Raw genomic sequence first — 72,089 nt, forward strand, 5'->3', positions numbered from 1 at the left:
CTGCACGCTAAGGACCCGCTAATGTCAATATGCTTACTGTAGTGTGTATGCGGCATCTTTCATAGCTTTCAATGGTTTTCTTCACGCTAAGAGGCTGATACTGGCCTGATGCTGATACCGTATTGGGGAGTGTGTCCAGCCTGTGCCTTAAAATGCGCATGGGATATATCATCATGTTTGTGATGTGGATCTCACATCCTGGAATTCATATGCCAATGATGGACATTCAGGCCAACACTGTGGTCACTGCACAATAATACAATGTGAAGATCGGTTTGCACAATGACGGCCAACTCCATTTGAGTGTTACCTATTTTTATAGTAAGGCAAGCTAATGTTGGCAACCCAGCTTGCTGGCTACATCCGGATGTCAGACGTGCACGCATTGTGTGCATTTACACAGTTTTCAAGCTGCCACCCGGAGGCCGGACGCATACCGGAAGAGCCAAAAAGCCACTAGGAGCGTCTTCCATTTTCCAATGAATAACCATGTAGAACTGAGAAGTGGAACAATCATGAAAAAGTGCAAAAAGACACCCCTCCCCCAATTAGCCTCCCACAACCCCATCTTCCACAATAGTTTCAGCCTACCTAGATGAGAGTAAGCATACACAATATGTGTGTAAGGGGGCCCACTCGTCACTCCACTGTGTGACCGGCAGAGGATGATTGCCCCATCGTTGGTATGCATCAGACCTGCAAGTACTTTGGGCATGTGACTTCCCTCATATCTCTCGACAATGAAGTCACAAAGGGGAAACACGGAGTGGACAAACTCTCTCACCCTTGCCTCTGCAGCCCGAGACAGGAGCTCAAGAGCTAATAGGTTCCTTAGACATTGTAACCAGAACATGAGCCCTGGAAATGCCATTTTCCCCCACTGTCCGCCAGCAAAGCTGTGACTATTTGCCTAGCCCTGAAGGATGTTATTGAGAAGGCCTTTGGCTGTAAGAGGCCAAGGAGAGTGTACTCCGATGCGCCGGGCATTGCTATGTCACACGCTGTATCTATGTTATCTAAGGACTCACCACAATATATCTACAATTTTTGACAATGCCAGAGTAAGTGCATGAGTGTACCAGTCATCCTGCAGCCCTGACAGCAGCAATCTGGCTGGCTGTTATACCAGACATGTAGTTGCACAGGTGTGTGACAACAATGAGAGCAAACCTTGTAGGGGGTTCCAGCCCCCGCTACACTGTGCACAGTGTGGTGTGCGCAATACAGGATACGTTCCTATTCCTTGGATTATGTTGGCCTCCGCAGCTACATTTCCATCAAAACCTGCACTTTTGTGCACTGACCACTCAGAGTGGTGATGAGCATTTTGTACAGCTCCGATATGGGGAATGTTTGTCCTCCTTACGCGCTGACCACTTTGCATGTGACGTAACCAACGTCGAGTGAGTCCCGGGACCCAGTGTGTTATTTGGCATTATGAATACACAAAAGCATCGGGAAAATCATAATCCTGTATGGGCCACAGACATGGCACAAGCCCTTCTAGATCAAAGATAGACCCTATGCTCTTGCAGCCCTGTTTTTGCCAGCAATGGAATATCGCTGATTCCTGACCCGGGGGCAAGTCAAGTTTATCCACGCTGTAGTTTGTTGGTGAGGGAAATGAGGCCCACCCCTTCCATACTGCCACCCTGTCCAAGACCTTGTGGGTCGGCGCCCTAACCGGCAAAGAGTCCAAGCCCCAGGGTCAGTGCTTATGGGCTAGCCACAGTTAGATCCAGATGTTTTTTCCCGCCACAGACTGGTCCATGAAGTTCTGTTGCATCTCCCATAGCAGCCTATTCCATTCAACTATGTATCAGAGGCATGTGGCGTGTTAGTAGCCACCAATGACGTGAAATCCCAGGCAGCCTTTACATTTTGGCCATGTAAACTGCACATGTGGGAGGCAAGTCCGCTTGCCCTCCCTGACAGACTTAGTTATGATGGCTTGCAATTGTGTGAGTGAACGGTGGTGGGACACCATGTGTCCAGATTGACATACTTTGGAAATGCGTGGAAGACTCAACATTTACCCTCCCGCTATGCCTCAAAAACATGTGAGGCTCAGTTTTGAGCAGGAGTCCAGCGCCTTATCCGTCTCATCCAATAGTGTTGGATATTTGAGCTTCGCTGTACAGGCAAGAGTCGGAGCAATTTGTAGGCCCAGGTACTGTATACCCCACTGCACACAACAGAATGGGAATTGTTGTTCCATAGCCAACACTTCCTCAGGGGTATACACAGACTACCTTTTATGTTCCAAGACAGTCAACACTGAAAATGGCATGTGACATTACTCATCCCCACATCTTTGTGTGATTTCACATACAGTCATTACAAAAAGGGATTTGAATTGTAAGGGTAGTACTCCCCTGGGGTGGTCTGTAGGTGATGAGTATATGTGCATATTAATCCGACAATAAGGGTGGGCATGATGTGCCCTACTCACACGTGTGGCTCAAAAAGCGCTGTGGGGGAGTAGGAGTGCAGCTCCAACTCATCCAAATAGACATGTCTAGTTGGTCCGCATTGTTAGCATGCTGGGTGTGAGATTGTGTGAATTTGATTTCATATCATCCATGGCTTTGCTTGCGGCGTAAGGGGCAGCTCTCCCTCTGCCTTGTGATTTGCCGATCCCGGTCAAGTCTGCAAGGGCAAGGTTGTCAGAGCAGCTGTTCCTCTTGGGGATGTTGAAGTTGACTCTGTCATGGATGTCTTTGTGGCTGATGATGTGTAGTGAATTGAATGTGTGTGTGAGTAGTTAGTGGCTTACTTTCTCCTTGTTGTTGCTACATTTGATGTTCTGTGTGTGTTGCCTCTTGTGTTTGGGATGTGGGTTTCTGAAGACAGGTGTGTCTGCCGCTTTCATGATGTGTTATAACTTGTGTAGTGGTGTTTTGTATCTCCCTGCGTAGATTTTGTTGCAGTAGTCCAGTCTGCTGTGGATGAGTGTGTTTTGGCCAATTGTTATTGTTAGAGTCGGGGATCTCTGATTGGCGCAAGGATGTCCTTGTGTCAAGCAGGGACCCTCTCCTCCACGTCAGGGCAAAGGATAACCCCTTTTGGAATGACCCTTGCTCACCCTCTAGGTGCGTGGCGTGAGCAGCCAAGGCGATTCTTCAGGCGTTGTTGGTTAAGCAATTATAATCACACACACAGTAAACACATCAATCCCCCCAGAAACGGACACCAGGCTTAGGTATGTGAAAATACGGTTCTTTATATAAAAATAGTTATCTTAATATGCAGATTTATCACAAGACCAGTAACGTTGTTTCTATGCCACCAGATTATCAAGCAGGTAAACGGTTCTTTAAGCGGATGCTTCTTTAGTCTCTTTTCAATGTCACTTGGGAGATTCCAGTCTTTGACTTACGTTCAGGCCTACCGCGGCTCACACATCGGTCGTGGGCGCGCTCGCGCCGTGCACAGCTCCTCCTGGTGGCTCCCGGGCAGCGGCGGTGAGACGGGCGTGCGGTGAGGATGAACGGGGAAGTAAGGCAGTGCGGGCCCCGAGCCCGATACTGGAATTCCTGTAGCACTGTTGCGAGGAGAGAGTTGCCCAGATCGGAGCGACTCTCGGCTTCGGGGTAGTGTCTTTGGATCCTCAATCAGCGAGTGTGTGCAGCAGGCAGGCGCGGCCAGCGACCCTTAGCACGGCGGTGCAGGGGGGGTCTCCACAGCGGGGGCGGCGCGGCCTGAGATGTCCGGGGATAGCGAAGCGGGGTCACAGGGCTCGGTCAGTGCAGCTGGGTGACCCGGCGTAGATCACAGTCGTCGGACGGATTCCGGCGGGAGGGGTGACAGCGCGTTCAGCGCACTCCAGTGGCAGGCGATGACAGGGGTGCAGGCAACCTAGCCCGGGGACAGAGAGCGGCTCCGGACGGAGCGGGGCTCTCACGGGGTAGAGGCAGGCAAGCTCCTGAGTGTCACGGCCCTAGGAGGGGGCGATGAGGGGCGCAGTCTCTTTCCAGCGGGATGCACACACGGCTCGAATTGGAGGACGAGCAAAAGCACAGAGAACCCACTAGTCCTGGGGTTCAGTTCAGGGGGCAAGCTCAGATCAAGCCCTTGGAGAATGTTCAAGCACAAAGTAGCAAAGTCTTTTCAGCAAGTCTTTTTCCTCTCCTTTCTCAGCAAGGCAAGCAGCAGGCCAGTCCTTCCAGCGTCTTCTTCTCCTTCTAGTCGGGCAGAGGTCCTTCGTGGTGAACAGGATTCTGATTTCTTAGGACCCAGGCTCCTACTTTTATAGTGATTCTTTTGTTCTTTAGCATCAGGGGGCCTGGGCCTGGTCCAGTCCAGTTCTGGAGCACTTTGTTATGGTGACTCTGCTCTTTCCTTTCAGCAGCAGGGCAGAGACATCAGCCGCTCCGCAGGGGGCGGCGCCGGCTTTGTGGTGGCGGAGCACAGGTCTATTCAAGAGTCAAGGTGTACTCCTCCCACCCATCCTGGTGTCATCTCTCTACCCACCACCTGGCAGCCAACCTGTCTCTGGGGATTCCCCAACCCTGCTCCTTACTGTTGCTAGGCAGAACACACACACACAGCAGAGGCGGACTGAAATGGCCAGGTCAGTAAATACTAACTTTCTAAAAGTAGTATTTACAAACCCAGGATATTAAAATAAACTTGACTACAAGAAGTATTTTATTATTCTGAGTTCAGGCATACTAAACTTGACATTCTACCATGCTCTCGGAGTCCACTGGGGTCACAGCGTGTAGTGACTCCAGCAGCCCATTCTGGCCTATGGAGAGCAGGTAGCCTTCAATAGTGAAAAACGAAAATGGCTGTAATTCACTACTAAGACATGCCACACACATCAGGGCATGTCCTACCGTATGCCTACAATGCACCCTGCCCATGGGCCTACCAGAGGGGTGGCTAATATGTAGGTAAGGGAAGGTTTAGGGACTGGCAAGTGGGGGCACTTGCGCAGTCAGCGCGACAGTCCCAGACTGCACGCAGGTTCTGCAGTGGCAGACCCTAGACACATTTTACTAGGCCGCTTCTGTGGGTGGCACAACCAGTGCTGCAGGCCCACCAGCAGCATTCGCATTTACAAGCCCTGGCACTCCTGGTGCACTTTACTAGGGGCTGATAGTAAACCGAATAAGCCAAACATGGACACCAATCAATGTATACATTTTAACATAGGGAGAGCATATGCACCTTAGCACTGGTCAGCAGTGGTAAGGTGCCCAGAGTCATAAAACAGCCAACAACAGGTCAGAAAAAATACAGGAGGAAGGCAAAAAGTTTAGGGATGACCCTGCAAAAAGGGCCAAGTCCAACACAACCCCCTTCCAGCCAAAACGCAGGGTAGACCAATCACCACCGCGATGGTCTTCCCTGCTTGGGGCGATAGAACAAGGACCTGGCCCGCAACTGCAAGGGCAGACTCCATTTCTACGCCAATCTGAACCTATCGGACTCCCTCTGTCCATACTCTCAGGGCCCACCAAGCCAATCCATGGGGAACCCTTCTCCCCACCTGTGTACACCACCTGAGCAGCACCTAACCTTAACTGGCCCACAGGTGTGTCCCAACAGACAGACAGCAAAATGCTACAGTGGCCACTGACAGTAGTCAGGGATGAGACCCAGGCCGTATACCTCTCAGGGCTCTCAATCCTCTGTGGCACCAGGGAGCGGGGGGCAGTAGCCCCATGTGCTTGGCACCCTTTGTCCATTCTCCCCCTTGTCAGGTCAGGTATGACATCCTGGCACTGACCCACCAGCCCCGAGACTGTACCCGGTGGCTGGACCAAAGACTGGGGTGGCCTCTCCCACACCTGGTCCTCCTCCTTGGGGCTCTGTACCCTCCCACCTGGAGTGGTACCCCCTTCCAGAATTGCCAGGGCACCTGGGGCAGGTGTCCCGCACAATTCGCCCACCAGTTCAGGGGTTCTATCCTGCAACTGGGCGTCCAGGTCAGGGGGGACACCCTGAACCTGGCCCTCCAACCTGGGGTCTAAACCCTTCAGTTGAGCCGGGGTCAGAGGCGAGGACTCCCTCCCTCTGCACCCCCTTCCAGAGTACTGCCCACTCCCAACTGACGTGGTACCCCCAGAAGCAACATGGGTCAGGACACTGATTACAGTAGTCCCACCCTCCAGGTCAGACAACACCTGAACCTGGCTTCCCCACCCTGGGACCAACCCAGGCGGTTGAACGCTCGCCTGGCGCACCAGGACTTCCCGGGGAGCACGCATGCCCCCCCTGAGGGTGACACATAACTCATGTGTCGTGTGACAGTCTGCCTGGAGCTGATCTCCCGACCCCTGTCCATCTGACAGTGCCTGAAGATCCCCCAGGACAGAAGTGGTGTCACCATGGTCACTCACGGGGGACGCAGCCCTTCTGGCTGGCCCCTGACCCACTGGTTCTTCCACTGGGGACTCTTTCCCCCTCTCACCCCTCAATCTGGACCTCTGCACCCTCCCAACTGGAGCGGTACTGCCAGACACCAGAACTGATGGAGGCCTGCTTACAGACACTCCCAGCTCACCAGACACTAGGGGATCCCCCTCAACTGGTGGCCCATCAGGACAGCCTAGGCTCCCCACCTGGTGTTCCCTTAAAGAACCATCCAGGCTCTGAGACTGGGTTTCGGGCACCTGGGGGCACGCAGCCCCTCACTCACTCCTTCTCCACAGAGACAGGACGTGATCCCCTACACCCCTCCCACTACCATGAGACCTAGCTGGGCTACTCTGCACCACTTCCACCACTCTGGGTTGGAAGATACCTGAGCCACTCCCCACAGGGTCACTCCCCAATGCCTCTCCAGACCCTCTGGAATCCACCAAAAGGTCTGCCTCCAATGTGGGCTCTCTGCGGTCAGAGAACTCACCCTCACACAGGTGTTGGCATAGCTCTGGAAAACAGGGACTTACAATATGCTCTCCCACAATTGGATCACACAGCCCCCTAGCAGGGTTAACCAAACTATCCTTCACCTTACCATCCAGTGCCTCACACACGTACTCCACACCACTCTCCTGAGACTGGCAAGACAGTATCTGACTGTCTCTGTCCCACAACCCACACTCTTCTGGGCGGTCTTCACACTCACCCACCAGGACTTCAATTTTGGGGGAACCCCTCTCCCTGTACCTCTCAGCTAGAGTCAGTAGAGTGTCCCTCCCTCCACTAGGACTATGAACCCCTGCGCCAGTTACCCTATTCCCTTCAGGGATACTGCGCACTACTGGAGCTACCTCATGCCCTTGAACCTCCTGGTGTATGGTAACCCCCTCCTTCAAGTCAGGCGCCACATCTCTGGGTGTGCGTACTACTCTCTCAGCACTGTAAAACTCAATATTGCTGCCACCAGAGGGAGAGCGGTCTAAACTCTGGATCTTGAGATCCAACTCCCTCATTTTTAGGTCATGATCCATCTGGCGTTGTTGTGCCTCCAAGGCCAACTTCTGCTTCTCCATTTCCATTTGTCCTGCCAACTTTGCCATCTCCATTGCATGCGCCCTGTCTGCTGCCCTGTCCGCCAGCTCCTCTGGGGACAGGACTCTGCTGGGCTTCACAAGGGTGTCGGGTGGGACAATGTCCCCCGCATTCTGTGGGTCTCTTGACTCCTTCCAGGCTCTCAACGCCTTGGTGTACTGGACCTTCCTCTTGAATCCAGCATGCGGAACTCGGAGTTTTACACTGTAGCCTTTCAATTGCTCTACTGAGTATCCCTCCAGTCCTTCCCAATCCACCTCATCTATTCCAGAAATCACAGAGAGTGCTCTTCCAGCAGGGAGTGAGCCAGGCATGGCTGACGCAATGGTCAATGTCTCAACAATTCAAAAATGAAAACCTGTGGCTGCGCTACTTGGTCTGCTCTCACTATCTGGTGATTAATAATTCACTGTATGCAAATTACAAATGCAAATCCGAAATCCCAGCCGCTGCAAACAATGTTAGAGTCGGGGATCTCTGATTGGCGCAAGGATGTCCTTGTGTCAAGCAGGGACCCTCTCCTCCACGTCAGGGCAAAGGATAACCCCTTTTGGAATGACCCTTGCTCACCCTCTAGGTGCGTGGCGTGAGCAGCCAAGGCGATTCTTCAGGCGTTGTTGGTTAAGCAATTATAATCACACACACAGTAAACACATCAATCCCCCCAGAAACGGACACCAGGCTTAGGTATGTGAAAATACGGTTCTTTATATAAAAATAGTTATCTTAATATGCAGATTTATCACAAGACCAGTAACGTTGTTTCTATGCCACCAGATTATCAAGCAGGTAAACGGTTCTTTAAGCGGATGCTTCTTTAGTCTCTTTTCAATGTCACTTGGGAGATTCCAGTCTTTAACTTACGTTCAGGCCTACCGCGGCTCACACATCGGTCGTGGGCGCGCTCGCGCCGTGCACAGCTCCTCCTGGTGGCTCCCGGGCAGCGGCGGTGAGACGGGCGTGCGGTGAGGATGAACGGGGAAGTAAGGCGGTGCGGGCCCCGAGCCCGATACTGGAATTCCTGTAGCACTGTTGCGAGGAGAGAGTTGCCCAGATCGCAGCGACTTTCGGCTTCGGGGTAGTGTCTTTGGATCCTCAATCAGCGGGTGTGTGCAGCAGGCAGGCGCGGCCAGCGACCCTTAGCACGGCGGTGCAGGGGGGGTCTCCACAGCGGGGGCGGCGCGGCCTGAGATGTCCGGGGATAGCGAAGCGGGGTCACAGGGCACGGTCAGTGCAGCTGGGTGACCCGGCGTAGATCACAGTCGTCGGACGGATTCCGGCGGGAGGGGTGACAGCGCGTTCAGCGCACTCCAGTGGCAGGCGATGACAGGGGTGCAGGCAACCTAGCCCGGGGACAGAGAGCGGCTCCGGACGGAGCGGGGCTCTCACGGGGTAGAGGCAGGCAAGCTCCTGAGTGTCACGGCCCTAGGAGGGGGCGATGAGGGGCGCAGTCTCTTTCCAGCGGGATGCACACACGGCTCGAATTGGAGGACGAGCAAAAGCACAGAGAACCCACTAGTCCTGGGGTTCAGTTCAGGGGGCAAGCTCAGATCAAGCCCTTGGAGAATGTTCAAGCACAAAGTAGCAAAGTCTTTTCAGCAAGTCTTTTTCCTCTCCTTTCTCAGCAAGGCAAGCAGCAGGCCAGTCCTTCCAGCGTCTTCTTCTCCTTCTAGTCGGGCAGAGGTCCTTCGTGGTAAACAGGATTCTGATTTCTTAGGAGCCAGGCTCCTACTTTTATAGTGATTCTTTTGTTCTTTAGTGCCAGGGGACCTGGGCCTGGCCCAGTCCAGTTCTGGAGCACTTTGTTATGGTGACTCTGCTCTTTCCTTTCAGCAGCAGGGCAGAGACATCAGCCGCTCCGCAGGGGGCGGCGCCGGCTTTGTGGTGGCAGAGCACAGGTCTATTCAAGAGTCAAGGTGTTCTCCTCCCACCCATCCTGGTGTCATCTCTCTACCCACCACCTGGCAGCCAACCTGTCTCTGGGGATTCCCCAACCCTGCTCCTTACTGTTGCTAGGCAGAACACACACACACAGCAGAGGCGGACTGAAATGGCCGGGTCAGTAAATACTAACTTTCTAAAAGTAGTATTTACAAACCCAGGATATTAAAATAAACTTGACTACAAGAAGTATTTTATTATTCTGAGTTCAGGCATACTAAACTTGACATTCTTCCATGCTCTCGGAGTCCACTGGGGTCACAGCGTGTAGTGACTCCAGCAGCCCATTCTGGCCTATGGAGAGCAGGTAGCCTTCAATAGTGAAAAACGAAAATGGCTGTAATTCACTACTAAGACATGCCACACACATCAGGGCATGCCCTACTGTATGCCTACAATGCACCCTGCCCTTGGGCCTACCAGAGGGGTGGCTAATATGTAGGTAAGGGAAGGTTTAGGGACTGGCAAGAGGGGGCACTTGCGCAGTCAGCGCGACAGTCCCAGACTGCACGCAGGTTCTGCAGTGGCAGACCCTAGACACATTTTACTAGGCCGCTTCTGTGGGTGGCACAACCAGTGCTGCAGGCCCACCAGCAGCATTCGCATTTACAAGCCCTGGCACTCCTGGTGCACTTTACTAGGGGCTGATAGTAAACCGAATAAGCCAAACATGGACACCAATCAATGTATACATTTTACCATAGGGAGAGCATATGCACCTTAGCAGTGGTCAGCAGTGGTAAGGTGCCCAGAGTCATAAAACAGCCAACAACAGGTCAGAAAAAATACAGGAGGAAGGCAAAAAGTTTAGGGATGACCCTGCAAAAAGGGCCAAGTCCAACAGTTATACTTCCTGGGGTTATACGTTGTGATGGATTATGTTCGGTCTGTAGGCAGCTGTAGCATGCAATGGAGTAGATCTTGCTGGGCAGGATGATGTTGTACTTGGGATGATGGCAAACTTGCGTGCATGGTCTGTCAGTGAGGGCGGGCTCACACGGGCTGTCAACCACCAGAGGTTGTCCCATGCGGATGTGGATGCAGCAGAGATGAGGAGGTCAGTCTTCTCACAGTTGATCTTTATTCCGAGGTGTGTCATCCAATCTGCTAGTTCCGACATTCATTCCTGGGAGCTGGCTTTTGTGTCTTCTGCGTTGTTCTTGAGGGGGAGGATGTGCTGTGTGTTGTCTGTGTGGGATGATATGCTTACCCTGTGCTGTCTAGCAATGGCAGTGAGTGGGGACATGTGCATATAGCAAAACATGTGTGTTCGTGACGCTCCATGTTGTACTCCAGGAGAGGGCTTTTCCTTGTATCCCCTTGTGGTGGTGTCTGGCATGTGGTGTGTGTTGTGTGAGAGGGTGTTTGTGGCTGCATAGAGGTGTAGTAGGATGTGTTGTCCACAATGTGACACAGGTCAAGTGGCATGCATATTCAAGCATTGCCAGCATGGTGTAAGTTCTTGGTGCTGTGCTTGATACCCAAACAAGACTGGGAGTGGTCCATGATGGAGTTCTCTTCAATGTAGCCAGTCATCTGGGTGTTTATGTGTCTCTCAGTGACTTTGTCCACCACGGGGTGCAGGGAGATGGTCAGATAGTTCATCTTGTCTGTTGGGTCATAATTAGGGGTGAGCAGAATTTGCGAAATCCACTTTCGCAAATTATCGCGAAAATGTTTAAAATTATCGCAAACAAGCGGAAATATCGCGAAGATGCTGAATTTTTTTTCCCGCATGTTCGCGAGATTTTCTGCATGGTTGCTGGTCGCTAACTTACCCATGTGGTTGCTCGCGGGCGTGGTCATCTTGTTTTGAGTTGTCTCACGGTGCATGATCGCGAGAAGAAAGACGTGATCGCGCGACGCATGACGTCACTGCGGGCGCGAACTGTCGCGAGACAGCACAAATGGCTAAAAACAATCCAACATCTCACGGAGAACGCGACCGGATCAAGAAAACTTGTCGGCAAACGCAGGGATTCAGGTAAGGTGATCGCGCGCGCGAGAATGTATTATTTTACAGCGCGAGCAAGAAACAAATTATCACCAAGCTGCAGAAAGCGGAAATTTTGACATTTTCGCGCTCTCCACGGAACGCGAAAATGTCAAATTATCGCAATTTCCGCGAACGGAACGAAATATTTGCCCTGGCCTAGTCATAATGCCAATGAGTTAATTTGTTTAAAGTAGAGACCGGTCTTGACGGTCTTCCTGAAGGTGTCCAGAGATGGTGTGCATGTGAGCTCTGCTGGTGGCTCATTCAATGTCTTGGATGCATGCAGAGATATATTTTCATGCTTGGCACCATTTAACACCCCAATTTAACATTTGCACCCATTTTAGGACCCATTCTTCCAAATTGAGCCCCATTCAACACCCACTTCTCAGATTTGATCAACATTCCATGCCCAATTTTCAGATTTGTCTGGACACTTTAACACCGAATTACCCATGCAATTCATTATTTGGCACTTACAAACACATGAAGTTTCCATTTTTAAGGATAAGTACACCCTGTGAATCATGGTTTGCATGCTATTTGACACAAGCATTGATGAATTCTGTGCCAGATTTTACTCTTTGTAAAGTCAAGTTGTGCACGATTGACACCCTGTTAACTCTCTGTGATGCTGAAACATACACCCCAGGATTGTCATTTTGGACTCTTACTTGCAATTATTGTACATTGGTAACATTTCATTGTGATATACTGATGCAGGAAAGTGACTTGCAGACAGGGTATGTGTGTTGAGTTTGTTTATTATCACAAACACTTCTTGAGGCAAATTTCTATATACATGTATTTGTTTTTGTCAGTCACAATGTGATGTGCTCAAGTGAAATAACTGTTTATTATCCTGTTCCTTCGGGCAATTCCATTATCATTGGCAGTGGTGTGTGGGCCACCTTGTTGATCTTCTTCATCATCTTGGTCATCGGCCGGTGCTGCAGGCACTTCGATCCAGGGAGCATTTGTGCGGACACAAATGTTGTGCAATACACAGACATGCTATTATTATTTTGTTGACCATTTCTGGGCTGTACAGCAGTTTGCAACCTGTAATATCCAGGCACCGGAAACGTGACTTGAGCACGCCAAATGTACGCACCACGATCCCACATGTGCGTCGATGTGCAGCATTGTACTGCCTCTGTGCCTGGGTGGTGGGGTTTCTAATTGGTGTCATCATCCACGGGCAGAGAGCATATCCTTGATCACCTATGAGATGTAATAGGGAGATGTGTACATGATTCATTAGGCATACTATGTTGGCAGTGTTGACATATTTTGCGATTGTTCTTTTTGCTATTTTTTGACTTAGGTTAGACATGTGTTGCTTCTGGCTATTTAGCGGCATCAATGCTGAGTACATTGTCTCAGTGTTGATTCTCAAACCATCCTTTTTGCTGGTGTTTGCTGCACGGTTGCATAAGTGTCACTACAAGTGTCCAAAATGGGAATGATGCGTGCACAATAACCACAGACACCGACAGGCAGTCTGGCTCTCCTAACATCTAGCCATAGCACTGATCCACACTCGTTGCAGTCACCGCCATGTGAATGTTCAAATGACTTCAGCCACACATGGTACAGCTGACATTCAGACATGCATCTCATGCTGATGGCAGACCTGTGACACCACACAAGCCATGCAATTGCATGTCCTGAGCTAATACGGAGGAACAGACCACAGCCACCTCACCTGCAGGGCCCAATGGGGACAGTGAAGGTTGGCACACACCATCAACACTGACTTGTGACACCACGTGAACTTACTGGCCTGCATCATCTGTCACTAGCAGAGCATTAGACTCACATGACACTACTTCTCACAATCATTTTCATTATGTGGTTTCTTCAACAAGATCAGACTGTCCACACACTTCCCCATGCTGATACACATGGCATGGATCACCTTTGCACACTTCTTAGCATTTGTAATGGATTAGCATTTGAAAGGTCAATTACTACACACAAGTAGTCACCGAATACACATCCACTTACTCATCGGGCAACCACATGACACACCATATGACAGGGTTGAGGCAGAGAAATATTTGTGGCAGAGTGAGAGATGAGATGCTACTAAACACCATCAACAGCAGCATCCAACAACACTGCAGTCAACACCAATGGCGCAGTATGGTGGTTTAATGACACAATTTCCGGCCTATGCATGCACATTTGCCCCACTCTGCACTTCCTACAATCAAAGTGCTTTGTTACAACCTTGGTCACGACAGACCGCAGACTTGACACACTGATTGTACATTTGTGAGTACTTGTGAAACATTGGGTCACCCTAATAGGTCACCGGCTAAAAGTACTGCAACATGATCATCTTCATCAACCATGCGACCACACACCGGACTGGTATACCAGTCCGGATGACTTTAATAAGGTAAATGGGTAGCCAGGTACTGGGGGTTACTCTACTCCATAGGTACTCACATACTTTCTCTCTGGTCCCAAATTTGCTGTGTGGTTTGTGTCCCTGTGGCACACAGGTGGGTGCAGGGTCAGTGGGGAAGGGGGCAGGACTAGTGAGTAATGGAACTGACCATGTGGTTGGACACAGGCCCCTGGTGCGCCCCCCCTCGGTCACTGAGCCACCAGAACTGGCATACACACATCTCTCTCTCTCACTCTCTCTCTCACTCTCTCTCTCTCTCTCTCTCTCTCTGCCTCCCTCTCTCTGTCTCCCTCCCCCACTCTGTCTCTCCCTCCCTTGCTCTGTCTCTCCCTCCCTCTGTCTCCCTCCCTCGGTCGCCCTAGTTCTCCCTCCCCCTGTCACCCTCATCCCTCTGTCTCCCTCTCTGTGTCTCTTTGCCTCTCTCTCCCTGTGTCACCTTCTGTCACCTCCCCCCCTGGCAGCCTGGGCTGGGAAAGCTTCCTGGGCACACACACAGCCACACCCCAGTATATCACAGGTCTTTCATGGAGAATTTACTTGTTAACTATTTTTTATTGTGTTTCACCTCTTGGTGCACATGCATCTCCACTCTGTCTATCGCTGGACTCGCACAGCCCCCATGGTGCGGAGTCTCTCAGAGTCCACGCTGTTGCGGCAGTGTTTGGAGGCACTCTTCTGAAATCAGCAGACATGGCACACAGGTACAATGTCGGCAAGGTCCACGGCCCAACAAGAAAGTGTTGCCAGGCCACTGGCAGTACGTGGGCCATACTGTGAGTAGCCGTGCTCTACACAGTTGAGCATGTATACCTCATCCCCGTACACAAAACGTCAACATGTGCCCATGCATTTTGTGCCCCCCCTTCAGTACCTAGGCAATGTATTTACATCCTCCTTCTAGATGGGTCAGCATGATAGTTTTTTGTGTGCATATGGTGCTCTCAGTTGGTACTTACCGACAAGCAATGCTTTTCCATATGTGACATCCTGGAAGTGCTGGTTTATGATGCATTGTCTGAAGATGAATGCATCATGCACACTCCCTGGAAATTTGGCAACGACATTTGTGAACAGTCCGCGGTGGTCCACTATTGCCTGCACATTCATTGAATGAGTGGGCTTCCTGTTGTGGTAGATGTGTTCGCTGTCCGCAGGGGTCACAAATGGTACATGTATGTAGTCAATTGCACGGATCACCTGTGGTATGCCAGCAATGGCATGGAATCCTTGCTTGATGGCAATCTGCTCCTTGTTGATAAGGCGATAAAAATATCACCGCTTTCTCGACGCTAAAGCGGTGAAAAAAAATTATCACCGCCTTGTTGATATGCCCCTATGTATGTCCTATCTGTAGAAACTTGAGGTCAGTTCAGTTGTGAAACCTTTTGGAAAGACATATATGCTCGTTCTACCCATGATGATGCCCTCAGTAAAGGCGCAGGGGCCTTTTCACCCTCACTTTTTGGGTGCGATTTTCAAACATCCAGACCCTGAGTAGGTGGAAGAACTAGACCCCGCCCACTGCCATGTGAAGTAACGCCTTTTGGAGTGCAGATGCTGTAAATATTTTGGGGATCATTTACAAGCCCCTTGCACCACCGGTGCGTACTTTTTTCCATATTAAAAATGACGTACAGGCGGCAAAAGTGGCTTGTAAATATACCCCTTTGTCTCCAATGGATGAAACCAGCGAAGCAACATGGCAGTGCCTAAACAGGAAGAACACTCTTGATCCTCTGTGTTGGTCCCCTGGTCCCTATCGGGATCTGAAACAGATGACAGCCCTGATAGGAACATCCACAGGCAGACACGCAAAGGTTGGGAAAGTCGAGTGGTGTGTAGTGGTGATGCTTGAAAAGAGGGAGAAGGAGCAAGCAAGGAAAAAAATTGATGTAAATGCATACATGCCAACCCTCTCGATTCAGGTGGAAGACTACTGATTTTGACGCTAGTCTGCTGATTCCTGCATGCAAAAACTAAGGATGGGAGATAAACACTCCGCCGATGGAGTTCACAGAGTTTTGACAGCTCTGGCCCCACCTGGAGTGTGGAGTTTCAGCAGGGCCAGCTCTAGGGCGGTGCAATAGGTGCCACTGCACCGGGCGCTCACTTGGGGTGGGGGCGCCATGTTTGTTCTAAAAGCACCAGATGCCACGTTCCTTGTTTCAGCAATTTTTTAAGCATCAATAAAAACGTCTTCATAACTCCGGTGATTAAAATTATTTTCGTCTAGAGAGACCAGAGCTTTGTCGGGTAGAGGAAGTTTTGACTCATCATAGCGCAGAAGGTTAATATGCCTGCTGCAAAGAACGTGTCCCATTCAGATCACAAAGTGAATAGGCTATAAATAGGTCAATGGGTCATCCTTTAGTAAGAGATATTTTTGTTACTTGCAGTTTAAAAGTTAAAATCCTAATATAGAGTAGTGAGCTATTAACTGTGGTCAAAGAGCTGCATGCAAACTGCAAGGAATATATCACAGCTACATGTTTTTGCTCACACTTTCCTTTTCCTAATACTGCAAAAGGGGTTCATTTGGGTAGAAAACAATTCTTCTTATTAAACAAAACCCTTAACAATGGTGTTACATTTGAAATTCAGAATTTGTGCTTTTCCAGACAAAGGACTCTTACACTATACTGCCTACCAGTGTGGGAGACATGTGACTCTTACACCTTGCTGTCCTGATTTACTGATTTACACATGTATAATTGTCTCTGTGCAATGCATGTGTGATGTAAAGTGTTCTGACGCCTTAAACAGGTATGAGTGGCGCTATAAAACTAAATAAATCTAAGAGACAGTGGTTATGGAGACTTTGGAGGCATTGTCAAATGATGGTAGTGAGGGAATCCGTGGCAAGGTGGTCATGGGGGGTGTCAACAAACCTTGTTGCACAGGGCACCACCTACACTAAAGTCGACCCTGAGTTTCAGAAATACTCAGTGAATCACCACATAGCAGAGTTTTTCTCGGGTGAGGCTCACCAACTTTAAGTTGGTGAGCGGGAAAAATTGAGTACTAGGGCAAGTTCCGGCACGATTTCTCAATGCGGGCGGTTGAGGCAGGTCGTGACTGGTGTTCACGTTGAGAATGCTGCCAGTCAAGTAGAAAATCTACTCGAGCTACAGAAAGAAGCAGCACCACAGCATGATGCTGTTTGCACTGCTTTTAAAGCTTGGAACAAGGTCCTGGCACTAAATATCAGAGCAACATGTGGGAATTGCACCACGCATGGGATGCCACGGAATCTCACTGCATTTTTCCTAAATCCCGCAGAATAAAACTCTGTAAGGTCCTTCCTCCACGAGTACAATCCTAATTCCTATGTGGGCTTCTGCTGCCAGGGACTGGATTTGTGTAACTTGAAGTATGCCCTGCCAGTAACCTACTCCTGCAGGCCAGTACACAGCATTTTTGTCATGCTCTATCTGCCTGCCATATCACTTTCTTCTGTGCTCCTGACAGATAAAGAAAAAAATTAATATATACATGTCTGATATCCAATCCTGCAGAAGCACACCAGCAAGTCTCGCACATGGCAATAGAACCGATTCAGGCCTTAATAGAAGTCAATGGGAGAAATACATTCTCCTGATCATTTTTTAAACATCTCGTACATTCCTCATCTAAAATGTTGACATGTATGTAAATGTAGCTTACTTGGCTTTTGAATAGGTGGTGGGAAGCTGAGATTACTAAAACCAGGGGCCATCGTTGAAGCCAATCATAAGCATAGAAAGAGTACTGTGGCCATCATTGAATCAAGCATCCCTATTGGGGACAACACTTGCTGACAAATGTAATTCACCAGCTTCTGTGCTAATAAAGAAGGCAACATTCATTTTAAAATCCCTTGGAATTCTTCTGACTTGCAGTACCTTTGATGCAGATACTGACAAGCACCCATTACTAAGAATACAGTGAATTCTGAATTAGTCAGTATAGGCTATCACCTATGTTCCCTCTAGGCTGCACGCATGTGCGCGCGCGCAGCCTTGCTTCTTACAGTGCCCAGACACTCTGTGGGAGCGCGCTCTCCCCTCGAGGAGCAGAATACATAATAAAAGGGCAGCGTGAAAACGTCCCTTTTAAGGCAGGCGGCGCACCAGGAGGCCAAGTAAATCAATTAAATGACAAAGGGGCTGCTTCAAGTGTTTCAAGAGGCCCCTAGCAGGCAGTGTGAAACGAAACATATGTAAATGTGTTTCACACTGCAATGAGAGGGTGTGGATGCGTCATTACAGCCAGTGTTGCTGACACTGGAACTGGGGGAACATTGCAGGGCCGGCTCTAGGGCAAGTATATTAAAGTTTAAAGAGCACCTGCTGCCTCATTCCTGGCAACAATAAAAATGTTAAGATATCTCCAGTGATTGATGTTCTTCCTGAAGTGAGAGGTAGTTTTGTCTTGTGGTAGTTTTAACTCATTGTATGGCAGCGCAGAGGGTTAATATGCCTGATGCAAAGGAGGAGGACCATACAAATCACAGAACTGTATTTATGAAGATAGCTTAGTGGGTTACTGCTTTTGTTAGAGAGACCTTTAATTACTTCCAGTTTATAAGTTAAAATCCTAAAATAGAACAGCGTGCTATTAACTGTAAGCAAAGAGCTGCATGCAAAATTCAAGGTATATATTAGAGTGTTATGATTTTTCCCCCCAGTCTTTCATTTTCGTAATGTTGCAAAAAAGATTTTTGGGGTAGAAAACAATTGGAATTATTAAAGCAAACCCCCAACCTTGGTGTTACGTTTCAAATCCCGAGTTTGCACTTCTACACACCAAGCACTCTTTAATGATTCTGCCTTCCAGTTTGGAAGACTTGTAACTGGTACACCTTATAATCCTCTCTCTTATGTAACATTTCCTATACACTGATTTACACACACATGATTGCTTGTCTCTGTGTAATGTGTGTGTGATGTAAAGTGCTCTGACACCCTTTACTGATATGAGTGTCACTATAAAACTATTAAATGCATGAGAGAGTGGGTGGTTATGGAGGCTTGAGGAACACTGGTACAGGGTGGTAGTGAGGGAATCTGTGGCTGAGGTGGTCATTGGGGGGCACCACAAACAGTGTCACGCTGGGCACCATCAGCGCTAAAGCTGGCCCTGGAAACAGGTTCCAGTCTTGATGCTCAAGCAAAGAGCTCCAATACTTTCCAGTCATGGTTGCTCAAACAACTGTATAAAAAAACATTAAACTTTAATCTTGAAGAATAGCAAATACTTTTAAACCAATCCTCTTTTTTATTCATCATCACAATGAATGCACCTTCAAATACATGAATTCAGTCTTTCGCACTGAAGCACGAGAAAAAAATGTTTTGCATCTGGCTTTGAGCATGGCAAATTTCTATAGACCGGTTTAAGATTGGCAGAGAACAGGGATTAGAAAGTAAGAAAAGCAGGAAGGACAGAAATAATAGTGAGATGGAGTGGAAAGACGATTTGAGAGTGTGAGGAAGAGGGGAGATTCGAGTGTAGAGAGAAAAGGAAACACGTATGGAGAGGATGAGATATGGAAGTGAGATAGAAAGCAAGAAAGGGAGCGGAAAAGAAAGGAAGGGGAGTAAAATATACAAAGGAAAGGAAAATGGTAGGGTAAGGATAAAACAAACTAAAGGGGATAGGTAGACCAAGAGGTGGCATACAAGGAGGTTGGAGCCAAGGAGAGGAACAAGATGAGAGAGAGAGGCTTAGTCAAGATATAGATTTGACAGAGTAAGGGTGGATTTAGCGATAACAGGAAGATTAGAGAGACTTTGTGGGAGAGAGAAGAGTAGGACATAGATTGAAGAGAGGAGAAAGAAGAAGGGAAAAGAGGACCAGAGCAGAATTAGAAAAAGAAAAGTAGGATTGTAAGGAAGAGCAAGGAGAGAAAAAAAGCTTAAAAAAGGGAGGAAGGCGATAAGGACAAGCTAGAAGATCATGTGGAAGCAGACAGAGAAAAGAAAAGGTGCGAGGAGGAGATATTAGTGGCACAGAGATAGCAATTAGAGAGGATTTATAGGTAGAATGTTTAGGACACAAGATGCAGTGGCACCTATGCCCAGGGGTGCAAGGAGCCCTTTGCACCCCAGTAATGGGTGTCTTTTAATACCAACCCAGAGGAGTGTGTGAGTGTTTTCTTTTTTTACTGGTTTGCATTAGGGCCCATGACACCCTTACTATGTCACCAATTTTGGTATCTTGCACACCGCACATGCTTCTATATTAAGTTTTTGCTTATCTTCAGAAAACACAGCCTTAGCTGCAGTGCACGAAGCACCCTTATTGCTGCACAAAGAGGAAGACAATTAGAGGGAACATTGGCTATCTCGCCAAGAAACTCTAAGGATTATTCCTGAACAGAAAGATTATGAAAGGTTTGCTAGAATACATGGAAGGTCCTCAGAACCCAGTGGACACAACAAAGGTGGAATGCTGTCCCTTTACCCCTAACATGGATAACTATGCCAACTGACCATTGCTCGCAGTGTCCCTATACCTGCCCTGCAACTTGATTGCCCAGTTGTCATTTCCCACGTAAATCAGTCTGACATCTGCTCTATTCAAAAGAAACATCATGTAAGTCACTCCCCAGCCCAAAATGATGGCAGAAACACAAGGAGATACGCAATTGACGCTTGATACATTGTTCAGAATTGGCAGATATTAAATTGTCCCTAGGTTCAATAGATCAATCAGTTGCAAAAACAGCTGCAGAAGTACATTCCTTACATGCAGACATCAAAGCCTTTAGTAACTGGCTAGACATCTCAGAACAAAGCATACTGACGTGGATTCTTGAATGAACTGTCTTCAAGAATGGGCCCCAGACATATGGAAACTGCATCATAAAGTCATCGTTCTGGGAAACCGAAGCAGATGAGTCAATTGTGACAATTTCAAGGATACCCGAACGATAACATGTTATCTTTGCTGGGAGATCTTTTACCCATGCTATTAGTATCAAGTTATATCCCCACCTGGAATTCCAAAGTGCATTTCTCTGTAGATTTTTCACAAGAGACTAGCCATAAGAGTTACAGATTCTTGGACCTTTGACCTCAATTGCGGAAATGGGACTTCAGATACGGGCTCTTGGAGCCGGCGACTATGCTGATCACTGTGAATGGTCACACCTCAGAGTATGAGGAACCAGAGTATTTGGATATATTCCTGGACACCTTGAGGCCAACTGGATTGGACACATAAACCTTTATGTCTACTGGAGTCACAGGGAAACAATCTGCAATGGCTTGGAAAGCCAAAGAGGACCAAGACCAGAGAGACATACTTGCACAAATGTCCCAAACATGGATGGAAAGCAACTGAAAAAGGGCCAAAAGATAGCTAAAATGATGGTAAAAGTCCTGTTCCACGTTAAAAAACATGAGTTCGAACTTGAATGTCCCCTATTACGGTAAGATATATCACATCTCTCTGATGAAATGGAGAACGCAGATAGTAGGTGATGCGGCTCATCTTTGAAACATCGTGGGACTGGTTTGGAAGCATCAGCAGAGGCTTCTAATGTTCTAGGGGTACTGTTACACATAGACTGAGACTGGTTTGTGATGTTATCATTATCCAACAGCATATATAGTTCCGGGCCAAGATGGGTGGTAGGGAGGAAAGGAAAGGTACAAGATTGGATGGAAGTGCATTTGTCTTCAACCTCATTCTGTTCTCAGTAACTGCAAATGGGAAGTTCCCCGCCCTTCCCTTTCACTTGCATTTACTTTTTCACTTTCTCTTGATAAACCCTGGTGTGGAGTGCTTTGCACCACCACTACTAAGTTGCATGTGCATGTCCAGAGTGTGGCACATTAACTGATCAAGAAGTCACCGCACCCACCTGTTGACAGGTTCATGCAACAAAAACACCTCTCTTGGCACATCTATACAGTGTAACTATTCCTACACCAAAACCATGCCCCAAAGAGTTGAACTACCTCTGCATTTAATCATGCCTCACCATTCCTACAGACCATAATGCTCCACCAGACTAGACACACCTTCCCCATTTGCACACACCACAAGACAATAACTTCCAACCCATTGTCGATAGTATCTCTCAGAGTTAATTAATTAACACATTTTGTAGAGAGGAAAAAAGTGTTTATGTTTTTGCAATCCAAGCAACCTATCCAGTCTCTGATAGAGGAAACACATCGATTTCCTACTGAATGTGAGAAACGGAATCAGGATTGGGTGGAGAAAGTAATATTTGCATACAGACTTGCCCAACCACCACTAGCACAAATAACCCACTTGGAGCATAGAAAGGGAGGAGTTGCCCTTGTAATTTGCAAATTGCATCCTGTTCACATTACACACATGCAAGAACGATATGGCTAGATATGACTTCATTAAACTGAGATTCAAAATGCAACAATAGTTGTCAGCTCGATGGATGCGCCCGTAGGGGTTACATCAGATTTCATACTTGACCTTGGAAGGTTCCCTGGGGCTAATTTATGAGCCCTTTGCGTCGCCGTTGCGTCACTTTTAGTGATGCAGCGGTGGCGTAAATAATGCACCATGTTGCGCCATATTTACGAAGTGACGCATCTAGGCAGATGCGTCACTTCTTAAGCTCCTGCGCTACATTATGCATGCGTCAAGTATAACAGCGAAATCTATGAGATTTTGCTGCCCCACTTCTAGGACACCAATCCGTCACAACCTTATGCCTGCCTCATGGCAGGCGTAAGGGTGACACAGGCCCTTTCACATGGGGCTTGCCCCATGTGAAAGGAACACTGCTGGAGTTGCGTCGGGCTTCCGACACAACTCTAGCAATGCGCCACTTTTTGCGCTGAGAGATATGTCAGTTATTCTGACGTATCTGTCCTTCCTTGTGACATGATGCGTCATATTGTAAATATGACGCATCATTGGTGTCGCAAGGAGGGCTCTCTGAGAAGTGGCGCATCCCTACTGTCACGCAGCGATGCGCCACTTCTCGTAAATGAGGCCCCCTGTGTTTTCTTATCATAGGAGGTGATTGGAACTGTGCTTGGCCATTCAGGACACTCCAACATGAGACACGCACAAGGTGAGAGGATATTGCATGATATCATACTGGACCACTCTTTAATCGATCTCTGGAGAATTGAACATTCAGATTATAGGGACTATACTTTCACTTCTGTGGTATATGGCTCTTGCTCAAGACTTGACTTCTTTTTACACCTAAGGGTGCTCACCAGAAGTCTCATTGATATTGCTCCCACAATCCAGTGTTTCAGACCATGATTTGATAGACATTAACCATTGCATGATTATCTTGTCTCCCTCACTTGATGAATGATAGTAGCCAAGTACAGAAAAATAGGGGACTAAGAGAAAAATAGAATCCATCTTAAAATCCTATCTTGACCTTAATAATGGTTTGGTTCCCTCTGTGGAGACACTCTGAGCTGTGGGTAAATCATTTATTTGAGGTGAACTGATGATAGATTCAGCAATTGTCTGACAGTAACTAATAACAGACAAACAATAACTCGAATGGGACATCCAACACTGATGGAGCAAGGTTTCGCATAAAAAGAGACTTGCTCGTGTGCAATCCTCTCGAATAACCTGTAACACTATAATAAATCTGTCTGTGAGTACTAACAGTGAACCACATTCAACATATTGTATCTAGGGGATGCTTTCCTATGTGCTTCACTAATAAATAATTTGAGTGTCCTAAAATGGCCACTACAAAACGGGCGCTCTTCTGCGCATGCGTCTACTACATCTACGTAGTATAACGTTTTCTGACGCTTGGGGGAAAACTTTGCAGCTGCGCAATAGCTTCTAAAATGGCCGCTTTTAAAGTAACGCGCTAATGCACATGCTATACTGACACTAACCTATGCAAGTTTTACTAAGCCATTAATGCAAAAGATTTATTGAGTAAATGGGGTTAGAGCAGAAGTAAGTGGTATACAGTGAATTCATTTAATTTTGTATTCTAAAATGTTCTTCTCTGACTTTAGTAATAGTTCGTATTTGGGCCTTGGAGGGTGACAACGTCTCTGTTTCCTTGTGGCTTCTACGCACGCGCAAACGTCTCCTTATTCTGAACAAGTGAAGTAAATTGACTGGCTTCCAAACCCTAAGCCCAGCAAGGACATGGGAAACCAACTCTTGACCCTACGAGAGGAAAAAGAAGCAACATTGTAAAATAGACTTATCGATCCACATATGAAATGTTTGTGGGAATAAAGCTTGTGGGTATTAAAATTAAGGCGCGGGGAGTTAGACAATAGACTAAAGAAAAATAGTGCACTTAGTATGGTGTGATGTCCTCAACCCACTGCTTGGCCCAATCAAAATTGGGGGTGAACATGGAATTGAAACATTTGGGGGTGGATCATACATTTGAATTGGTATAACAGAGGTAAGTTCTAGATAGACACACTTGATGCTGAGATGCTGATGCTATGCTGAGATGCTGCCTGATTTTACTGCAATCTGACTGAAGAATCCAACACTAGGGAAATTTGTGGAACAACCGAAGAGGCACATCTAGAAAGGGTCCGGACGAGCCCGAGCCAGAGAGAGTAACACCAGAGAGGGGTGTAACGCTGGTGTTACACTAGAAGAGGTCACCTTTCCCTGTCCTGAACCTGTCCTGAATCCTTGATTCTCTGATGTCGGGGTACTCACAAAATTCTAGGTAAATAAATCTGTAGGGCAAATGTGCCGTACTGGCTCTCTGTTCTTTCTCTCCTCAGGTGCTGTCATTACAAGAATTTATTCATGCAAACTGATTATAAGCTAACTGTACTATTTTTCCTGATGGAGACTTCTGGTAGATCCATGTGTTTTCTGATTTGACTCACAAAATATTAATTATTAATTCAGATAAACTTTTAAAAGTCCTTCTGAGTCTTTGGTTCTTTAAATTAAAGTTAAATGCATTGCTGTCCTTCCTCCCTATTCTAATCTACAACTAGATCTTTCTCAAGTGCAGTTACTCAGGAGTCAGGAATGGTAAGAATACTGGTAGAGGGGTTTCCTAGGGTATAATAAAATTGATGACCAGTGGATATTTGCCAGCTCATTTGCGTGTATGAATGTATATGGGCCCAAATGAGTGTTGTGTGTATGACTGTGTAGAGCTGGTAAACTCTGCTGCATCAACACTGAACCATGACATATAATATAAGACTCTTGCCAGAATCCTTAATGGAACTAGTCCATTCAAAACTCAAATTAAATAGATTGTGCGCTGCACAAGCAGAGGCACTCTTTAGAATCAGACAACAGCACTATGATAAAGGCGAGTACAGACAACTCAACACAACACAGATGAGGCAACAAAAAGCCACAAGAATGATTCTGGCAATCAATACTGATGGAGCAACTGCTTATTAATTCATTGAACATCACAAAATAAGTAGCATTCTTCTACCACCAACTATATACATCCAATTCCCAAAACTCTAAACCAGCTAAAGAGGGTTCTTTGCAACCCCCTTGCTTTGCCTTGACTTGATGATGAACATAGACAATGAATGGGCAAGGACACCATGCAGGGTGAAATCTAGGCATTAGATAATATGGCCACTAGTTAAGCACCAGGGGAAAATGGGCTACAAGTCCAACACAGACTTGGTAACCCCACTGCTCTGTAGGCTTTTTAAAGAAATAGATGATAAAGGACCCCTACAAGACAAATTCAATAGAGAGCTAAGAGCCCTCATACACAGACATTGGAGTCCAATTAAGGTGTGGCAACTATGGACCGATACTATTACTGAACTGTGACATGGCGATATATGCATTGATACTTGACAATAGACAAAACCCTACCACTAGTAATCCAGCCGGACCAAGTTAGTTTTGAACCTGTCGGCCTATGACTTCTTAACACTGTCACTTTTCCTTTGCCAAACTAGACTAGAGAAAACTGTCCAATTGGTGATCTCCCTTGATGCTGAAAAAGAATTTGACAGAGAGGAGTGGCCATATCAAATTGCCACAAAGGAGCTTGGTCTAAATGATAATTTCTTTAAGAAAGTACAATGGATTTACATTAAACCCACAGCAGTGATAATCTTTGGTGGCAACATCTATAAGATAATAGTCATTTGGGGAGGGGGCATGTGCCAAGGCTGCCCTCTTTCAGATTTACTATTCCTATTGGCCTCAGAGTCATTGGCAGTTGCCATTCGAGCATAGAGTCATATACAGTAGTGGTAGGAGAATACAAGGGAATGTATTACATGGGTGATATAGTAGTGACTCTCTCCAACACTTATTCGTTGATACCAGCTCTGATGAAATTGTATAGACTCTTTGGCACTATTTTCACGTTACAAAGTAAATTAGTCTAAATGTGAATCACTCCCATGAATAATTGCATGACTAGCAGGGTGGTAAAGAATAAACTATTTCAATTGAAACAAATCAATTTAAAACACCAGCACATTTATGTTAGTACAGACCTCTCGCAAATAGCAATTGATAATATAGGATTCCTCTTAGCTCGGTGAGGATGGATATTAACACCTTTGTGGTTGAGTGCATATCATTAAGGTAAATATTGAACCCTGGCTTAAATATATATTTGGGATGTCACACTTGAAAATATCAAAAACACATATTCTCACTGTACACAACACTATAAAATGATGTGTTTGGAACAAGCAAAGCCCATGTCTTGCAGGGCCAATGTTATATGCGGTGTGAGAAATTGGTTTGTTGGTTGACTGGGGTGTGAGCCCTGGTCAAGCTGCAACCATAATCCATATCAGGGCAAGGGACAAGCCAACATCAAATTAACCTGTGCTCATCCCCCGGAGAGCTTGGCATAGAGAAGTCAGGTCTAACTGAGAGGCAATGTATATACTATTTGTGCAATAGTTCAAACAGTTGCAGTACAGCCCGAGACCTGCTGCAGGATTGTGGCTGTATGTTCCATGTTGCACAGAATTGCCACCAGAAGAGGCATACACATTGAGATGTCCGACAGTGACTCTGATGGGTACGACCAACCACCCGCACAACACAGACAGGCACATGTGGCAAACACAGCAGAAGGGCAGAGGAGACATGCACACACCACACAACATCATTTCTGAGGCGCTGCACACATAACATCTGTGACTCTACGCAACCATACACATTTGGAGCCTGCACATCATGTGCCGCAATACATGCCCTGAACCTGTGCCATTGTCCTGGTTGGACCTGTTCTTGTGGTGGAATTGATGATGCAACACGTTGCTGGCTGGAGCCTGTAGTGGGTGCTGGAGTCAGCTCGGCTTCCATTGGCTGCAGTGACGGTACATGTGCCCTGCTTTTTGGTGGTGGGGGTGGTGTGCATGCTGGGGCCACTGGAGTCTCTACATCAGTCTCGGCATGTGTCTCTGAGATGTGGAGGTGGTCACTATCCTCGGAGTCTGCCTCAGCTGCATCTGTGATGTGAAACAGTGCAATGTTAATTTTGTTTAATCCTACTTTTGTTTTGCATTTGGCATACTTTGCTCAGATTAAATCACTGATTGGAACACACTGGCTGACATGCAGTGTTGGTATGCTTTATTAACCATTGTTGCTTTTGAATGGCCACTTGGCTGACATGACTACAACTCCCATGATGCATTTTGTGTATGAGGGGAAACATGGCCTGGAGTTTTACCTGTACACTGTGATTTGCTTGGGGGTATGTGCACGATTATACATTACGCTAAGGATTAACGCTTGTGTGTATCTTACCTTGTGGGGTACTTGCTGCGCTGGATGTGTCCAACTGGGTGACTCCAACGACTGCCTCAGGCTTGATTATCGCCTCAACAAGGGCCTTCAGTGCTGTGTTGGTGGGTGCATTCAATGGTCCCACTCCTGTGCCACCTGCTTCCTTAAGCCTTTTGGCTATTCGCTCTTTGGCAAGTTTCCTCAGGTTGTACCACCTTTTCTTCAAGTCATCAATGCTGCGGTTTGTGACTCCCACAGCATTCACTTTTTCCTGGATGCGCAGCCATATTTTACGCTTTACTGCCTCTGGCACCTTCGGGGACAATTTGCCAAATAATTTATCATGGCTACTGCTGACCCCCTCAATCAGATATTCCAGTTCCCTCTCTGAGAACTTCATCTTCCTCTTCCTGGGCTTGGCACTCCCCCCTGATGTCGTTTTGTCCATCTGTGTCTGACAAAGTTGCTGGATACCGATTATGAAGTGTTTCAGGTCAGCTTCAGTACTCTGCCTCCTCCTCTGAGCTCCTCAGGGCACTGAATGAAGCATGGACTGGATGACTTCCTGGTTGTGATGTCATCAGCCTGCTTCCAATGCGACACGCTATTTGCGAATTCTGCTAATAGCGATTTTGCAATTACCGAATTTACTAATAGCGAGGTCACATTTTGCGATTTTATTGTTTAGCAAGTCGCATTTGTGTCCTCTGTGTCGTTTTTGAGAATATTACTGTTTCGCAAATTTTTTCCGATTCCCTTCTTGCATTCCGGATAGCGATTTTTTAATTGCAAATCCTTATTTTTCGCAATTAAGGAATCACTATTTCTAGTTTTGATGCATGTGCCTGATAGTTGGTTAAGAGATTATATTGTTTATAATAAATAAGAGTTGAGGAACCCAATGTATTGTTAGCATTTGTAGGTATGTTATATTGTAATAGTCGGATTTGTATGTTATATTGTAATGGTTGGATTAGTAGGTTATATTCTAATTGAAGTATTCATATGTTATATTGCAGCAGCTGATCTCTCCCCATAAAAAAGGATGCCTGTCACAACGCGCAGCAGACGCGCTTGAGGTGAGACAGTCACTTCACTGCTACTCTAACCAGGAGCGCCTGGTAAAGGGCTCCTGCATCGTAGCACATAATGCCTTTTAAAAAATTCACTCGCTTAAAAAAAAACTGATCATTTTACTATCACTTTAACTTGCTCACAACTGTTTAACTGCTCAGCACTCACTTGTTCATCCTGCGCATTTCTCCGGTCCACTGCTGATTCTTCAGTTTGTGTGGAAGGAATTTCGTCGCTCACACAGGAAGTGATTTACAACTTCCGGTTAGACTCACGCAGGTCAGCAAAGCAGCAGCTGATCTCTCCCCATAAAAATAGAATGCCTGTCACAACACGCAGCGGATGGTGCGTCGAAGGCGCGCCAATGGCAAGCTCGTCTGCGCCCGTCCGCACCTGGACCGGGCCCAGGGCCATGTCCCCTGGTTCTCTCAAGCCAGCCTTGCACAGCAAGGTGTTATCTTACACCAGTAAGCAACTAAAAGACATACCAAGCGCCATTATCGACAAACAGATTTGCCCCCGTCTCAACTTGGAAACTCTAGCCACCCATTCCACCGCGTGCTGCCCAAAGTGCCCATTCACACTAGATGCTTTTGACAGGTCACTGCCCACCTGCATTCACCCGGTGCGCACAAACCACACAAAAAAACACTTATAAATGCACGTTCCCTCCCCAAACACAAATACAAAATTCTGAATCTCTTAGATGACTATAAACTAGACCTTTTATCCATAACAGAAACTTGAGGCGATCCCTCATCTGGCCCAGACTTCTGCACCGTAACCCCTGACGGCTTCGGCGCCTGCAGATTCAACAGAACTATAACAAAAGGAGGAGGACTGGCGCTTATTTGCCGTGACAAATATTCAGTCAGGCCAGATTTAATTCCCTCTAAGACCTGTGAAGCCTTTATCTTCACCGTAACAATCACCCACTCCCACTCCTTCAGGGGCATCCTTCTGTATCGCCCACCTGGATCACGTGCTGAATTCCTTTCAGCCATGAGCTAGCTATTAGAACCATTAGCAGGAGAATCTAACTTCACCATCCTGGGAGACTTCAATTTTCATCTTGAAGCCCACGATGACCAGGACACCTCGGCCCTTATAGCAGAACTCGAGGCTGTAGGCCTCTCCCAACTAGTAACAAGCCCCAAGCACTCGGCTGGCCATACGCTGAATGGGCTGTTCTCGAATAACCAGCATATCTCCTTAGAGAACATACTCCCTCTACCCTGGACCGACCACTGTGCTGTCCTCTTTGACATCCAAGCAGAGAATAACACCCTCTGTCATGCCAGTTCTCATCCCCCCAAACAGTTCAAGGCATGGGGTAGCATTGCCCCTCACGTCCATAAATCGCACTTGCTAACCACCCAACAAGACTTGCCACTCGACCCCGAGCTGACAGCCATTAACTACACACAATGGCTCCACATTGCACTCAATTCCTTAGTCCCACTCAAAAACACTTTCAAAAACAGAATAACACCATCCGCCTCCTGGTTTTCCGAGACTCTAAGACTGGAGAAACAAAAGCGCAGGAACCTAGAAAGACGCTGGTGTCGAGACAACGACCTAGCAGAAAAAACCCGCTACAAGGTGGCTTTGACTAAATATAAGCTTCTATTAATTACAGAGTAAAGTAATTACTACCTCAAGCAAATTGAAACAGCACAAGACTCTGTTAAGCAGCTGTTCCATGTTGTGACCAAGCTATCAGGACCAGAGACCAAGTCTCCCATAATTCCCACCCAAACTCTCTTCAACTCTCTGGCCAGTTTTTTCCTAGAAAAAGTCAGCCACATCTATGCCAATTTCTCAGCCCACTGCAAGACCAACAATCTGACCGACGCCCCCAGCAACAATTAAATCTTTCCCAACCCCATTGAAATCAGTCCCATCGATGTCAATCCTGCCCCTATTCTCTCAGAATTTAGCCAGGTCGCCTCAGATCAGATCATCGATCTTATTTCTGCTATCAAACCTGGATCCCCCAATGATTCCTGCCCTCCCACCACTTTAAAACTGATCCACGATGTCAAAGGCCCCATCCTCGCAAACATCTGCAATTCGATGTTCAGGACAGACATTTACCCCTCCACTTGGAAAAAGGCCGTCATCAAGCCAATACTAAAGAAAAACAACCTTGACCCCACACAAACAAAAAATTATAGGCCAATTGCATGTCTCCCATTCACCACAAAAAAATGTGAAAAGATAATGAATACGCAGCTGGCCCATTTCATCGATGAAAACAACTTTCTAGATGACACCCAATTTGGCTTTGGGAAGGGCCACGGAAATGAAATAGCCCTCATCAAGGCTTCCGATGAAATTAGGAGGATACTTGATCGTGGGGGTGCCGCGGTCCTGGTGTGGCTGGATCTTTCAACAGCATTCGACACGGTCGACCACGCAACCCTGGTCGACCGTGTCTCTGCCATTGGCATCAGAGATAGAGCCAAAGCCCTCCTGGCCTCCTTCCTATCTAACCGCACGCGACTAGTCACTCTTAGCGACTTCAATTCCCCGTCTTTTGCACTCCCATTTGGTGTGCCACAGGGATCATCGGTGAGTTCGCCCTTGTTTAATATATACATGTCGGACTTGGCGAATGTCACCAAATCCTACGACATGCGACTAACGTCGTACGCTGATGACACACAACTGGTGCTAGCGGTTAACAATGACGGAGGGGTAGTTGCAGCAAACTTTCAAGGGGGAATGCTAGCCATTAGCACATGGATGGCAAACAACTGCCTCAAATTGAATTCAGACAAGACGGAGGTGATGATCTTTGGTAATCTCTCCCCTAGCTGGTCCCCCACTTGGTGGACAGCTAAATTAGGATCACCTCTGTCCCCCGTCACAAAGGTCAGAAACCTGGGTGTGATATTTGATGACAAGTTGTCATTCATACACCATACCAACGCAGTTGTCTCTTCATCCTTCCATGTTATCAGGATGATAAAAAACCTCTACCTTTTCTTCCACCTAGCGCTGGCAGGACCCTTATCAGTACATTGGTCATTTCAAAAGTAGACTATTGCAATGGACTGCTTATCAATGCCCAGGAAAGAGTCCTAAATACATTTCAACTGGTGCAAAATGCAGCGGCCAGGATTCTGTTAGGCACCCCCAAGTTTAAACCAATATCCAAGGTGGTGCGACAGTCTCACTGGTTACCCATCAGGAGTAGAACCAAGTTTAAGGCTTTATGCATTGCATACAAGGCAATCCACAACACAGGACCTGAGTTTCTAAAGAAAAATCTCTGCTTCTACATGCCCAGTGGACCCTTGCGCTCATCAGCAGCGAACCTGCTGACTATCTCCAGAACCAAGAAACCTTCTTGGGGCGACAGAAGTTTCACTGTCGCTGCTACCAGACTATGGAAAACACTCCCCCTTCACATTAAGATCAGTCCCACCTTGCTGACTTTTAGAAAACAACTGAAGACCTGGCTTTTCAACCTATAAGTCACCCGCTCCCAGATTATGAGGCCAGCAGAATAGCCCTTGGAGTCACTCTGGGGCCCAGGGATCAAGATGAAGTTTCATGTCCAGTGCGCCTTCTAAAGGCAAGAGGGAGGCAGGCAACTGGTCAGCACAGCAGGGCAGCAGTTCCTTCATGGTAGCAGTTCCTTTATAGCAGCATTCCAGCAGAGTGGCAGTCCCTGTAGCGGCACAGCAGTCTTTCATCCTGGCAGAGTATCCCAGGTCTGGAAGTGTACTGAAGATTTGATGTCTGAGGTCCAATTTTAATACACAGTTGAGTGTTTGAAGTGGGGAGGACCTTCTAGAGTCTTGCTTTTGAAATGCACAGGTGTGCTACCTTCCTGGCTCTTGCTCCAGACTAACTCCAGGGGGTAATCAGCCCTTTGTCTGGAGACAGGGCACAACCTATTAAAATTTAAGTGGGGCTACGCCCAGCTCCTCCCACCCATCCTGCCAGTGATAGCCCATCCAGTCACACCTAAGATCCTCATTGTGTGTGGCTATCTAGGAATACAGAAAGCCTACAGTCAACTCCACCCAGTCATGTGACCAGAGACAGGGTACAGGCACTGTTGGAAAGTGGGTTATAAGTAGTGGTGAATATGCGTTGACCACTGGCAATAAGGCCACTAACACAGTCTAGGGCTCAATATAGGTCTGAGAAAATTATTCCCATTTTCCACCCTAGGTAGCTTTGCTGCACGCAGGCAGACTTACCTTACGAGACAGGTACATAAAGCATATAAAAATACCAATTCAACAAATAATTAAGGCATAACTAACAGCAAAAATCCGACAAAATGTATAAAAATAGGAAAAATAATTATCTTTACAAAGACACCAAAACAACAGGAGCCGAACTTCTTCCTTAAGTTTCACTTGAGGGTCTAAATGGTCCAGAACACAGCCCAAGTGTCTGGAAGCTCCAAGATGTTCCTGGAAAGTTTGGGACCACAATTCCCACAATGCACCTAATCAAACCCCTGTTTCTAAGTGTCTTGAAGCTCCAAGGTGGTCCGGGAAAGTTTGGGACCACAATTCCCACATTGCACATAGCCAAAACCCTTAAAGGTCCACTGGATGCACTCTTGATGGAGTTGATGCAGGTGAGATCTATTGATCTGTAGCTTACAGGGAGTCCACTCTGTATTCCTCTTGGAACAAAGTGCATTCAAAAGGCTGTAGTTCCAAATATTGCAGCAGGTGCAGTCAGTTAGAAAGCAGGGCCTGATAGTGCAAATGACGTTCTCAGCTTGGCAATCCTTCCTTCTTAGTTTCAAACAGATCTGAGAGGCTCTGCATCTCTTTCATATTTATTCAGTGTTCTCTTTGATCAAGCAGAAGAGCACACCTGTACAATGAGGTGCAGAGTAACACCCCAGAGCATGACCACTTCTTCCAAAGTGGGGCATAATCTTCTCCCAAAAAGCACTATACCCCCAAAATTCAGTATGGCTGAAATTTCAGCTGAGGAGCAAGAACTAGTTCAACTAACCTCCAGTATGGCTCATTTCCATAGCTCTCATCTCCCTATCATCTGCAAATTCTGGCTGGGTCAGAGGGGCTGGTGGGTAGATGGACCTGGAATTCCCTTCCTGTCCTATTTCCCCTTTGAAGCTTAATTCTTTACACCCCCCCTGCTCTGGCTTTCCTGTGTAGCAGAGCTCTCTTCTCCAGATAGCCACTCCCTGGGTAAGCCACGTATCACTTCATCAAAGCAGCCTGGCTAATCCTCTTAACTTAATTAGGGAAGAGGGCATGAAGGATGAATGTCTTACAACGTCTTCTCTGTACAATGTAGGATCAATTCAGCAATGACATATTGCTAGGTTTATCAATACCATTCTCCTAAGTCGTTGCATGTTATTTTATTTAATTCCTACCCATAGCTATGCGTTCATAAACTATTGCAATGTTCTCCCATGGGTCTGGGTATCGACAATGGGGAAAATGAAATGTGCAATTTCTCCATCACCAGAGCATATAATTATTTTTGTATCAAGGCCCTGCTTATAGCTACTTGATCCCCTCCCATCCCTGGGGTAACTAGGGTGACTTTAGGGGTCCTGAATATGCCGACTAGTGTAGATACTCACTCCACAGTGCTCCTAGCACCAAAGTCGATTTTGGGAGGCGCTTTACTACAATGGGGGAAAGTGAAATGTGCAATTTCTCAATCCCCAGGGCACATAAAACATCCTTATAATGACATCATCCCCCCCGGACACCTAGGGGAGGCCCTTCGGGTACCTAAAATGCCAAAGTATTGTAGTGTAGCACTTTTTAAGGTCCCCTACCACCAAAGTCTAGTTTTGATACAATTTACATTTAAAAGCAGTGATGCAACACAAACACAGTACTGTTTTTTAAAATGACCTCAGGCTCTCAGTAGTGCACACATGCAAGTGCAACAAAGGCTGCTGGCCTCTGAACTGACCAATTATGTACTAGGACTTAAAGGTCATTTTTATCCCCCTGCTTTATTATCTACTAGGGACTTATAGGGTAAGTCATGGAATTATAGGTGTACCCTACCCATAGTGTACCCTAATGCATATGTGTGTTTTCACTGTGTTTTCAACATAGGACTGGCACTGGGCCTAGTTAGACAGAGCCCAGGGACAATTAGAGTTAGTCACCACCAGTCTGAAGAAATGGGGGTGCACAGGGCACACAGGATGACTTTGCAGCAGACACTAAATGATTAAGGCATGAAAATGCCAACTTTCTAAAAGTGGCATTTTCAAAACTGTAAGTTAAATTCCAACTTCACCATAAGTTTGGATTTTAAATGCCACATTCATTGACACCAAACATGAACTGCTTACCTGTTCCCATTTGCAAATTACACAAACAAAATGTGATAAAGCAACTCGAATGTTATCCTATGGGAGTGGTGGGCCTTGCAGTCAGGGCATTTAATACTTAAAAGTAAATGCCCTATTTTAAAATACATTTCACCTGGCTGGGATCCTTCCAGAATAAAGTAGATTCCCTCCCATGTTTTATCTTGCACATCCACCATTACATCTACACGTACTAGACCCCTCACACCCACGGCACCTAAACGGCAAGGAACAAAAGATCTCCAGTAAAGAGCCCCTTTATGGGTGCCCGTTGGGTATTGCAGCGCTGACCCAATGAGGAGCAGGCCCATATGATGAAGCATGACACCTAGCTTGCTGGCTGTGTGAGGGCCCTAGTTCTGAAAGGAGGAATTCCCTCCTCCTTAGAGGACAACCTATCAACGTGATATCACCTAAACTCTCTCACTGTGTTCTGTGACCCACTGAGGAACTTCGTACTCATTTCTTGTAGTATGTCAGGGAACGTACGTTGGAACTTTCCAAAAGTCCACTGTCCCTAATCGTTTTTTTTTTTTTTTTTTTTTTTAATTTTTATTTTTATTGAAGTACTTTAGTGACAATAAAGACTGCTGGTCAAACATACACAGGATCAAACACCATAAAAGACAGCTTCAACATAAAGGATTCTCAAATAATAAAGTTAAGCATCATCCACTAAATAACCATCAGTCCGAATCAAAAAAAGAACCCCAAATTTTATCAAATTTTCTCCCTCCTCCCACCCGCAGAGCATAAATTTGTTCACTCTTTCTTACTCTCCTCATTTTCTGCATCCACTCTAATTTACTTGGAATCTGTTTTGACCGCCAGTTTTGCAGTAGTAAAGATCTTGCAACTGCCGTTGCTATATACAGTAGTTTAGTCAATTGGGCGGATATTTTAAGATCTGAATCAAAACCATATAGTATCAGTTTTTCATTAAAAGGGAGCGTAATTTTAAAATAAATCTGGCAGAACACAAAAATATCGTCCCAAAATTCCCTTATATTGGTACAATGAGCCATTACATGAGACCAGTTGGCGGATATGTGTTGTGTACATCTAAAACAGTTTGAAGGATAGTTTGAATACATTTTGGAAATAGCAGCAGGAGTACGATATAATAACCATTTCCCCAAAAATAACATTCTACGCCAATTAGCTCCCCGAAGTATATTAAAGTTAAAATGGTTAATAGTCTTCCAAGTATTCATAGATAGTACATGGTTTTTTTGTTCCTTCCATTTTTTAATTACTTTTTGACTTAAATCCGTTTCCCTACTATATGCTAAACAACGTTTCCATTCCCCTGGTCTCTTTATACACTCATTTATAAGGAGATCTTTAACCAATTGCGTTGGTTGATTAAGCTGTTCAATATCAAGTTGGCCCAAAAATTTAAAAATAGTATTATATGACAAAACCAACAAAAAATTTGTCTGAACAAGACTTGCCATCTCTCTAGGAGTTATCCAGCCTCCATTTTTTAAAAAATCAGTTACTTTACTAAATCCTACTCTGGCCCAATTGTCCGCTATATCAGATCCACCTTTAATACCCATCAGTGGAAAAATACTGGACAGTGGAGTTGTTACATTAAATAGTGGGAGTGAATATCTATTAAACATAACAGTACGTTTTTTAAGAAACCATAAAAGAATCTTATAGCGAACTAATTTGGGAGATTTAAAAATCTGCGGGGGAGGGGGTAGCTCATTTTCAAAACAAATTAAGTCGAAGAAACAATTAATAAACAAGTTTTGACCTTGAGTTTGATTCCTAAATCTCGACAAATACTGTATAAAATAAGCATTATAATAATCTCTAATATTTGGCAGAGAAAGTCCTCCTTGATCCAAATCCGCATAGAGAGTATTAATTGCTATACGAGGAGACTTCTTTGCCCATACGAATGCAGAGAACATAGATTCAATCTTGGAAAAATACGTTCCTGATAAAAAACAAGGAATAGTAGAAAACAAAAAATTAAATAACGGAAGAATAGACATTTTTATCAGGGCAACCCGACCCAGGATTGATAATGGCAAGGAATTCCAACGTGTAAACATTAAGCGGATCTTTAAAAGAAGGGGATCAAAGTTAAGCATGTATAAATCCTTAACTGACTGTGAGAAATAGACCCCGAGATATCTTTTGGGTTTAGTATTAATGCAACACTTTAGATCGGGATGTATTTCTGGATCTTTATTCCCACAGATCATAATCTCTGTTTTCTTTTTGTTGATCCGGTAACCCCCTAAGGCTTCGAACTCTTCGAAGATCTGAAGCATCTTAACTTGCGAATGAAGCTCAGGTTTAATTAATAACATAATATCATCCGCATAAAGTTTGATCTTACTCATTGAAGGAATTGGGGGAGAGATATTAACACAGTTCCTTATTGCAGCCGCAAGGGGCTCAATAAAGAACGCAAACAAGACTGGGGATAAGGGACATCCCTGTCTCGTACCTCTCTTAACAAAAACAGTGCCGACCATTACGTATTTATAATAATATTTGCTTTGGCCATAGTATACAGATTTCGAATTAAATTTACAATTTTATGGGGAATACCAAAGTGCCTTAAAATAATAAAAAGTGTCTCCCAAACCACCAAATCAAAAGCTTTTTCTGCATCTAATAACAAAATCAATGCTGGGATCCCTCGTGTCTCAAAATAATCTAAGGCATCAACTAAATAATGTGTGTTTGTAAACAGTTGCCTTCCTGGAATAAAACCGTTCTGATCCGGGTGGATCAATTCTGTTGTGATTTGATTCAGGCGCATTGATATTAATTTAGTAACGATTTTATAATCTGTGTTTAGTAAGGTAATTGGTGGGTACGAATTTGGATCTTTAGCATCCTTCCCCTTCTTCAGAAAACTCACCACCGTTCCTTCTCTAAAAGAGTCCGGGATCGGGCCTCCTTCCAACATCGAATTTAATAATAACAAAAAAATATTTGAAAAAGTGCAAAAAAACATTTTAAAAAATTCCGCTGACAATCCGTCTGGGCCAGAAGCCTTCCCATTTGGTAGATTTTTAACCACCAATTCTACCTCTTCCAATGAGAAAGGACATAACAATGCTTCCTGATCAGTTTGAGAAAGGCAGGGCAATGCACAATTTTCTAAAAAATCCGATAAATTTATTTGATCAATATTATGTTGCTGACTATAGATTTTATTATAGTGAGCGAGCATTATCTTCCCTACCCCAATCGAGTCTAATGTATCTATTTGAGTCGCTGGGCATCTTAATCCTCTAATCAAATTAGCCGCTACTTGTTCTCTCACCTGCCAAGCTAGAAACTTCCCAGTAAAATTACTATCTTCGTATATTTTTTGAGAATGTCTGCGAAAAATCTCCTCGCTTTGAGCATAATAATGTGCACTTAATGCCCTTTTGGCTTCATCTAATTGATGTGAGATCGTATTGGATGAGTTCGCCTGTCTTAATTCGTTTAAAGCTTGTATTCTTTGTTCCAACGCCTCTTTTTTACTTTTAATTGCTTTAAATACTGCTGCATCTTTACTTATAATTATACCGCGAATAAAGGCTTTCATAGCATCCCAGATAATATTAATCGGGGCCGAATTGGCATTACGAGATACAAAATCATTGATCTCTGTTTTCAAAGACGTTACCCACATTTCATCATTCAAGTATGTTTTGTTGAATACCCAACGCTTAGGAGTCTTTAAGTTTGGATCCAAAGCAAAGTTAATAACCAACATTGCATGATCTGAGAACCCATTATGGATAGGCCTTTGATTCAACATATTAAGCTGTCTAGAGGCTAGAAAAAAGTCAATCCGCGAAAAAGACTTAAACCTGCCTGACCAGCATGTGTATTCTTTTTTTAACGGGTATTGAGTGCGCCATGGATCACAAAGGTCTAAAGTTTTTTTATAATTAAGAATAACTTTCAATGATTTAGGTTTAACTTGTTTCCTAGATTGCGTGGTCTTATCCAGCCTTAAGTTCATAATTAGATTAAAATCTCCTTCAATAATGATATCTCCTACCACCATCAGTAAAGATTGAAATAGATCCTCATAAACTGAGGAGCAATCGTCTACCGGAGCATATAAACTGACGAATGTAATAGGTCTCAATCTGTTTTTTATTCTACAGGAGGCCCAGCACCAACGTCCTGAGCCATCCTCATTTGTTTGTATGATCTCAGGATAAATATTCTTATTCAGAAATATGGCAACCCCTCGCTGAGCCTCTGAAAATGAGGAGAAACCACGATATGAGGCCCATTTTTTAAACATAAAGAATTGATCCAATTTTACATTTGGGATATGAGTCTCCTGCAGCAATATTACCGAAGGATTTTCCGACTTAATCCATAGCTCTATGGCCCGTAGTTTCTTTTTGTTATTTAAGCCGTTCACATTGAAAGAAATAATTTTCAAACAGTCGCTACTCAGTATTTAGATAGATTACATATTTTCTGGAGGAATCTCTCATTTTATCTTTTGTAAACAAAGAATCACCTATCAGGCATAGAATAGTTAATAATAAACATAGCACTAAAGACTTCATTATTTTTACTTTACCCATTCTGCTCACATCCCGAGCACCCCCAACAACACCCCCACCACCCCCCCAAATCCCACCCCCCAATGGCCCCCCCCACCCCCACCACTGGCCAGGATTCCCCAGCCCACGCAGACCAATGGTTCCAACCCCCTGCCAATCGGGTGACATCTTGCACCCCCTGGACCCCCTGGATTCCGCACTCCATCCTGTGCAACTGATCCTCCCCTCACCCTACTCAAAAAAACCAACAGGAAGAAAACAAGACAGGGTTTCACCATCTAAGCACAACCATCACAACTACTCAAAAGCCAACAGGAAGAAAACAAGAGAGTTTCCCCATCTGAGCACAACCGTCACAACTATCAGTCTATATTTAGGGAAAAAAAAAAAAAAAGACCCCACAGAAGCAGAGTCCATAAAGTCCATAGATTTCCCAAATTTTTCCCAAATTTAGCCTCATGAAGAGCTGGAGATGTCCCGGAGTAATTCCTGAGCTGCTGCGATATCAGACAACATAAAAAATTTGCCTTTCACTAAAACTTGGATTGCTGCGCTATCGTGGCTTGAGCTCCTTTAGCTTTGAATAACTGTAGCATCTGGACAAACTCTTTTCTTCTGCGAGCAGCAGACGCAGACATGTCTGAAAAAATGCGACACTTCACGGTTTCATTGACAGAAAATTGTCTTTTCTGAATTGCCGTTGAAAGAATAGTCTCCTTAATCCGTGTATCCGAGAAATTCAATAGAATTGTTCGAGGAAGAGAAGAATTTGGGAAAGGCTGAGCGGGAACGCGATGTGCTCGTGTAATAGTCAGGTCGCCCTCATGATTGGGGATGACTTTAGATTTCAAAAAAGAGGTGACCCACTGCAGCGTGCTGGGCCCTTCAAGACCCTCCGGAACCCCCACTATGCGTAGGTTAGATCGACGATTATAGTTCTCTAAATCGTCCAATTTAGATTCAAGAGCACGTGAAGTGAGGGAGAGCTGATTTGTGTCCTGTTTGACCTTGATCATTTGATCCTCCAAACTAGAAATGCGGGTTTCGGCTTCTTGCAATCGAGCGGGAAATGCGGAAAAGAGATCCTCCATTTTATCCAGACGTTGATGGATTAAAGCAAGCTCAGATCTCTGAAACCTCTTCAGCTCTCTAACCTCGTCGAGGATTAAATTTAACATGTCCTTGACTGTCATCTTAATCTCCCCCACGGTCTCAGTATCTAAATCAAGCAAAGGACTGAGATGGTCCCCATTAGAGACATTAGAGACAAATTTAGCGGGGGGAATTAGAGACTTATCAATAGATGGGGTCCCAGTAGCCATCCCTCCCGGAGTCGAAGCACCCGCCGTAGTTGTTGGGGAATGTGCGGAGGGATTGTCTCTAGACGAAGGCGTAGAAGGCATAGATAACATAAGGGGTGCCCCTAAGTTAGATTTAGGCAAAGAATTAGGAGGGTGAATAATTGAAGGAGAAAGAGCAGGAGAAACTTGGGCAGACGCGACATTTTTCTTTTCAAAGAGAGGAAATGATTTAGTTCCTTTAAGCCCCTCCACTGGGCTCGCCTGCGTAGATGACCCATCCTTGAAGAACGAGGACCCTGCGATTTCTGTGCAGTGAGAAGCTTTCAAAGCTGGAGATGGAGATGGAGATAGGGATGGAGATAGAGTCTCACAGATAGATTCCTCGATAGATTCCTCGAGCTCTTCCGAACTTCCCGCACTATGACTTCTCTCCTTTGCCTTGCCATCGCCGAGGCACCCCTTATTTAATAATTTGGCGGCATTCCGCGCCTCTTTAGCCTGAATGCGAGAAGCCTTCGCCTTGCGTGTATTCAACAGCTTCCCCATCCCAAGAGCAGATAGGGCAAATATAGGCCTTAATCGTTGTCGCCAAATATTGCTGCGATAAGCAAGTACTGAGATGAGAAAGTTCGAAAAGGAATTTAATGTCGTTGCCGGAGCGCTCCTGCTGCTCCTGCTGCGCCCCTGCTGCTTGCAGCTCAGCTACCTCTCACCGTGACTGCCGCATCCATAGACCCATAGACCCTCGGGCGTAACGTCAATGCTAGACACAGGCACCGGCACTGGGCTGAAATAATGCTGAGGACGCTGCCCTGCGATGCGATGCTGAGAAAAACGCCCAGGGTACAGCGATGTGTCAGAAGCGGCACCTCACAAAGTTAAATGAACCGAGCTGCTTTCCGCCCAGAACGATGAAAATGAGCTTCCCGTCAGGCTAGAAACAGTGTGCTGCTCCCGCCGTCGTATCTCAGACACGCCAACCGCTCACGCCATCAACCGCCGCCGGAGCTGCACTGCTCGAAGAGAAAGGGAGGAGCCAGGAGCCAGGAGCCGGGAATCCTTAGGTGCGCGTGGAGGCGTGGATCTCCATCGCGCCGTCCCAACCACGTACGTTGGAACTTTCCAAAAGTCCACTGTCCCTAATCGTTGATTGAATTTTAGAAACTGCACACAGATGCTGCAATAGCTGGCCTGAGACATGTTTAATGGGTTACTTAAGTGAGTGGCACCATCAGTGCTGCAGACTCACTAGTGGCATTTAATTTACAGGCTCTAGCCACACATAGTGCCACTTTACTAGGGACTTACAAGTAAATTAAATATGCTAATTGGGGATAAGCCAATCTTACCCTGTTTTAAGCGGAGAGCGCAGGCACTTAGCACTGGCTAGCACTGATAAAGGGTGCAGAGTCCTAAAGCCAACAAAAATGAATTCAACAAAAAATTGGAGGAGGAAGGCAACAAATATGGGGATGACCCTGCAGAAAGGGCCAAGTCCAACATCTGGCTATTAGAAAAAGCAGGCTAAAGCTAAAACATATGGCATTAGATTGACTAGTGCAGCAGCTGCCCTTAGTGGTCCTTTTCCTCCTAACCCATAAGGAAACTCCTGCATGGGTTAAAATAGAAAGGCACCTAACACAGGCCAAATGTGGATTGGGATCAAATTATTTTATTTTGGCCATCATGATTACAAGAAGGAGGAGAATCCCATACTTGGTGTTTCACTGTATGCGCAACAAATTGTTTATGACATAATTAATGTCATCAATAGTGACATCTCTGACATCATATATGACATCACTGATGATGTCATCCAATCACTGCTGTAAAATTTACTGTACAAACCAGTAAAGCCTTTCAAATATGCAAATGACTGCTACATGTAAAAGCATACCTTATTTGAAGTTATGTGCTTGAAGAAATTAATTATGCTGTAACCCACTCCTTATACACACAAACACCACTACATAGAAAACCCCTAATGTTCCTACCCTTTACCCAGTGAACAGCTCTTTGCAAAGAGTTCATTCTCTCTACATAGGGAAGCATCATTAGATCCCTAGAACATGCAGCCTTTACCCCACGCACAACTATGCATGAAGGCCAATCACTCTACACACAGAAGCCCCATTAGGAGGCTACACCCCCACTATGCATAGCCATCAACCTGTGCACAACTCTTTATGGAGATGTCACTACCCTTCACACAAATGACCTATTAGGTGGTGAAGCCTCTACTCAACAATCTTCATTCTGTGCACAGCTCTTTACAGACAGGTCACTCCTTCCGGACACCCAAGCTCCATTAGATGGCCAAGCCACCACTAAGCATAGCCCACACCCTGTGCAGAAGTCCTAACAGAGAGTACACTCTTCACGCAACCAATCCCGTTAGGTGGCCAAGCTCCTAGTACACACAGCTTTCACTCTGTGCAGATCTCTTAACAGGAAGTACACACTTTCAGGCACTCACGACTCTTCAGGAGATCAAGCATGTTGCAAAAATTACACTTATTAGCAATTCAAAAGATATAGAAAATTTGCTGTAGATGAAGCTTACCATATACATATAAGTGTCATAGGTTCATAGCAAACTCACACTCATTGGGTGATGTCATCAGTGATGTAATCAATGATGTCATTTGAGAGATCATCAGTGATGGCATCAATAATGTCCATGAGCATGTCATGAGTGATGTAATATGTGGGGCCAGAAGCAGCACGTGGTGGGCGTGCAATTTATAGTCAGCTAGCTGAACTATAACTGGTGAATTTCAGTGTTTTTCTTTTTAATAAGCATTAGTTTTTTACTCATTTCCACACCAAACTATAACATTACTTTAACAGTTGCCTTATATCCTTGAGTTTCTTGTTTTTTTGATGTAAGATAAGATCCTATTAACATACCTAACTTTACTTTAACAATTGTTATTTTCAGTGGGTTTTTTTAAGTTGAGGAAGATCATATTAACATACCTAACTATGATGCCTATTTAACCTTTGTTTTTTTCATGAATTTCGAGGATTTTGGGAACATATTCAGCAACACCGCCACTGCACACAACCTTTCGCCACTCACAATGGGGTTGCGACATGTTAACCTGCTACTGGTGATCAACACACCATGGGCTGCCCTCCTTGGTCAGCTTGCTACCCCTGCTCACTTAAGGCTTGCCCTCTGTCCCCCATTTGCATGCACCTGCTCCTACCTCTTCCCCTCTGTGGTCAGCTTGCTGCCCCTGCCTTCCTTCTGACTGACCTCTGTTCTGCGTCTATGTGCCCAGGCCCCTCCTGCCTGTCATCTGTGGTCAATTTGCTGCCTCTTCCCCATCCCTGCCTGGCATTCTCTGTGTGCATGCCCCTGTCCCCGTTCCCACTTACCTTGGTGTGCACACCCCTTCTGCTCCCTCCCAGCCTCCATGGTCAATTGGACTGACCCTGTTCATGCCTGCCTGCTCTCAGTGGTCAGATTGCTACCTCTGCCCCTCTTCTGTTTACCTCCATTCACCATCTGCAATCCCCTGCCCCATTCTGTCAGCTCTCTATGCTCAGCTTACCGCTCATGCTCATGTTGGCCTGCTATGTGGTCAAATTGCTGCCACTAGTACTGCCCCCTTCCACCCTGCTTTTTGTTCTTCATTGCTTGTCCCTGCCCCCTCCATCCTGCTCTCCATAGTCCGTTGTGCTACGTCTGCAGGCCTTATCTCTGTGGTCATCTTCATGCCCCTACCCCTCTTCCTCATGCCCTTGATTGTCAAGGCTGTGCCCTGTTCCCTCGTTCCTGCCCTGCGTAGTCTATTATGCTGTAACTGCCTCTCCTCCTTGACCTCCTTGCTTAACTTGCTGCCCCTACTTACCTCCTCCTGCACTTTGTTGTCCAAGTCCATGCTCTGTCCCCTGCCTGCATAGTCTAATGTACTGATCCCTCTCAGTAGCCATCCTTGGTTAGCTTGTTGTTCCTGCCCCTGCTACCTACCCCTGCCCTCTGTTGTGGATGTGCATGCTCCTGACAGCTCCCCCTGCCCTGTGTGGTCTATTGTCCTGCCATTGCCCCTCCCACCTGCCCAACATTGTTAGCTTTCTGACCCTGTCTCTGCTCCTTCTCCCTTCCTCCCATCATCGGTGTCTATGCCCCTATCCGCTTCCTCTTGCCATACATGGTCTAATGTGCTTCCCCTACCTACTGCCCTCTACAATCTGTTGCGCTGCCATGGCAGCTCCTGCCTGACCTGTGTGATCAGGCATTGCCCCTTTCTCCTGCCCATCATGATCAGCTTTCTGCTCCTGACCTCTTTTGTCCATGTGAGGCCCCTGCTCCACCTTCATGCTCTCCATTGGCCTTTCTGCTGCCTCTGGCCTTCCTGAATATCCCGAATGGTCAGCTTAATGTCCTTGCCTCCCTCCCCTCTGCCACCCTTGTCCTTTTGCATGCCCCTGCCCCCTTCCTCCTGCTGTCATTGCTTTATTGTTCTGCCACTGACCCTCCCATCCGCAGTGTATGACCAGTTGTTGTACTGTTCCCCCTGCCTTCCCTGTGTGATCAACGTGCTGCCCCTGTCTCATTATACCTGTCCTCTGTGCTCACCAAATCCCCGAAGATCATCTGCATTTTATGAGGGCAATATCACCTTAGAATACATCTCATATCCTAAAATTAGTATAGTACCATTAACAAATGGTTTATTTTGTGACTAAAGTCTGTAATCACTCTAAATATGTCCTACTTGCTGTGACCCTAAAAACAGGCTTTCTCTACAATACATTTCAATGTGGACCATGTCCCAGAGTTCTGAATTGGCAGCCACAACATATTGCCCATGTTGGGGCCAGCCAGTCAAGAGGCGTTCTCTTTGGGATCCACCACATGCCACTTGGGCTCAGGGTGTGCTGCCTTCTTATATTCTTTTTAATTGGGACACAGGGACCATGCCCTTGAGTCATGTAATGGCTACCACAATATACTGTTCAGGTGGTGACCAACCAAACAGGACTGAATAGTCCCCTTTCATGTGGCCAATCAGGGCATATCTGGAACGTCCTGTAGAGCATGCTTTCTGGGTAAAGTTCTAGTTTTCTGTCCAATTTGTTGTAATTCTGTTCCGCTATGTTCCTGTATTTTTGTCTAAAATTTCATGAAAAATACAGATATACATGCAGTGTATGAAAATGGGGCAGTAGTTGAGGAGCGTAGGTACCGACCTCAGATTACCAAAATCTTTATCAGGGTGAAACTTTAAAGTCACTAAATTTACATGAGCTGAACCCCTTGTAGCACAAAGCAGACAGACATACCTCAGAGGACATCTGTAAAGTATTTAAGCAGCACCAAAACAGTAAGAAAGCCAGAACACAACCCATGAAAAATCCCCAAAATAGAGAATGTTTTAATTAGTAAAATGACACCAAAACAACAACACTCCAATAAGGGAATCCAGAGTTATGTATATTTAAAATCTAAATCTAAAAACATCTCCAAAAATCATTAAATGCTAACCACAGTGATCTGGTTGCACTAGACGTGCAAGTTAAGGCCAGCCATGATGGATCATTGGTTGGATACAAAAACCAGGTTCGATCCAGAGGGAAGTTTTGCCTTCTGACTGGAATGAAAGGCAAAGATCCTCAGTGGGCCAAGGAAGCAGCATGTGGTCAAAGAGGGCTTTACGTCATCAGATAGCTGGTGGAATGGATCTAGGAGAAGCCACTGACATTTAACTGGAAAGCTCAGAGTTGGTGAAGTTTATTTTGCACCCAGAGAAAGTCCATCACTGACTAGATACTTTTCTTCCTTTTGCCTGATAAATATTTCTATCTTTGAACTTAGTAACTTTTTTGGAGTCTGGATTCTTGCAGCGGCATAAGGTTGTAGGCAATAACTGAAGAGGGCTCAGCAAGGCCATATACCTTCTCTGCGAGGTCCTGCTAAATCGAATTTGCTGCTGCGGAAAAGCCCTGAGCAGGAGCAACCAGAATCTTTGGCTAACCCTCATTGGATCAACTTGGCAGGGTGGCCTTTGTCTTTCAAGCTAAAATGTTTTTATGTCCCAGATTTCAGGAACAAAAAGGCAGGATTATACTTTGATATCTGCCCAGGGTCCAGGACCTTGCACTTTGGGGGTCACTCCAGCAGAGGCCAACAGCAGGGTCCAAGGCAGGTCAAGTTGCAACTTTTCAGCTGGAAAGTTGCAGAAAAGGCCTGTTGTAGCTTGCTGTGTCCATGTAGCTAGAAAAAAGGTCAGCTTCATGACCCTTGGAGTCCACCTTTTTTCCTGGATACAAAATCCCACAAACAATAATTACTTCACCAATTTTTCTCATTCATCCAGGAAACAGAATAGGAAGTCTGAACAGAACCATTTGAACATTGTTTGCAGGATATGAATAGTTTAGAATTATCAGCAGTGCGAAAGAAAGCTGTGATGCTTAGTGCCCCTGCGGGACTTAGTGCCCACCTACTAAAAGTAAAGGACAAACAAGGAAATTAAATCTTAGGTGTGCACAAAGGAGTTAAACAATTGTTAGAAATAAGATTATCCAAGTCCGTTAACATAACAATGTACTGTCACAAGTTTTAAATGTAGCCTCAAAAACCATCAGAACCTATAGATGAATTTGTGGTCAATTTGACACAATGACTGAGGGTTTGACTATGGACCTGCATATGGTACTATGCTGCAGGAATTAAACAAAATAATGACTTCCAGTAATAGATTTTTGCTTGATGATTTTTGCAGGCAACTTCAGTAGAAACAACATTAGTATGCTAATTGGGACAAGTGGTCGTATTTCAAGATTGGGAATAAAACCCTTTCACAGATGTGGAAGAAATATGCATTCAGGGGGCTTAAAAAACTAATCACTATGCTGTGGTTAATGAGTCTCAGTTTTGTGGAAAAAACTTTTCAAACGTATGTGAAGGGCAGCATATAGGGGACGAGTCTCAGTAGAGGATAAAACAGTGGAGGACCATGATCAAAGAGAAGACACTGTATGGGGAGTGGTAGCATATATTATGATGGTGATGAGAAACGGAAGATGAAGGCGATCGTCTGGTCAGGAAAATCTGACCTAAAGTTGTTTTCAAAATAAAAGACAAGGATATAAAACTGATGGTGGATTCTGGTTTGCTATATATACTAATTCTGAACAACTTATTTATCATCACCTAGCTGAATGTGGACCTAAAACCTAGGAGCACCAATTTGAAAGGTTACCAAAGAATGAGCATTGAAATTATAGGTTACAGGTTAACAAAAAGAAAATTAATTGAGTGTAAAATAACGGCAAGGTGTCTTTTACAAAATCTGGCCAACTCATATTGGGCTGATTGCATTAATATCATCAGCGCATAATAGTTACACATATTTTTCAAGCAATGATTGTTAAAGATGTGAGCCGGGAAGAGTGTCTAACTAAATATGAGATAGTGTTTAAAGGCAGGCTAGGTGAAGCAAACAGCTATATTCACAAAACCATCCTGAAGAAAGGAGCCATACTTGTCAGACGTTTGACTAAGATGGTTCCAATGGCCATCAGGGGAAACGTTAAAGCAATTGTGGATCAGAAATTAAAGACGGCGCAATAGAATAAATCAATCAATCAATCAGGGCAATTATAGGTGCACCACTCACCTGTGAGGGTCTCATGGCGCTGGAAGGGTGGTTGGCAGTCCGTTCAGTCGAGGAGCCAGGTCTTCAGAGCCTTCCTGAAGGTGTTCAGGGAAGGGGTGCATCTAATGTTGCTGGGGAGCTCGTTCCAGGTCTTGGCCGCAATTTCAGAGAAGGATCTTCCCCCTGCTCTTGCTCTGTGGATGCGTGGAGTCTCTGCGAGGAAGAGGTTGGCAGAACAGAGGTTTCTTTTGGATACGAGGAGGGTGATTCTGTCATTGAAATATTGGGGTCCGGTGTTATGTAGGCATTTGTAGGCATGGATGAGTATCCTGAAGGTGACTCTTTTCTCTACAGGGAGCCAATGGAGCTTGCGTAAGATGTCGGCTGATGTGTTCGTGATGAGGGATACCAAGGACCAGTCTGGCAGCGTTGTATTGTATTGTCTGGAGCTTGCGGAGTAGAGACTTGTTGATGCCGGCATTGAGGGCTTTTCTGTAATCCAGCCTTCTGGTGATGTGTGCGTGGTTGACTAACTTTCGATGCCTTGGGGGCATCCTTTTGAAAGTCTTGTGGAGGATGTAAAGGGTGATGTATCAACTGGAGGCGACGGTGTTCACCTGTCGGTTCAAGGAGAGGGGGGAGTCGAGTACGATGCCGAGGTTTTTGCCGTGGTCTGTGTGGGTCGGGGGGCTGCCAAGGGTGGTGGTCCACCAGGTGTTGTTCTATGCCGATGGGGTGTGTTCCCAGGACGAGGACTTCTGTCTAATCCGAGTTGAGTTTTAGGCAGCTGTTGATCATCTGGGCTGCGACGTCCTGCATTCCTTCCTGGAAGTTGAGTCTGGTGGTGGTGGGGTCTTTGGTGAGGGAGAGGATGAGTTGGGTGTTATCGGCGTAGGAGACTATGCTGTCGGATGATGGCAGCGAGGGAAGCCATGTAGATGTTGAAGAGGGTTGGGCTGAGTGATGATCCCTGTGGGACTCTGCAGCTGATTTCCATGGGTTCAGAGAGGAAAGGTGGCAATCTGATCCTTTGGCTACTGCAGGTGAGGAACGATTGGATCCAGTTGAGGGCGGTGCCTCGCATGCTGGCGTTGTGTAGTCTAGCTGCGAGTGTGTGGTGGGAGACGGTGTTGAAAGCTGCCGACAGGTCGAGTAGGATCAGGGCTGCAGTGTGGCCTTGGTAGAGGAGGGTGCGGATGTCGCTGGTAGCGGCGAGTAGGCTGGTCTCGGTGCTGTGGTTGCTGTGGAATCTGGATTAGGAAGGGTCAAGGATGGCGTTGTCTTCGATAAGCCATGCCATTTCTCAGTTGAGGGTCTTTTCAGCAACTTTCGCTGCAAAGGGGAGGAGCGAGATGGGTTGGTAGTTCTTCAGGTCCATCTGGTCTGCTGAGGGCTTCTGGAGCAGGGGCCTGACTTCTGCACGTTTCCAGTCATTGGGAAAGGAGATGGTCTCGAAGGTGGTATTGACTGTCCGTTGTAATACGGGTTCAATGGAGGTGGCAGCTCTATGGTAATTGTGTGGTTGGCAGGGGTCTGTGGGGGCCCTGGAGTGGATACCTTTCATGGTTGCGGCAGTCTTTTCGGTTGTGATTGGTGTTCAGGCGAGATGATGGGCAGGTTGGTGTGGCCGGAGATCGGTCTGACTGCGTGTGGTCATTCTTTTTTTTCAGGTGGAAGTATGATCGCAGTTTGTCGCGGAGGTCTGGGGAGGGTGTGATGTCAGTGGCTTCGCTGCAGGGATTGGTGAAATCCTGGATGACGCTGAACAGATCCTTGGAGTTGTTGGAGTTGCCGAGGATTCTGTTGTGGATGAAGGTTCTTTTGGTGGATCTGATGCGTTGATGGTATTCCGTCATTGTGAGCTTGTAGGTGGTGTAGTTTTCCAGGGTTTTGCTGTTTCTCCAGTATTTATCCAGGTGTCTACAGGTGCGTCTGGTTTCTTGGAGGTGGTGGTGAACCAGGGGGCTTTCCTGGGGCGTTGCTTGTCGGGGTTGGGTAGCGGTGCGAGCTTATCTGCGCAGTTGGTGATCCAAGTGTGGAATTCGATGGCAGCGAGGTTAGAGTCGGTTGCAGCGGTGGGGGTTGAGTTGTGCTTGGTGACCCTGCTCCAATTCCGATGTGGGAGGCATGGAGCAGGTTCAGGTGGCTTGGGTTTGTTGACGAGTAAGTGTACGCAGCAGTGGTCAGTCCAAGGGGGCTACCATGTTGGCGAGGTTGTCACAGAGGTTGGCAGAGTTGGGGTCACTGGGGTTGTGGAGGTGGAAGTTCAGTCTCCGATGAGTATGTAGTCCGTGGCAGCTGTGGCATGGGGTGCAGTGAGATCAGTGATGGTGTTGGCAAAGAGGGCCCGGGAGCCAGGGGGTCTGTAGGCGAGGGTACCGCGGAGTGTGGAATTGGGGCTGGTCTGGACTTGGAAGTGCAAGTGTTTGCCGCCAGGGAAGTTTTCGCTAGATGTGGTGAGGCGGAGAGAGCTTTTGTGTGTGATGGCAATGCCTCCTCCCGGGTGATTCGGGCGGTTCTTCCTCTGGATCTTGTACCCATCCGGGATGGCGATAGTGATGTCAGGGGCCGAGGAGGTGTTGGTCCAGGTTTCAGTAAAGAAGGTGACGTCGGGTGAGAGTGAGTCCAGGAGGTTCCAGATTTTCACGGCGTGTCTGTCCACGGAGCGCATGTTGAGGAGTATGCATCTTAGGGCATCGGCGGTGGTGGCGGTCAGGATGGTGGTGAAGGATAGGTGGTAGTTGTGGCACAAGAACTGGTCATGGGTCATGCTCGGCATGACCTGCTGGCAGTAGTTGTTCCATCTGGGGTTGAGTGCGATGAGGGCGGAGGCTTCATAGTGGTGGATGGCTCGTGATCCAGGGTCGATGGCGCTGGTCGTGGTCAGGTCGCAGACGTGCACAGACGGGTTGCCATAAATAGGGAAGGGGGAGGGACGTGCAGCTGTTAGGCAGGAGTGGGAACCAGCAGGGGGAGGGGCCCTAGGAGAAGCAGCGGCGGGAGGAACACGGGCCAAAACCAAAAATAATCACACCAGAGGAGACATAGGCCAAAACTTTACAAATACAACAGTATGAAAAGCAAGAGAATTGGCAAGTAAATAATTATACAAAGGAACAAAAAACACACAAGAGCTGGGTCAGGCACAGCAGGAGAAACGGGGGCAGAGCGGAGCAAAGCAGGCACAAAGCGGACCTGGGCAGCCTCAAGCACCTTCCCGGAGGAGATGAACGGGGTGCGCGCAACCAGCGGGGAGGTCAGAGGACTTGCACTATAGACCTCTTGTAAGGTGTCGAATGGCTCTCTCCTGTAGTCACAAAAACATTTAATGGCTGCATAAGATTTTATGGGGACTTTTTTGCAACCATAATGAAAATGGACTTACTGATTATTTTTCACTACCAAACATCAATAAAAGTATTTAGATGTTGTCTGGTGGTGAGTAATTCTCCACTTTGGATATGAGAAGCACTTATCACCAGATGAAACTAGATCAAATTTGAAAGAATTGACAGCATTTAAATACCTAAATAATTTACCACTGAAGGGGTGTATCAGTTCACCAGGCTGCCGTTTGGATTATCCTCAGAAGACTAATGTTGAATATTTTTGTTGTTATCAAAAAAGTTGTCTTTCAAGAGACTTCATTGAGGCCAATAATAAGACATTACAGCAGGCCTTAGGTACAATTTCCTGCCCAGATCTAACTCTTTGCATGAAGAAGTGAATGTTTTTGAGCAAGAAATGGAGTATTTAGGATATTTCATCTTTAGCAATAAGGTTAGATCAAAATGAGATTTAGTCAGTGCCATAATAAATGCTGTGATTCCGGATGAAAGGGCACAACTCAGATCTTTTATGGGGCTTTTGGAAGTGCAGAGTTTTGTATGCACACAAATTTAGCTACAAACAAATTATAAATAGTTACGTTACAGCGTCCCTCTTAAAAGATCTCTGCTAAAAATCCCTCTTGAGGGGCCCGTGGGGGACCGAAGCGCCAACTACACGAGGAGCTAAATGCCCTATGATGGAGCATGACACCTTAACGGGTGTGTGAGGGCAACTCTTCAAATTCAGGGAATTTCCCCACTACATACATTCCTTTTCATCTGTTGCAGGAATTCTGCTCATGCACAGAACTATGCACAGAAAACCAGGACCTCAGTGAATTGTGGTGTACCAAAAAACTCATCTCAGTACCCAGAACCCCTTTCCGACTAGCATCAGTGTCTCATTCGTTCTCCGTATCATCTCGAAGCTATCAATGATTAGACAACCCAGAACAAGCTACTTAGAGTACTCTCAGGAATGGTGGGAATCAGAAACACCTTTTCGTTATTATTCTCATATCAGTCCAGAACAAGAGTAATCAGAGACACGGAAAAGTTTTAAATATTTATTTTTAACTACGTGCTCTAAGGTGCAGTACTTTGGCTAACATAAGCAGACAAATATTAGAAATAAAACAATCAGCATTGCTACAATTCCATAGAAAATGAAGGGAGAAATCATATTAAAAATGATAGTGGAAAACAGGTCCTATAATACCTTGTGAACCACCCTCCCTTCGCTAGTAAGCTAGTTTTATATACTAATAGAAGGTCTCTAGGTTTGAATGGGGAACCCCATACCTCAAAGATCAGCTTCGGTGAATCCCATTACAGTATCAGCTCTGCTCTCTGTGTCTGGAAAGGTTTTCTCCAAGTGCCTGAACCATGCATGCAAATGCAATATTAAAGGCACCCGAGTTTCAGATATTTGCAGCTGTGTGATTTTTGTGTCTAGAGCGTGGGCCGATCAACCTGAATTCAACAGCATACATTGTTATTTGACCTTGAAGGCTTCTGCACACAGTGTTCAGACTAAGGTCGCGGTGCACGTCTAGGGATGTGAACAACAGACCGTTCTCATGTGAAGAAAAAGCAAGCAAGCAGTTTTACTTGCAATAACAGCTACCTCTAGTGTTGTGTGCAAAAAGCTGCAAAGTGGCAAGATGGCGTTTAACTTCTAAAGCGCTTATGCTAACATAGCAATGTGTGCACATAAAACCCTTTTTTTCATCTATCCTCTCCGCTGCCTTTTAGGTAAGCGTCCCTTAACAGGAACAGTTACCCTCCAGTGATTTTGACATATTGACTTGAGAGCACGGGTACTGGACCTCCTTTCTTAGCTCCCCACCCCTCTCTCTGTGCATTTGGCATTTGAGTATCACTACATACTCTATGATAAGCGTGTTGAGGAAGATTATTCACAGGAAGGTATTCCTTCACATCTGGTTACGGACAATGGGACACAATTTACCTCAGTGAAAAAAGAATACATTTTTATAGAGCTAAGGTATCAGACACTTCTGCACCTCCTTGCACAGCTCATAAAGTAATAGTAATGGTTGGAAGGATCAACATATTGATTAAGGGAATGCAATAAAGTCTGGACTGAATTAGCAAGGGGTTTGAAGGATATGTTTTTGGGCGCACCACACCACAATGAAACAGTGAGCCCCATTACTGGTACATTGCCTTTTAAAATGAAGAGAGGATGAGCTCCAGAAACACAATTTATGTCAGCATGGACATGTGATATAAAATTGGACAGAGGTGGTCAGAGTTCCGGAAACAGGCATGTAGGTCAAAGGATAGCTGTGGGAGATTGGGCCACGGTCAAGGTCAAATCAGGTAGAGTAGATTAAGGACTGTCCAAATTCAAAGGGTCATATAAGAATAGTATGAGTATGAGGCAAATGGGTAAATTGGAAAATGACAAATCATGAAAAATAAGATGTGTGGAATTGTTCCAGAAGGGTGGCAATTGCAGGAGATTAGAGGAGGAAGATGAAGGCTGTAGTGAGTGATCTTCCATATCAGATGCTGACTTCTAAGACAATGGGTGAAGGTTTGAAAATGGCACTGGGAATGTAGCATTGCGTACCTATAGAACTGCAGGAGACAGTACCCTCAATGTCCATTCATTCAGTGGGTCATGTCTGGGATCAGGTAGGTGGGACAGTTTCTGAATTATTCCAATTTTTTGATTGTTGTGTCCTGTTTTCATGTTTGTGTGTCTGTGGTACCCTCTATAAGTCAGTGCCCTGTTATCTGTTTTGTATTCTGGTAGTGTGCCTAGACAACTCTCTTTGTTTATAGGAACAGAAATGAAATGTGTTGTAACTTTACTCCAGAGGAATGGCTACTATTTAATAGGGTTCTAATGAACGCTGTTATCAAGTTTTGATTTATTATATCTTGCAATCTCTGGGTCAGTAGGAGAAGTAGTGCCTTGCCTCACAGGGTGTCATAGGGTTGCTTCCAAATACATGTTGTCTAATTTCAGAACAAATTAGCTTAGATTGATTATGATGGTGACACATGAACACATTTACTGACATATATAGCCACCATGGTATAAATACAAACTCTCTATATCTCACAAACACATATCCATACATGGAAAGAATCGAAATAAATGGAAGAAACCATAAACACATAAAAACAACTCAGTGAAGCAGACTGGTGGAAAGATTACTATTGACAGAACTGACCATTTGCTTAGTGTTATAGCATCTCCCTTCAAATAGTGATGGGCGGTATGCGAACATGCTGATATGTAGTTAGTTGGGCCATGAATCAGGCTCCATGTTCAATGATTGTTGGGGTGGGTACCCATAATGGACCCAAAGATTCTTGTTGGGTGGATTCATAGAAAGAACTGTCATGTGTTTTTAGATGAATGCGCTGTCTGTGAAATAACCTAAAAGAAATGTTTTTCCAGTGTACCAGCCACACTAAGGTGTGCTAATAACTTTAAATTGACTACCAATTGTTATCTATATCTAACCCTATACATAACATGATCATGGCTGCCACAGTGGGCAACACACCTCTAAAATGTGCAACAATAGGAAAGGCACAATGCTAAGAACAAATGATAATATTGTTGTCAATGTGTGCAATGATACGTGTATGTACAAAAACGAAATCTAATCACTGTTGTGGAAATTCCCCGCTATGACCTCTCTGTTGTAAATTGAAACAACGATGTGATTAAGCATTTACTAAAGACATTAGTTCCTCTGTTATAGATCGTGTTTTCTCTGCTATGTTGACCGAAGCTTGGACTCCATTTTGTATTGTCCTGCCTCCACGTGTTCCCCACGAGAAGAGTCCAACCTCTGTGTTAGTTGCTCTCGTAATCTGCCCAGTAACAGTCTATAAATAGCTCCTTTGTCCATCTGGCGCATGCCCAGACTTGACCACATCTGTTATCAGTTAGCCTTGCTTGACCATGTTTTCGCGGGCTCAAGGAGTGCGTTAGCTCCGCCCACATATTGATTCAGTATCGAAAATGACCATAAATGGTAATGTTCTTCGTCTTCATGTTGTATCCACCCACTTATGAGCCCCTCTACTGTGTATAAAAGGGGACCATGTACGAATGTTCTTTGTGCTACTCTATGCAATACTGAAGAGTGTTGTGTGGATTGTAGGACCACCCTTAAGGGTTAATAAATGCTGTCTTTGTACTTTGCAGTTTCCGTGCCAACTTCCTTATAGATTCCATTACAGGAGAGCGAACCCTTGTGTCCTGCGGGCCTAGCTGGGGCCTATATTCATCAATTGGCGCCCGTCACGTGGGGCTCATCGGCGACTCGGATGCTCGAAGGATTGGTCGCGACGAAGGTGAGGAATTGGGCCGGGGACGTGATCACTGCCAGCGGCGTCTTAGCCCTGGCATCCCAAGGTTTTTCTTCCTTCCCTTCCGAGCTGACCGTCTGGGTGGCGCCGGTCCTCGACTGAGACCTCTTCTGTCGGTCTTGCCGTGAAAGCCGTTTGGGCGATTGTGGAGCTTGGCAGTTGGAATCTGGACTCTTGATTGGTAAGAACCGGTGTACGGTACTTGCTCCGAGTTTTTGAAGCCTGATCTGGCTATTTGAGTTTGATTTGTGATGACTAGTCATATTTTGGATTTGTCTTTGTGAATATATATGCGTTGCAACACATATAGGCAGGTAATGTGGAGAGATTTCTCCAGAGCTGTGTAACTTTGAACGGCGCAACGATTAAGTGCCATTTTTTATAATATTGCATATTTTGCATTATTTCTGAGCATGCCTGCTTTCAGCGCACTCCGTAAGTGGTGCTGCTGTTTTGGAAACCGGTTGAACCTCGAGGAATCTGCTCCAGCTCCCCCAGAGGGGACGCCTAATAGGGATATGTACGTGAAGCATGGTCTTTCTTCCATAATGTACAGCACAGTATGGAGGAAATATACAAAAAAAGATCCTGAGTTGCGATGGCCTTTGTATGGATCGTTTGATATACGTAAGATTGAGTATGTGGAACAGTGTATGTGTAAGCGGCGCGCTCGTCAGGATATGTTTGAGTGTGTGCGGTTGTGGGTGAAGGAGGTGCGTGAGCGAGAGAAGCGTGAGAAAGCGCTGTTTGATAAAGAACAACGGAAGAATGATCATGTGCGAGCACAGGAAGCGAAGCGCCGGGAGGACAGAGAGCAGACGGACAGGCAAGAGAAGGAGCGTAGGCTACAAGTTTCGGGTCAATACGTTGTTCGGCAGCCACTTTATCCTGTCCTTAATAATCTTGATGATGATTTTTCTTTACTAGATCGCCCTCCGCCCCCTTATGTCGGCGCATCTGCTCCGAGGCCGCAAGATTCTGGCCCGGGTCCGGGTAAGGTAGATACGCGGTCCATGCTATCAGCCGACCAAATGGCTGAGCTTCGGCAAATTTCCTTCCGTGCACTTAACGGCAAGATATCTATAGAGGAATTATTTCATACTTGGGGGTCGTGGCAGGAGAGAGATAAATTGTATTTTCTGGGTCATTTCGCGGATGAGGTGATTGATGCTTTCCGGAAACGTTCTGGTGTTTTTGAGCCCGACGAAGTATCATCGGATGCTAAAGCATTGCGTAATGGTGTTTTCTCTTTTTCTAAGGCTCCAGATACGATTCGGCGGCTGTTCGCCTTGCGGGACGAGGTGCTGGTCTATAAAGAGAAAGCGCGCCAGCGAGCAGGGAAGGAGAAGCAGTCGGATTCGTGCACAGCAGAGGGCCACTCATCCACCTCCCAGTCAGATAAGGATGACATAGTGCATGTTAAACCAATGCGAGAGGCAGCGCCTTTGTATGTTCCTCCTAAAGGAGCAGGGACTAGCTCGGACATTACCTCCGCCGATGCTAAGGGATATTTCGTGTATAATTGGGTTTACACTCCGTGGCATAGGGCTGATGTTATGGCATTGAAGAATGCGCTGCCCGACCCCCGCAAGAATCCAGCGGCCTTCTATGAAGAAGTCGAGGGGGCCTTGAATTCTTGCGTTATGACTTTAGCAGATATAGACCTGTTCTTTGGCCTTATTCTACCACCGGATATGTGGCGATCTGTACGAAAGGTAGATGATATAGTTGCCTTTAAGGCCCGGTGGTCTGACCTTGAGGATGAGGATAGGGAGCGGAAGCCCGCGCAGAAACCGCCCCAGAGTATTTTAGATCTCCCTGCTGCTATTGTGACTAAGTTGAAGACAATTATCCCCCCTAAAAAGATTGACTGGAATATGTTAGCTGCATGTAAACAGAAAGTTGACGAGTCAGTTGCGGACTTCTTTACGCGCTTTGAGGAGACGTTTCATGATTTTAGTGGACAGTCGCTTACCGACGATACGGGGCGCCACCTTTTTGCGGATAAATATGTGGCTAATCTGCTGCCGGCAGTTGCGGCCCGTCTAAAAGCGAGTGAAAGTTCTTGGTCCTCCGCTACGCCGACGGCCCTCCTGACTATCGCTCAGTATTATGAGCATCAGGAGCAAGAAGCAAAGGGCCAAAAGGAAAAGAAATCGAAAGATTTGAAAACAAAGGTGATGTTGGCGCAAGTCTATGGCCCGCCTCGACGAGGTAGTAATAGAGGTAGGGGAGGATCTTATGGTCCTCCCACGGGCCGGTCTGATTTGAATAGGAATCAATGTGCGTATTGTAAGCAATCGGGTCATTGGGCTAGGGACTGCCCGGTGTTGCATGCATCGCGCCAGGGGCATACCCACGGTGGCCCGCGAGGTAGAGGGGGTTTCTCGAACTTTCGAGGGAATTCTAACGAACAGGCTCGTCTTGAGTCTGCTGGGCAGCACCGAGATAGATCAAATGTTTTCGATCGCCAGCATCAGTATCAAGCGTCAGGAGTTGACCGGTCGGGGTACCATGACTCTCAGCATGCATAGGATTGCGTTGTATGGGGGTTAGAATCAGTTGAGGTGCCGGTCGATCAGAAGGGCCCTTATGTATCGGCTGAGGTTTTGGGCTCTACTGATCAGTTTCTAGTGGATACTGGAGCGACGCGTAGTGCGCTATCTAAGCAATTGGTTCCGGGGGCTCCCCCATCCGGCTTAATGGTTACATCGGTAGGGTTTGATGGTACACTCTCCCGAAGCCCTCTTTCACAGCCCCTCATGTTTAAGGTTGATTCTTTTTCTGCACCCTGTCCGTTTCTGCTTGCCCCGTACACACCGGACAATATTATGGGTCTTGATATGTTAAAGCACTTTAGGGCTACTATCCGCTGCTCCCCTGCTGGTGTGCGAGTAATATTGAATGACAATTACCCCCGATCTGAACGGATGTGTACGATGTCAGAGGATGCGCTGTTAGCTACCCTCCCTCATGCTTTGTGGGCAACTTCGGATACTGATGTGGGACAAATGGTGATTCCGCCGGTCCACATTAGCGTCCAGGAGGGGGCGGTGTTACCACGCCTCCCACAGTACCGTATTTCCCAGGAGGGTGAGGAGGCTCTCATACAGATAGTGCAGGATTTGATAACGGTTGGGGTAGTCGAGGAAGTCCCCTACAACATTTGTAACAGTCCGATTCTTCCCATATTGAAAAAGGATACGGATGCCAGAGTTTATCGGTTTATAATTGATTTGAGAGAAGTGAACAAGATCGTGATACCTCAATACCCAGTGGTTTCCGATATCACGACGTTGCTTACCTTGGTCCCGCCTACGGTGACCATGTTCTCAGTGATTGATTTGAAGAATGCCTTCTTTTCCATTCCCATTCACCCTGATAGCCGATATCTTTTTGGGTTTACATTGAATAATAGATCTTATCGTTTCTGTAGGATTCCCCAGGGCTATACAGAAAGCCCTAGCATTTACAGTCAGGCTTTGAAACGACAATTGGATTCCTTTGTTCTGCTCGAGGGGGTCGCCCTCATTCAATATGTTGATGACATCTTACTGGCGGCTGACACCCTGGAGCTATGTGAAAAAAGTACGTTATCCTTACTTTCCTTTCTAGCGTCCCGCAATCATAAGGTATCTAGGAAGAAATTGCAATTCTGTAGACCAAAGGTGACTTATCTGGGTCACCTTTTGTCTAAGGAGGGGCGTGCACTCACACCGGATCGTATCCAAGTAATTTTGGATACACCGAGACCATCCACACAGAAGGATGTGCGTGCATTTTTGGGCCTTGTTTCTTTTTGTAGACAGTGGATATTGGGGTTTTCACACATAGCTAAGCCATTGTTAGCCCTCTTGACAAAGGACACGCCTATCCCAATCCCTTGGTCAGATGAGTGTGATACTGCCTTTCAGCAACTACGACAGGCCCTTTGTTCAGCACCAGTGTTAGGGACCCCGGATTATGCAAAACCCTTTTCGTTGTATGTGCATGAGAAAGATGGATGTGCATTGTCAGTTTTAGTGCAGATGCACGGCGATAAGCAGCGCCCATGTGCATATTTTTCGGCTGTACTTGATCCTGTCGCCCGAGCATTACCAGGGTGTTTTCGCTCGGTTGCGGCGACAGCTGTGTCAATACGCCAAAGCGAGGGAATTGTGTTATCTCATAAGCTGTTGGTATTAGTCCCCCATGCTGTCGATGCCCTGCTTAATCAAACAAAGACGCAGCATTTGACCAGTGCCCGTTTAACGGGATATGAGTTGACGCTTTTGGCTCCTCATATTACGTTAAAAAGGTGCGTAACGCTAAACCCGGCAACATTGCTGCCATACCCCGAAACCCAGCCTGAGGCGCGGAAAGCGCATGATTGTATTCTCGTGACTGAGGAACAAACAAAGGGTCGTATTGATCTCCAGGATACGCCCTTTCCAGATGTAGATGGAGAACTGTGGGTAGATGGATCCTGTCTGAAGCTACCAGATGGTACGGCTTCAGCAGCATATGCAATTACTACACTGCAAACAATAGTGGAGACAGCACGCATACCACAGAAATCAGCTCAAGCAGCGGAACTGATAGCATTAACACGAGCATGTGAGCTCAGTACAGGACTATGTGTGAATGTTTATACAGATAGCCGCTATGCCTTCGGAGTAGCGCATGACTTTGGCCTACTCTGGAAGGAGAGAGGGTTTTTGACGTCACATGGAGTACAGATAATGCATGGAGAGTTAGTTCATAATCTTTTAACTGCATTGACATACCCAAAGAAAATTGCCATTGTTAAGTGTAGCGCCCATAGGAAAGTGGTTGATAAAGTTGGAGAAGGGAATGCGTTAGCGGATCGAGTAGCACGGGAGACTGCGATGCAGCCCGGTACTACTGCCATGTATGTAGTGAAGTCACAGGTGGAGAGATGGCATGATGCGAAGGAGGAAGTGCGAGAAATGCAAAGGACCGCTTCTGACAAAGAGCGGGAACAATGGGCTAGCGAGGGAGAACTGGATGACGAGGGTTGCTGGAGAAATAAGCAGATGGATAGATGGAAATTACCCACGGCCTTTGTACAACCTATGGTTCAGATGGCACATGGGCTAGCACATGTTGGAGCTTCCGCAATCGTGAAATTGCTTACCCAAGTCTGGGAGCATCCAGAGATTGCTAGCACGGCAAAGAGGGTGGTGCAGACCTGTATGATCTGCCTGAGGTACAACCCAGGAAAGGGGACTCGAACTCCAGCAGGAGGGTTTGTGACACCCACTGCACCCTTTGAGGTTCTGCAGATGGATTACATCCAGCTTGAGCGCTGTAATAATCTGAAGTATGTTCTAGTAGTGGTCTGCGCTTTCAGCAAATGGGTTGAAGCGTACCCTACGAAAGACAATACTGCAATGACTACTGCGAAGCTGCTGCTGAAGGAGTTTTTCCCCCGATATGGCGTTTGTAGACTTCTGTGGAGTGATAATGGCCCTCACTTTGTAGCGGATGTTATAAAGTATGTCTTGAAGGGTCTAGGCATCACCCAGAAGTTCCACGCCGTGTTTCACCCTCAGTCTGCAGGCCTAGTTGAGAAGTATAATGGTACACTGAAGCTTAAGATCGCCAAAATTCAAGCTTCGACGTCTTTGACTTGGCCAGACGCTCTGCCACTGGCGTTATTGTCAATTAGATCAGTACCACACTCTCGAACTGGCCTTACGCCGTACGAGATTGTCTTTGGACGCCCAATGAATATTTGGGGTCCACCAAGACCTAAGGCTGTGTATGATGTACCTTGTGTAATGATGAGCGATTATCTGGCACAGTTAACGGATAACTTGGTTTCTATCCATCAACAGGTCCGAGAGGCGCTCCCTGATCGGTCTACCGGCGAAGGACATGGTCTCCGGCCTGGGGACCATGTCATGGTGAAAGTCTTCGACAGAACGAACAGCTTGGAACCGAGATGGGTGGGCCCTGAGCAGGTCCTCCTCGCAACGAGGACGGCTGTGCGAGTCTCCAACCGAAAAAATTGGATCCACTCTCTGCACTGTAGGAAGGTGCCGCCCGGATTGGTGGAACCTGCCGTGCTGACCGATCAACGAGACATTTTGGCTGCAGAGACAGGTCGTGCTGCGGAGCCAAACGCCACTGAGGAGCTCTTTCCGGACCACGCGACTTCTGGAGGAAGGCGATATCATCTTCGACCACGGAAGTGAGTTTTCCAGTACCGGGACATACTGTCAGAACGGCCCTTGGGTTAGTGAAACGGAGAGCCGATGAGGCAAGGGGGGGGATCAGCCCTGCATTAGTGTAGCGACACCCGTCTTGGCCCGCTGGTGAAGAAATCAACCGCTGCCCAAGGGGAAGAGTTCTGACAGACTTTTAGTTTCAGGAAGATATTGGGTTTTATTTTTTTTACTTTGATATGGAGAAAAAGAAAATCCTTTGTGCATTAGGGTTCATGTTAACAGTAGCCATTGTTGGGATAACCACATGGTTCGTGGAGGATGTAACTCCCGCTCGGAAGATTCTTGTGTTGACAACTCCGGTGCCTGAGGAGCACTATTTTTATACATTACCGTATCAAGAGTTGAAGCATCGACAATCCTACTTGAATAACACTTTCATCCAGATGCTGCATCATACCCACGTTGCTACGAATGCTACGAACTGTTGGATATGTGGGATGATGCCAGCTCATCAGAAGAAAGGAGGAACGCCATTTATACCACTTCCTTTCTCTCATAATGGCTCTTGTAGAGCATGGTATACTTTGCTTTTTGCCACTCGGAAACCGACAGTGGGACGATTGCTTTTTAGACTCAATAAAGAATGCCATCAAGACAAGAATGGGTATCCACAAGCGAATGGGACAATTTGGGAGTGGGAAGAGTACCGACCAGACAATGAATCCATTCCCTACATCTTTACGAACACAAGAGACACTGTGGGAAAAGATAAATTTGTAATTCAAGTAGCACAAGCTCAAGCGGACCTGTGTGTCCAGAGTGTGGGTTTCATCCCTGTTGGTGTCAGTGATTGCATTACTGTTTTGAATATTGATGGGTTGAACAACAGTACCTTTTTAGCTTCCCATAATACGTACTTTGTGTGTGGAAATAAAGGTTATTACCGTCTGCCGGCTGGGTGGTCTGGGGTATGCTATGTATCATTTCTACTACCTCCCGTATTCTTAGCTCCTGCATCTTATCATAAGGATTTGAAATTATTGAATAATGTGACTGTAAATAGGTATAAACGTACTTTATCAATTGATGATGTAGATCAGACTGACACCAGTCTGCAACAGTATATTGATTTTAACTTAGGACTGTTTTTCTTTGTTGGAGCTGCCCTGAACAGTAGGAAGATCCGAAGATTAACAAGAGTGGTAGAAGCTGTGACAAATCAGACTGCTGCTGCTCTTGGGAATCTTACGGAGGAATTGCAGATCACAAGAATTGTTGCATTGCAGAATCGTATGGTATTAGACGTTATGCTAGCTGACAGAGGAGGAGCATGTAAAATTATTGGAAGTAGCTGTTGTGTGTTTATCCCTGATCATACGCCATCAGTTTATAATGCCATCAATAAACTGCATAAAATTGCAGCTGAGATCCATACAGAAAACGGCACTTGGTCTTTTTCTGGATGGTTTTGGGTGTTAATTACTGCCTGGGGATGGAAGGTTCTAACTGGTCTCTGTATTATTGTAGCGGTTCTGTTCTCATGCTGTATTTGTATTCAATGTGGTCCCTTACTCTGCTCATTATGTGTATCATTCTGTATCCCTGATAAGAAAGCTATTGCTGATGTTGCCCACCAAAAACGTTTAGCTAAAGAAGTTGAAGAAATGATGACAATTGATATATATGATGATTATCCTAACAAGCCGGATGTCTTCAGTAAATGCTGAAAGGGTCGTCTGTTGTAAATTGAAACAACGATGTGATTAAGCATTTACTAAAGACATTAGTTCCTCTGTTATAGATCGTGTTTTCTCTGCTATGTTGACCGAAGCTTGGGCTCCATTTTGTATTGTCCTGCCTCCACGTGTTCCCCACGAGAAGAGTCCAACCTCTGTGTTAGTTGCTCTCGTAATCTGCCCAGTAACAGTCTATAAATAGCTCCTTTGTCCATCTGGCGCATGCCCAGACTTGACCACATCTGTTATCAGTTAGCCTTGCTTGACCATGTTTTCGCGGGCTCAAGGAGTGCGTTAGCTCCGCCCACATATTGATTCAGTATCGAAAATGACCATAAATGGTAATGTTCTTCGTCTTCATGTTGTATCCACCCACTTATGAGCCCCTCTACTGTGTATAAAAGGGGACCATGTACGAATGTTCTTTGTGCTACTCTATGCAATACTGAAGAGTGTTGTGTGGATTGTAGGACCACCCTTAAGGGTTAATAAATGCTGTCTTTGTACTTTGCAGTTTCCGTGCCAACTTCCTTATAGATTCCATTACAGGAGAGCGAACCCTTGTGTCCTGCGGGCCTAGCTGGGGCCTATATTCATCATCTCCATCAACTCAGAGTCAGACGTACGTGGTCATACAGAAGCTGTGCTCCCTAAGCCTGACACTATTGCTTGACAGATCACTGGTGGGATGGCACGAAACCAGCAGGACAAATGTGTGAACAGGAAAAACACAGATTATTTCCACAGATAGGCAGTGACACAACAATGGTGCTGGGAGATTGGACCCAATAGAACACGCATGGCCGGAGGGACGTGCACTCCCAAAACACCATAAAGTTAGATGTCACATGAAGGTAGGAACACTCAGCCAATCATGGCACAGCACACACTACACACACACTGATCACACGCTCAATATTCCGGACATCTGAACACGTTACTCACTGGCCTTTATTGTGTCCACACAAGGTAGAGATTTACGGTCTCAAGACAAGGCCCACATTTAACTCACGAAACAGGATCTATGAATTATTTTATGATATTTCAAGAAATCTATATAAAGACATGAAAAACTATTGTACTTTGAGTCAATCCTGAGACCTGTTTCTGTATGCTGCACTCCCGGCCATAGGGGTTGATTAAACCTACTTTTCCTGTTTTGCCAAACGCCTTGTGTCTTTGTTTTTTCAAGTTAAATTCATATGTGAGCAACATTTTGGTGAGCCAGCTGGGAGAGGATGATGCTTCGAACCCTACTCCAGCCGAAGGAAAGGACCCCACTCTGACAGATTCACATCAGCTCAGCAAGGATGGAGGCAGATGTCCCAGTTGATTTAAAACTCGGCTGAATCTGTGGGGCGGAGGTCTGTCCTTAAGCTGCCATCAATTTGGTAAGAAACTGCATATAATCCTCAGTTCCCAGCATTTAGTGTATGGCAAACTAGGAAGAAGACCACAAATTTAACCTGAGCATCCTGCCACTGACAGAAATCTGACATATTGTCCACTTCATGCATTTGAACTGAGTCATCATTACTCGGTGGCCTCAGAGATGATCCCACGTAGGTTATCTTTTTTCAATAGCCAACATGCTAGAAAAGGTGAAGGTTGTTTGTCACGTGGACCCCTGGGTGTGACACAGTTGATACACTTGTGTCCTGGATGTGACTCTAGGGCAAGGCCTCACCGCTTGGATCACTGAGCATGATACAAATAGTACGCATAGGCACTGGGTGTAATATAGGGCCATCACCTTGATCTTATTTTTCAGGTTTTCTCAATGCTACCCGTTTCTTAGCACTGTTGGTATCTGAAAGAATTGAGATGTGTTATTCGCTTGGTCCACTGGGTATGATACAGGTGTGTGGGATATAGGGTGTGATTTGGACATTAGGGAAAGTTTGAATCTTGGAGATTAGGTGTAGCTTGTGCTTGACCAAGGAGTGCTTGCGGTTGTCCAGTTGTTCCTCGTTTCCATGTAAATTGTGGTCATCTTTGTCTCAGAGCTGGTATTGACAGACTATCAGGCTCACTTAGTCCTGTGTACCGATCAAAGCCTCCCCTCATCTTTGGGTAGCATGTCCCAAGGAGCAGGCTAATGTTTTTTATTTAAAAGCCATCATTTTTTCTCTGTCAATTTTTTCTCTTTCTTCATTTTGGTTATTAATTGATACATTCTCGATGATGTTAAGGACTTAATGTGCTTATGAAGGCTCCTCTAATTTCGTCTTTCCATATCTGCTATTTTTTCTGCTGAATTCACATGTTTTGAACTAACCATTGCATTTCTTTTAGTTTGTGATCCTTCATGTGCATTTCTTGTTGTGTTCAATGTCTTTCCTAATGCAGCTGTGAAAATAGTATTGAGCTCATAGAAGGAGTTGGAACCAGTAATCCCCGTGTATTTATTTCCCCAACAATCAGAGTAAAATCTAATAATAATTGTTCCAGAGAAGCTAAAGCGTGCCAGTCCCTTAAAAGGTTTCCACCTATCCTGGAGTCGCGGCTAAAATGTATGCAATCTAGATTCACCACACAGATAAATAAACTTAGCAAGTATTGTCGTGAAAGGCTTGCACACACTAAGGCACACACTTTTCCTTAGTCAGAGGGGAGAACCTTTGACACCCACATAATCAAACAAACGAGAACACACATTTAGACCAAATATTTAGGAAAAAAGAAGATCAGGAGAGAGGCACTGCTAGATCTATGGGGCATCTTGGAGGAGACCCAGACCTACAATCCTATCCTACAACCCACAATCAAGGCATCAGCACCTCCACCGCCCAAATGTAGGTATGCCCGCCATTCCTGCATTAGGGATTACCACCACAGAAAATCAGAAAGGGATTAGTATGTAGTAGCAGGATTCAAGGAAGTAGTAGAACTAGAAGTGTCTCTCCTTCTGTCCCCTATCCTGTTTCGCCGATTAATCTGCTACCTATGCTTTTGCTATGGCCTCAGATAAATATCGACCGCAGTATGTTCCGTATGTATATTTTTCTACTTTGTCTCCCACAGCGATCTAGCTATGTCTTCTACAACTCATATGTAAAGCGCTCTGATACCCACTTGGGTCATGTTCGCGCTATACAAAACATAAAATAAATAAATAAATAGTACAGAAAACTACAAGGCTGGAACCAGGTGCTGATCCTCCCTCCTCTCTTTAGAACCAAACAAGCCACGGGTCGATATGGGCCAGTCCCGTGTCTAGTGGTGACACACATTATCCCACACTCACATGAAGGTACTGTCAGTGACCCAACATTCAGAGGAAGAACCCACTGTAACAGTCTGGGTAAATAACACACCTTACAATTTCCTAACTGACAAAAGGGTTAGAAAACCGTGTCTAAGGGAAGGGATCATTCCCCTATCCAAAGACTCCATGGACATGAAGGGGTTCTCAGGCAAGATTATGAGTGTCCCCATCACCAAACCCCAGCTGATCCACTCCCTCACCAAGGACCCGGCCACCGCCAAATCCAACCTCCACGAGGGAATGAAGGTCGTCGCAGACTGGATGAAAACTAGCCGGCTGAAGCTGAACTCAGACAAGACAGAGGTCCTCATCCTCGGATCCACCCCCTCTGCATGGGATGACTCCTGGTGGCCGGCCACGCTGGGCGCTGCCCCGACTCCCACCAACCATGCACGCAACCTGAGGTTCATCCTGGACTCCACGCTCTCTATGACCAGGCAAGTTAACGCCGTCTCCTCCTCCTGCTTCAACACCCTCCACATGCTCTGAAAAATCTACAGATGGATCCCCACTGAAACCTGAAGGACGGTCACCCAAGCACTCATCAGCAGCAGGCTGGATTACGGCAACGCCCTCTACACAGGATTCACGGCCACACTCCAGAAGAGACTCCAACGCATACAAAACGCCTCCGCACGCCTCATCCTCGGACTCCCTCGCCACAGCCACATCACCACCCACCTGAGAGACCTGCACTGGCTCCCGGTCAACAAGAGGATCACCTTCAAGCTCCTCAACCACGCCCACAAAGCACTCCACAACACCGGACCAGCATACCTTAACAAACGACTATCTTTCTACACCCCGAATCACCAGCATTGCTCTGCTGACCTCACCCTCGCCACCGTCCCACGCATCCATTGAACGACCACCGGCGGCAGGTCATTCTCCCACCTCGCCGCCAAGACGTGGCACACCCTCCCCGCCCACCTACGGCAGACCCAAGACCTGCTGACCTTCAGGAGACTCCTCAAGACCTGACTGTTCGACCAGTAGCTGCTCCCCCCACCCCCTAAGCATCGTGAGACCCTCACGGGTGAGTAGCGTGCTCTATAAATGTCTTGATAGATGTGGGAGGCAGCCGCGTAAAAGGGCAGCTTTTATGTCACCCTTCATCACCGACTAATCTCCTAGGTAGAGATTAAATTACCAAACTAAATATGACCCTCCATTGCTCAGAAGATGGGACAATGACCTGCTCAACCCCTGGGGTTACCTCATCAAGACTCATATCTTTAACCTGCCCAAAGCGCACAGACAGGCCAAGATGAGTAACACCCTCTTACATGAAGGTCTTCACTAACTCCCTACTCACAATCATTGCCAATGCAACGGAGCTGTCGGGTCAAAAGCTACAGCTACCCCCAGAATTTATGTTTCATGGGTTGGGTTACCTTGATATGGATCCCCAGAAGGAGGCATTGATTTGCTTGGAAGTCATTGAGGTAGAGCCCATATACAGAATACTGCTGGCCACCAACCAAGCGCTTGCAATGTGGGCATGTATCATCTTTGTTATGCCCGCTCTCAGCATACAGGATATAACTGATAACCAGCTATTCAGAGAGTGTCCCGGAGCCTCAGATATCATCTTCACTGACCCCATTACGGTTGGGGTGGAAATGCAGAATACGGTCCCATTGCCCATAGTAATAATAGCAACATGGCAAGAACAAGACCTCTCACCAGTACAACCACAGCTATGTGCCAGGGGACGTTGTGACATAGGGCTTATCAATATAATTGAACCAGGAAAGATAACCCTTTCGAGAAGGGGCAATCCTGTCGCAAGTGCGCCAGTACCCGTTCGCCAAAGAAGGTGATGAGGCCATAGCACCAACACTTCAAGCAGTAATTGATCAGGAGGTCCTCCACTTGGGAGTCTTCACCTGTATTACACTGATTTTCCTGCCAAAAAAAGTAAGGGATGGACCTGGCACCTGGCGCAGGCCTTGCGTGCCCTTAATGACATTGTGGCCCCAGAATTCCCTGTAGTACTAGACCCCTCCATCATATTGATAAACATACCAGCAGACGCCAGCTATTTTTCCATGATAGACATCAAGAACACATTATTTAGCATTTTGCTACACCCCTGCAGCCAGTACTTAACTACGTTTACCTTCTGAGGGGTTCAGCTGTGATACTGGAGACTGCTGTAAGGGTATTGCGAGTCTCCCAGAATCTTTAATAGAATACTGAGAAAGGATCTTGCCAGCTTCCAGTCGAACAGCACCCTGATTCAGTACGCTAACAATAGCTTGATATATATCCGTCTGAGGATCTATGTCACCAGGGCAAAATAGCCCTCCTGACTGCCATTTGTGAGAGAGGATACAAAGCGGAAAAAGGGAATTTGCAGTACGTACAAGAGGAGATTAGTTATTTGGGCCAGCTAATCTCAGCGGCTGGGTGGTGTATCACGTCAGAATGCACACATTCTATCAGGGCAATGCCCCCACCAAAATGAGAAAAGGGTATGCAAAAATGTTAGGATTATGCAACTATGTGTGACAGTGGGTCTTTGACTACAGTGCACTTATCACCCCCTTACTTGAAGCCTTGGAAAAGGCAGAGACTGGCCATGAGGAGCTAAAATAGATACCCAAAATACAGGAAACTATAAGCTCAAAACAGAAACAACGCATGCCCCCATGTTAGAGATGCCCAATTATAAGAAGGAATTGTTTTTATTCAGCCACAGTGACGGGTGAGTCATGTCAGCCATCCTAACACAGAAGTACACCCTGGGTAACAAACCCATTGCATACTACAGTGGTCTGCTAGACTCAACCATACAGGGTCATTTCCCATGAAAACAGGCACTTGCCACAGCAGCCTATTCCATTGACAGAAGCACCTCAATTGTAATGGGAACACCACTGAAATTGTATGCCAAGCAATCAGTGTTTGCCATCTTCCAAAACAGCAAAAGCACAATGACTATGCAACAGGTTTAAGGGTATGAGCTAATGCTCTTCAGGCTGTCTCCAAAAATAGTTTACTTTGTTGTCACCTAGTGAACCCGGCCACCTTCACAGTCCATGAGGTCTAGGAGGAGGAGGAGATCCATGACTGCACCACATACACCCCTAAAGGAATTACCAAGGCAGAGGAGAATCCCATCTTAGAATGTGAAGCATTGTCATTGACGGATCCACCACAATAGACTATGAGACGGGCATAAGACACATGGGGGCAGCCAGAATAATGCTCTCAGCCATGCACCTTCAGATATCCTGTAAGTAACAGTTCAGCTAACTCTCCTCCCCAACTCTCAGTACAGGCAGCAGATCTGATAGCATTAATTGAGACCATCACCTGAAGCTCGGGAAAGACGGTAACCATCTAGTCAGATTCGGATTATGTCACCCACAGGGACCTCCTAGAGTTACAGCATGGTAAAATGCACCACTTACGCTGGGGGCAATGGGGCTCATGCATCAAAGTATTTTTTTGCACTTACCAAATTGGGACTTTTAATGAATCGCTATTTGGTAATCGCAAATGCTTATACATTAGAAAAATTGCTTTAGTTTAGCGATTCGGTAAAATTAGCAATCGCTATCAGTGATTGCGAACTTGCAAATCGCATCACAGCGAATCTGAAATTAGAGAATCCCTAATAGCGAATCTGTGGTTTCGAGGCAGCATGATGACCTCACAACCAGGAAGTGAGGCATGCAATGCTGTTACCTGTGTACTGAGAGAGAGAAGGAGGCAGACTGCAGGAGCACAGCACTAGGAAGACAGCTGAACCTGTGCAAGTAAATCAGCATGGCATCAGGAAACACCAACAAGGAGCTAGCACTGTGCAAAAAGAAGCTGAAGTTCAGCGATAAGGTGTTGGAAGCCCTCATTGAGGAAGTGGTGAAGAGCCATGAAAAATTCGTAAACAATCACTTCAGGTCCCAGAGTCTGAAAAAAGAAAAATATAGCTGGGAATAAAATTGAAAATCAGCACAGTGGGGGTCACACAAAGGTCCATTGCGGATCTATGCAAGCGGTGGTATGACCTGCGGAGCCGAGTGAAGCAAAAGGATGCTGCAAGGCTTGCCGATGCTAAAAAAGGCAAACGTCACAATTCCAGTACATAAAATGTTTGAGGGATCTGCAAATATATATCACAAGACAAGCCTGAGGCTCATAACATGGAACGTGGCATGAATCGTGAATACAAGAAATAGCGTTTCTGCTATGGAAAAGATCCAGGAGGGGGACATTTTCCGCCTGCAGGAAAGATGATTAAACAAAAATGGGGCGACACTGTGTCCCTCAGAACCTGGGTATGTATAAGCAAACAAAAAATGGTTCTGTCGGGTTTACCAGCTATTTTTGTCACATATATTATTCTGTATTCTTTAAATATTCGTATCTCAGCTGTCTAAACATATGGAACAAACAGCAAATAGAAACACACGTGACTTAAACTGCTGTCTACTGTTTTGTTTTATATAAATTAAATCATTCATATATATTTTCACATTTGTAAACGAGGCTGTCAAAACATGGTGAGATTTGCAGGTAGTGGGTGATCAAGTGACATTTCTGCTCAGTGCAAGTGTTTGTGGTGCACAATCTAGACAGAGTGGCTAAAATATGTACATTAGGGGAGAAAAGGGATAGGCCAGATAATAAGGGAACGCAATGACTCTGCTCAATATTAATTATTCTTTAGTCTGCAGAGACTTGGTTAATCTGAACCGTGAGAGGTTGTCGACATTTCAACCCAAACTATGCTCCCTTAGGTAGTCAAGGTGGGTCTTCATCAGGACGGAACGGGGATAGAAGAGTGACAGCCTATAAATGGAGAAAGCGC

Source organism: Triturus cristatus, chromosome 4_1 (assembly GCF_964204655.1).
Source record: "Triturus cristatus chromosome 4_1, aTriCri1.1, whole genome shotgun sequence".
NCBI classification, from domain to species: Eukaryota; Metazoa; Chordata; class Amphibia; order Caudata; family Salamandridae; genus Triturus; species Triturus cristatus.